Source organism: Bos indicus x Bos taurus, chromosome 10 (genome assembly GCF_003369695.1).
Source record: "Bos indicus x Bos taurus breed Angus x Brahman F1 hybrid chromosome 10, Bos_hybrid_MaternalHap_v2.0, whole genome shotgun sequence".
Taxonomy (NCBI): Eukaryota; Metazoa; Chordata; class Mammalia; order Artiodactyla; family Bovidae; genus Bos; species Bos indicus x Bos taurus.
Window position 1 is genome coordinate 60,799,096 of NC_040085.1, and position 57,055 is coordinate 60,856,150.

Consider the following 57,055-nt stretch of genomic DNA (forward strand, 5'->3'; position numbering starts at 1 on the left):
CAAAGCCTTTGACTGTGTGGGTCACAACAAACTGTGGGAAATTCTTAAAGAGACAATAATAATATGTCACCTAAAAATAATAATTCTAGTCTTATTCACATAGAGTTCAAAGTTCAAATTTCCCTCTTTTTTTTTTTTTTTCTTTTCTTTTTTAACAGTCAGTTTGATTGAGTCAGGTTCCAAACAAGGTCCACATTCTTTGGTTACTTCATATATGGGGTTTCCCCCTCCAATTCTTCAGAAAATTAAGAGTTTTGAGACCAATGCCAAATACAAGTGTCTCATTACAGTCCAAAAGAACTAAGGATTCAAATTTTAAGTTAAAATTAAATAAAAGTCTGCTTTTTCACCCTGTGTTGGGTAAATAAGAGCATATGTTACAACATTAAATGGCCATCAATTTTAAGTTGTCCTTTAAATTCATAACACTGGTAATATATAAGCTGTGATATACCACAGAATGTGCTATTTAGAGTTAGAAAATACACCCCACCAATACATATTTTCCAATAAATTAAGCTCCTGCAGGAGTCATGTATGTCCATCCTTTTACTTCTCTTTAGAGAAAGAAATGCTAAGTCATACGAGGTTCCTACAGTATTCAAGCCTAGTTGGTTTTTTCCTGTCTTTCAAGAAAGACACACAAATCAGAAAACTAGAACTTCCAATCTCTTGTCAACCAAAACCAAAGGCAGAGCCCATTAGTAGAAACTAATAAATACTTTAGATTTTTGTAGGCAAAGAGCAATTTGTCACGACTCTTAAGGTTCTGATACCCAGAGCTGCTTGTGCAATTCTGACACCTTACGGATAGCAAACCAAGTGAAAAACATGCTGTGGTTGAATCTATAAAGCTTTTTTCCCATTCTCACTCCTCCCAATACCATAAGGTCAAAAACTCCTTCCTACAAGAAAAAGAAATGCAACTCAGCCAACTCTAACAGTTTCCAGTTAATAGATGCATTTAAAAATAACACCCTGAAAGCAACACTACACAGTAAATAACACACAAAGTGGGAAGCTTGAACTCAAGTAGTCATTTATTGGATAATCCACACAATGAACATTTAATGAATGTCAGGATGTGCTAAGTGTTAGAAACACAATGATATAAAACAGATTTAAACTGTGGGCCTGACCTAAAAGAGCTTATAAAGTCTATTAGAGAATAGGTCTACATCAAAATCATCAGGCAAAAAAACACACACTTGTTTGTATAACAACTAGGAAAAGAGCTAGGAAAGAGAGAAACTCTATGCTGAGAACTTAATGACTAGCTAAAACAGCACAGTTACAGGAAGCCTGCCTGAAAAAGGCATCTAAAGGACCAAAATTGCCTATACAAAGATCCTTTGATTAAAGTGAGCACAGCACATATAAGATAACCAAAGGCCAGCGTGATTCAAGCACAGAGAATGAGCTGTAACACGTACAAGAGGAGGTTGGCAGGTGTTGGACTACATAGGGTGCAGTGGGTCATGTTAAGTATTTTGGTCTCTATATGAGCAAAGGGAAGCCACCAAGGTGTTTTAAGCAGGGAAAAGAATCAGATTTGCATGCAGGAAATAGGCAGAGAGGTTGCAGAGAACAAGACTATTTAACTGGCAAGGCTAATCCAGGTGAGAAGTGAAACACAGCTTAGACATGTTGATGAAAAGAAAGAGAAGTAGGTGAATTTCTGCTAATACTTGTTAACATGTATTAAACACTATAAGAAGACACTGTGCTATGTCCTTTTCATCGATCCTCAGAACAATCCCATTAGATGAGTATTGTATTATCCCAATGTGAAAGAAACTAGGACTAAGAGAGGTTAAGTATCTTCCTCAGAGTTACGCAACTAGGGGAGCCAGGATTCTAGCCAGACAGCCTGACTCTATCTAGCTCACTCTCTGAACCACCATGAAGGACCTGGTGACAGATTGAATACTAGGCAGGGTAGATTAGGAAAAAAGGTGACTCCTAAACTTCTTGCTTATGTAAAACACTTAAATGGTGCTACCTTTCACTGAGTTAAGGAACACTAGGTTTAAGGGGAAGAGATGCGTTCTATTTTGGATAAATCGAGCGGGCTTTGAGACACTCAAGTGGGTAAAGGCTTCCTGCCTGCTGCTGCTGCTGCTGCTGCTGCTAAGTTGCTTCAGTCGTGTCCGACTCTATGCGACCCCATAGACAGCAGCCCACCAGGCTCCCGTCCCTGGGATTCTCCAGGCAAGAACATTGGAGTGGGTTGCCATTTCCTTCTCCAAGGAGATGCTAACTAGTAGGATATACAAATCTGGGCTGGATCTCAGAAGCAAGGTCTGCAATACAAATTCCCAAGTCATCTATATGCAGGTAGGTGGTAACTGAAGCTATGAGTGTAGGTAAGAAAGGAAGGAGAAAAAATACAGAATGGAAAATGAAGCATTAGGATGGAGCCCAGGATTCCTACTTGTGATGTAGCACAGGGAAGGAGGACTACATGGGACACAGACAGACCCACAACAGGAGAAGCCCTCAGTTCTGTATCTGAGACATCCAAGGAAAGAAAAGGCTTCAAAGAGGAGAGCGTTGTCAACACCCAGAATGCAGCTGAAAGATCAGAAAAGATAGATGAGAACTGAAGAGAGAGTCCCTTAGCTTTAGTGACCATGACAATTCGGTGGAAGTGGGTTGAGCAATAAGTGGGAGGTCAGAGAGGAGAACAGTGGGATTTTTGTGTTTTGCTTCTAATGAAAGAAAAGCATATTTTAAAACCCGATGGGAAAGATCCAGGAGATCCTCGTGGGTAATTGATTTAATTCTCCACTATTTTTGAGCGTGGAGTCAAACCAGAGCCCCCAGACCACGAAAGACCAAGCTTTTGACAATCACTGAAAGGTCAAGCGCCAAAGCACTGGGTCAAAAGATTTCCAAGCAAGGATAAGCAGAAATCCATAGAGCCAGGCCAGGAGAAGGAAGAGACAGAGGCTAAGGCGAGGCCGAGAGAATGGAATCAGAATTCGAACCCTCCCCCAAAGGCTACCAGGCGGAAGGGCTCGGCGCCCACCGACCCCTCAAGCCTGGCCTGGGCCCTGACAGAGAAGCCAGCGTTTGAGGGAGCCCTCAGTTGGGCCAGACCCCCTGGCCCCTCAGATTTTTCGTCGTAGGAGCTGTGACTCTCCATCCAGAAGGATTCGGTGAGCACGACCCATTCCTACTGGCCGCACCCTAGTCACCGAGCCCGCTAGGCGGGCCAACCGCGGGCCCGGCAGGATGCTGCTGCTCTTGGGCGAGGCGGCAGCGGCGGCGGGCAGAAGACAAGGCTCCGACTGTGGGTACCCGCCAGCAGCCGGCCGGAAGCGGCCGCCGACCCACCCCGGGCGATGCCCGCCGATACCGGCTCTGGCAAACAGGAAAGTCCGGCGGGCTGACCCGGCCCTTCGGCCAGCCCCCGCCCTCCCCAGTGGCAACTCACCATTTTCCTTCCGGCCGGCAGTAGCCTTTCGCCGTCCCTCGGGCCCCTTTAAGAATAGCACTGCAGCCGCCTCCCTTCCTGCCCGGCGCCTGGCAGAACCGCCCCCACTGAACGACGCGACAGCGGCAGGCCATCACGTGATGGGGGACGGCGGGTGGCGCGGCTCAAAATTAAATCAGAACGCTAGCGCCCGCCTCCATCCAACCCTTTAGGGAGGAGGATGTCCTGTTGGATCCGGAGTGAGCGGCGGTGCCAAAATGCACTCTTAAGATTTAAGTCAGTTTTTGCTTCCTTTTAACGTTCAAGTTCTGAGTGCAGTTTCCTGGTGACATGATTAAGTCCACGATTTCAGTGATAAATAGGAAGGTTATCCCCAGCCTACCTTACAGATTACACACCTAGATACACCTGCCTTCCCTCCCACCCTATTTGGAATCTTGTTTTCCCCCCGCGGCAACCACCTTCCGGTACTTGGTTAACACATTTGTTTCCTCAGTAGAGTTTATTTATTGAAGTATGATTGAATGATGATTGATGTCTGGATGAGTGCTCTCGTAGTCGTTGCCTAATCGCTCACTAAGAATTAGTTTCTGTAGGAAGTACTGACTTACTCAGTTCAGTTCAGTCGCTCAGTCGTGTCCGACTCTTTGCGACCCCATGGACTGCAGCACGCCAGGCTTCCCTGTCCATCAACACCCGGAGCTTGCTCAAACTTATGTCCAGACAGTCGGTGATGCCATCTAACCATTTCATCCTCTGTGGTCCCCTTCTCCTCCTGCCTTCAATCTTTCCCAGCATCAGAATATTTTCCAGTGAGTGGCCCTTTGCATCAGGTGGCCAAAGTATTGGAGATTCAGCGTCAGCATCAGTCCTTCCAATGAATATTCAGGACTGATTTCCTTTAGGATGGACTGGTTGGATCTCCTTGCAGTCCAAGAGACTCTCAAGAGTCTTCTCCAACACCACAGTTCAAAAGCATCCGTTCTTCAGCACTCAGCTTTCTTTATAGTCCAACTCTCACATCCATACATGACTACTGGAAAAACCGTAGCTTTGACTAGACAGACTTTCATTGGTAAAGTAATATCTCCGCTTTTTAATATGCTGTCTAGGTTGGTCATAGCTTTTCTTCCAAGGAGCAAGCATCTTTTAATTTCATGGCTTCAGTCACCATCTGCAGTGATTTTGGAGCCCAAAAAATAAAGTCTGTCACTGTTCCATTGTTTTCCCATCTATTTGCCATTAAGTGATGGGACAGGATGCCATGATCTTAGTTTTTTGAATGTTGAATTTTAAGCTAGTTTTTTCACTCTCCTCTTTCACTTTCATCAAGAGGCTCTTTAGTTCTTCTTCGCTTTCTGCCATAAGGGTAGTGTCATCTGCATATCTGAGGTTATTGATATTTCTCTCCACCATCTTGATTGACTGACTTATTGGAGCTAATTTATTCTTGAATGTGGTGGGAAAGTAGTTTGGAAGAAGTAAGGATTGAACTCAGAATTCATACAGGTACCTTCAATGAAAGAAGCTGCCTGAGGCAAATCTCATGGTATTTACAGCTTATTCCCCAGCTGCTAGCATGGTCCCCTGTCCATAATAAATGCTCAGTTCGTATTTGTCAAATGAAAGAAGCAAAGAAAAAGAAAATTCCAGAACATACCCCCACTGCCATCCTTCTTCATTAGTGTTAGACTGAATTATTAGAATTTTTAAAGTTTGTTTTTAATGTTGTTTAATGACTTGTTAGCATGTTAATAAATAACATTAAATCAGAGTTCAGAATATGTAAACTAATACAATACCTATTTTTTCTCATAAATTAGAAAACTATTAGAAGGATTTGTGGTTATTATTGTTGTTCAGTTGCTAAATCATGTCCAACTCTTTGCGACCCCGTGGACTGCACATGCCAGGCTCCTCTGTCTTTCACTATCTCCCAGAGTTTGCTCAAATTCATCTTCATTGAGTCAGCGATGCTGTCTAACCATCTTATCTTCTGCTGCCCCCTTCTCCTTTTGCCTTCAATCTTTCCCAGCATCAGGATCTTTTCCATTGAGTCAGCTCTTCACATCAGGTGGCCAAAGTACTGGAGCTTTAGTATCAGTCCTTCCAATGAATATTCAGGGTTGATTTCCTTTAAAATTGACTGGTTTGATTTCCTTGTAGTCCAAAGGGCTCTTAAGAGTCTTCTCCAGCACCACAATTCACAAGCATCAATTCTTCGGTGCTCAGCCTTCTTTATGGTCCAAATCTCACATTCCTACATGTTTACTGGAAAAACCATAGCTTTGAATATACAGACCCTTGTCAGCAAAGTGATGTCTCTGGTTTTTGATATGCTGTCTAGGTTTGTCACAGCTTCCAAGGAGCAAGCGTCTTTTAATTTCAAAGCTGTAGCCACTGTCTGCAGTGATTTTGGAGCCCTAGAAAATAAAATCTATCACTGCTTCCAGTTTTCCCCTTTCTATTTGCCATGGTTTCCCCTGGTGGCTCAGACAGTAAAGACTACCTGTAATGCAGGAGACCCAGGTTCAATCCCTGGGTTGGGAAGGAAGTCCTCTGGAGAAGGAAATGGCAACTCACCACAGTAGAAGTCCATGCACAGAAGAGCCTGGTGGGCTGCAGTCCATGGAGTCACAAAGAGTCAGACACGACTGAGGGACTACCACTTTCATTTCCCATGAAGTGATGGGACCAGATGCCATGATCTTCGTTTTTTGAATGTTGACTTTCAAGCCACCTTTTTTACTCTCCCCTTTCACCCTCATCAAGAGGCTTTTTAGTTCCTCTTCGCAAGGGTGGTATCATCTGCATATCTAAGGTGGTTGGTATTTCTCCTAGCAATCTTGATTCCAGCTTGTGATTCATTCAGCCCGATGTTTCACAGGATGTACTCTGCATATAAGTTAAATAAGCAGGGTAACAATATACAGAAAGATTATCTATAAGAAATTCCACAGTTCAACTACATTCTCTTAGTGATCTGCCCCTCTCCCTATACTTTTTACTATGACTAGGGAACTGGGAGGGCTTCTCAGGTGGTGCTAGTGGTGGAGAACCCACCTGCCAATGCAGGAGACGTAACAGATGTGGGTTCAATTCCTGGGTCAGAAAGATCCCCTGCAGAAGAAAATGGCAACCTGCTCCAGTATTCTTGCCTGGAGAATCTCATGGATAGAGGAGCCTGGCGGGCTGCAGTCTACAGGGTCACACAGAGTCAGACACGACGTGATTTAGAACGCGTATTAGACTCAAAGAGAAGTTGGAAAATCAAGGGAAGATCAGAATTAAAATAATCTTTTCTGACCTGAATTTTTCTAAGTTCATTCTCTGTATTGCAGCCATGCTAAATAAAGTGTTTGTATTTTTACATATTCTTATTCATGCATGCAACAAATAGTTATTGAGGACCTATAATGTATTGGCTGTGTCCTGGTGCCAAGATCCAAAACAGATTAAAATCCCTATTGTCCTAGATGGTGCTCAGTTACGTCTGACTCTGTGCGACCCCATGGAGTATAGCCCTCCAGGCTCCTCTTTCCATGGGATTCTCCAGGCAAGAACACTGGAGCAGGTTGCCATTTCCTTCTCCAGGGGATCTTCTCGACCCATGGATCAAACCCCCTTCTCTTACATCTCCTGCATTGACAGGCGGGTTCTTCACCACTAATGCCTCTTTAGAAGCCTAGAAGTAACATTCTAATGGGGAGGAGGAGGTAACAGACAATAGCATAGTAAATCAGTAAATACTGGTAAGTTAGAAGGTGATTGGGGTTGGGGAAAAGAATTGAAAAAGGGAGATGAGGAGTGCAGGTGATGAGGGATATTTTCTTTTAAATAGGGAAGCTGTCCTAATCCTCACTAGGAAAGTCATATCTGAACAAAGATTTGAAGCTGTAGAGATTGACCATAGTATCTGGAGAAACATCCCACACAAAGGGAACAGCACTGCAAAGGCCCTGAGGCAGAAACATGCCTATTGTTCTTGCATGCTCCATTCTGTACAGCCTTGTAAGCAATCACAAGGGTGTGCTATCAGAGAGACTGAGCAGGACAGTAGCATGACCTGTTACACGTGTCCTTCTAAAAGGATCCTTTAGTTTTATTAGACTGTAGGGATTAAGTGACTTCCGGAGCCAACCACAGTGAAGTAAGCAAGCTGCAGTCGCTCTCCCCCACTGATTACAACTAAAAACTCTGGCAGAATATGAAAAGCACTTCCTGAGGACTCTGAAGAGTAAATAATAGCAAATTAGCTGGTGGATTGGGAAAGGAAGTGTTTTCTGTGTTTTTTCTTGGCCACGCACATCTTTGTTCCCCAACTGGGAATCAAACTCAATCCCCTTGCAGTGAAAGCACAGAGTCTTAACAGATGGACCACCAGAGACATCCCAAAAAAGGAAGTGTTTTGACTGTCTCTTCTTCCTCCTGTTTGTGAGAGGGATTCTCGCCCTAGGATTACGGGGATGGCCGAGCACACAACATCCAAAACTGGACAGGTGAAGTGGACAGTTTTTTTTAGTCACATACATTCACAGTCTGGGGGAGGGGGACACCAAATACCATGTACTTGGGAACAGAGTGAACAACTAGAGGCAGGCTTTGCAGTATCAAGAAGGTAAGGTGCCCCCTGGTTTCTGCAGGAGGGTATGGCCGGCTTATCTGAATGATTTCATAATTGGCAGGAAACAGAAACCCAGTACTCAAGGACAAGCACTGTGCCTGGTGCCCATGGTAAAAAGAGTTGTTTGGCCAGGGGCCCTCAGCTGTGGGAACAGAGTGGGGACAGAAACTTGCTGTTAGGTTACTCCCGATTCCACCAGGTATCAAGGCAGCACATAATTATTATACCTTAATTTTAGGCCTTACACTGCAGGAAGTCAGAACTTGACAAGTGACTAGGATGGTGCTGGTGAGTTTTCTAGTTTTTTCCCTCCTCTACTGCCTGACTTGAGAGCAGTCTAAATCGGTGAAGCAGGGACTGCAAAACCTCCAAAAGGAACCCTTTCTTCTAGCCTGGGGGTGGGAAAAAGGAGCCCCTGGGAACAGGAAAGTATGGATGGAAACTCCTTCTTTCTCTCCTAGCCCTCCCCTGAGGACAAAAATAATCAAGTTGGCATTATCATGGCAGGGCAGGCTAAAGCACCTAAAGCCCTGAGAGAAAATCCATTTTGCTGCATAAAGGAATTTGGAAAGGGTCCCTGTCATATAAAAGTTGATGGAGGTATCCTGGGTTTTCTTTTTTACTTTGGCTATGCTGGGTTTTCACTGTGGTATGCAGGCTTTCTCTAGTTGTGGCTCCGCAACAAGTGGGATTGTAGCTCCCAGACCAGGGATTGAAACCCAGTCCCCTGCATTGGAAAGATTCTCCACCACTGGACCACCAGGGAAGTCCTTTCCAATTATTTTTTCCTCCCTTTTCTCTTGTTACTTCACCTGAAGGATAGGCTCAGTCACTCAGACCAGCACAGTAAGTGTAGAGGGAAAATATTCTGGGAGCTCCCATCTTTCAGTCCAGAAGAACAGAGAAAAGGGCCTCTGGGAGTCAGAGGGTGTAGAGGAAATCTTGAATAGGAGAGGCTGGGATTGACACTGGGCACATACCCAAGTTCCACATGTGCAGGACACACCCACAGAAGCACAGCAAAGACTTGGAGAGCCTAACTACAATGTAAATCATTGCCAGGATTGGGGTTAACCCCAGAGTGGCTCAAGTGAGGAATGGACTTAACAGCATAATAAAGACTTTGAAAATTGAGCTGCCACTCTGTATCTTGATTGTGGTGATAGGAACATAACAAGACATGATGAATTTTTCTGTATATAAATTAAAAATTAAAATTTTAAACATGGGAAAAAAATAAAAGAACTAAGTGTGGGAAACAGAGGAGCAAGGAAACCATTGAAGAGACTGTTGTAGTAATCCAGGGTACACATGGCCTCGACCAAGGTGGAAACAGTGATTTGGTGAAAAATGCCTAAAACTGATAGAATTTTCTGTATCCATAGTTCTCAACTTCAGCAATATTGACATTTGGAGTTGGATAATTCCTTATGAGCAGGCTGTGCTGGGCATTGGAGAGTGCTTAGCAGCATCTCTGACCTCTATCCATTAGACACAAGTAGCCTCTCAATCAAAATATGTCCAAATGCATCCAGACATTGTTAGATGGTGCCAGGGCACACCGTTGAAGATGGATGTTCTAGGTGAATGCCTTAGGCTTTGGGCCACAGGTGAAGCGTTGCATTAGTCATCAGTGTCAACTCAGTTGGAACAGGCTTCAGGTGGCCTCCTGACACTTAGTACATAAAGATTATAGAAGTGCAACATATAAGACCATGAGACTTTTTTTTTTTTACTAGAGGAACTTACAAGTTCAGTGGGCTACAAAAGGTTAGGTTCTGCTAAAGGACTGTAAAATTTTTCACAGTTCTTGTCATCTATGAGATCATACCCAAATTGCACACTCATTCAATTGCGTTGGGCAGTGATTGTCTCAAAGCTTGAAACTCAAGAGTCATGATGCTTATCATCTTCCTTGGTGTCTCCAAGACACAGATGAATTTGTCCTTCTAAGAAATAATATAGGTGATAGAAATAGCCATATAAAATGAATGAAGGGGTTGCAGTTCCAAGGAAAATTTACAATGGAAAATATTTTTTAAAACATAGTAGTATTTTTGGCATTTCTAATGAGACCTTCTCCTTGGTCACCTAGAAGTATCCATCAACCCTGGAGGATAAACAGAACTGTGATGTCAGAAATGCCAAAGAAAGTAAGCAGCTTTTAACTACCAGAATAAGATTTTTGAATCTGAAGAAACGCAGTAGTCTTGAAAAAGCCAGACACTACCAAGAGAGAAAGGTTTTATAAAACTGTAAAGCTCCATGAACATTTCAAAATCCAGACCCTGGCAAAAGTAAAAGTGGCATTTAATACACACCATATGGTAGAGAAAACTGAGGCTATGACATAAGGAAAGTACCTGCTGAGTGGGAAGGAGAGAAAGTTGCCCTTGGGATGTGGAGCAGCGTGGGAAGAAGGGGCTCAGGGAAGTGCAGTGGGCAGTCCGAGCCAGCCTGTTCTGGCAGCCCAGCCCCCAGGCTGATGTCTTAGAATGGGGGACAAGGAGGGGTCATAGGAAAGCAAGAAGAGATAGGACTGGGCAGACCACTTTCCCTCTAAGAAAGGAAGGGAGGCCTTGCACTTAGCTTTGCCCCTCCTTGAATATGGGTTTCCCTGGTGACTCAGATGGTAAAGAATCGGCCTGCAATGCAGGAGACCTGAGTTCAATCCCAGAATCCAGAAGATCCTCTGGAGAAGGGAATGGCAACCTACTCCAGTATTCCTTCCTTGGATGGACAGAGGAGCCTGTCAGACATGACTGAGCGACTTATACTTCCACTTCCTTTCTCCTTGAATATGACTCAGGAGCAACAGGGTTCAATGGCAGTGGGGGTCTAACTTGGTATCCTGCAGTTCTTAGTGGCCTGCAGGGTACAAGTGGGAGAAGCTACATATTCCTAGTTCCCTCAGGAAGAACCACTGGAGATGATGAACAGTCTGGGGAACCAGCTAAACTAGTGCCTGAGGGGTTTACAACCACAGGTAGGTGGCTAGAACCCTGAGTCTCAGGAGTGGTTGCCAACCCATGGCCACAAAAGACCGGATGAAATCTGCATCACCTTACTGAGGTCCCACAGGTGTACAGAATGAGACCTCATTTTCTCACCCCTACCATGAGATCACACGAATACCCTTTACAATTGGGCAACATCTTAGAGAAAAGCAAGAAAAGGAGAGACTAAGAACTTTTCTGAAAGAGATCAGCTGCCCAAAAAGTGCAGTTATACTTAAAGGGACTAAGTTAACTTTTTAAAATTTATTTATTTATTCACTTTTCGCTGCACTGGGTCTTGCTGCTGCAAGCAGACTTTCTCTAGTTGTGGCTCTCTAGTTTCTCTGGTGGGGGCTACCCTTCACTACAGTGCTCGGGCTTCTCAGTGCAGTGGCTTCTCTTGTTGTGGAGTATCGGCTCAGTAGTTGTGGCTTAGCTGCTCTGCAGCACGTGGAATCTTCCCAGACCAGGGAATGAACCCCGCTGCTGCTGCTAAGTCGCTTCAGTCGTGTCCGACTCTGTGCGACCCCATAGACGGCAGCCCACCAGGCTCCCCCGTCCCTGGGATTCTCCAGGCAAGAACACTGGAGTGGGTTGCCATTTCCTTCTCCAAAACATGAAAGTGAAAAGTAAAAGTGAAGTCGCTCAGTCGTGTCCGACTCTTCTCGACCCCATGGACTGCAGCCTACCAGGCTCCTCTGTCCATGGGATTTTCCAGGCAAGAGTTCTGGAGTGGGGTGCCATTGCCTTCTCTGGGAATGAACCCTAGTCTGATTCTTATCTGAATACTGCATCACCAAGGAAGTCTGAGGCTAAGATAAATTTAATTGATGAGTTTAAGCTCCCATTGTCCTTTCTACTTTTCAGTGAGGTGGGAATTCTTGAGCAAAACTGTATCAGTTATAGACAATAAAGAAGAAGCATTCTTTCCTTTCACCAGAGAGTAATACATTTTTTGGCCTAATATAGGTGGCTCAGATGGTAAAGCGTCTGCCTGCAATGCAGGAGACCCAGGTTCGATCCCTGGGTCGGAAAGATCCCCTGGAGAAGGAAATGGCAACCCACTCCAGTACTCTTGCCTGGAAAATTCCATGGACAGAGGAGCCTTGTAGGCTACAGTCCATGGGATTGCAAAGAGTCAGACACAACTGAGCGACTTCACTTCTACTTCTTCTATAGGTACTTTATGCTGCCAAGTTATCTTATGGAGAAGAATCCCTTCCCATCATCCCTCCCTTCTGTAAACGGGTGTTGAGTGGCTACAAGACATATGCTAGGTGCTGGTGGCACACACATCGACTAGGTGTCCTTCCGGCCGCAGAGAGTTGGGAACCTCTAGGCCAGACAGACTCATGAGCAGATCTTCACTAGGGTCAGGGGGATCCCACATAGATCCACATGGGGTGCTCTGGGAGAGGCATCTCCTCAAGGGTTGGGAAGTGTTCAGGAAGACTTCCCAGAGAAGGGAAGTTCAGAACTGAGGCTTAAGAAAAGCTAAAAATTCTCTAGGAGAAGGGGAAGGAAAGAAGGGTTTTTCAGGCAAAGGGAACAGCGTATGTATAGAGGTGTGATGATTAATTTTGTGTGTTGACTTGTCCACGTATTGCTCAGATTAAACAGTACTTCTGGGTGTGTTTGTGAGGGTCTCTCTGGTTGAGATTATCACATTGAATCAGTGCGCTTGGCAAAGCAGATATCCTTCCCCATTGTGGGTGGGTATTATGCAATCCCTTGAGGGCCTGAATAGAACAAAAGGCAGAGGATGGAGGAATTTGCCACCCCATTTTTCTTTCTGCTTTCCAGCTTGAACTGGAATAGTGGTCTTCTGCCCTTGCACTGGGATTTATACCATTGACTCCTTGGGTTCTCAGGCCTTTAGACTTGGACTGGAATTACCCCACCAACTTCCCTGGCTCTCCAGCTTATAGATGGCTGAGCTGACTGTGGGACTGGACTTCTCCACCTTCTTAATCCTGTGAGCCAATTCCTCATAATAAGTCCCTGTCTCTCTCTCCCTCCCTTCCTGGAGAAACCTGACTAAATAGTTTCTTTCACTGATTTTAAAAATTTATCCCCCACCCCCCCGCCCCACAACATTTTGTTGTGGTTCAGTCGCTCAGTTGTATCCAACTGTCCAACTCTTTTCAACCCCATGAACTGTACCATGTCAGGCTTCCCTGTCCTTCACTATCTCCCAGAGTTCGCTCAAACTCATATCCACTGAGTTGGTGATGCCATCCAACCATCTCATTCTCTGTCGCCCTCTTTTTCTGCCCTCTATCTTTCCCAGCATCATGGCCTTTTCTAATGAGTTGGCTCTTCCCATCAGGTGACCGAAGTATTAGAGCTTCAGCTTCAGCATCAGTCTTTCCAACAAACATTCAGGGTTGATTTCCTTTAGGATTGTCTGGTTTGATCTCCTTGCTGTCCATGGGACTCACAAGAGTCTTCTCAAGCACCACAGTTCAAAAGCATCAATTCTTTGGGGCTAGTCTTTACGGTCCAACTCTCACATCGGTATATGACTACTGGAAAAACCATAGCTTTGACTATACAGCCCTTTGTTGGCAAAATGATATCTCTGCTTTTTAATATGCTGTCCAGGTTTGTCATAGCTTTTCTTCCAAGGAGCAAGCGTCTTTTAATCTTATGGCTGCAGAAACTGTCCACAGAGATTTTGGAGCCCAAGAAAATAAAGTCTGTCACTGTTTCCATTTTTTCCCCATCTGTTTGCCATGAAGTGATGGGTCCAGATGCCATGATTTTAATTTTGAATGTTTAATTTTTAATTTTGATTGTTGAGTTTTAAGCCAGCTTTTCCAAAGTGCCCAAAGTAAATGAAGTTTAATTTTTGGGCCACTTGCTTGCATAGGCCCCCTCCCAAGGCCTTATATTTAATTTTGTATTTGTAACTTTGTGTTCACCCTCCTAGAATCGAGTCCCGACATGGTATATGCTTCAGGCCTCACAAACTTGCATCTCTGATGTGTTTTAGAAAACCAGTAATTCAGTAGATCTAAGAGTTGTATTTGGAGGGGATGAGGGAAGGGGAACAGGGATGAGTGATGAGAGATTGGAGATTAAGGATCTAATTTCAGTGAATGACAGCTACATCCACTCATCTGGTAGAAGAACCAGAACTTCAACTCCTGCTATTCTCATGCCCCGTGTCCAATCCATCATTAGGTCCTGTGACAGAGTGCTGGTTCTCCCTCAAACTGTTTTTTCCTTCTATAAGGAATAAACCCTTCCAGTTTTAGATGAACTGTATTTTCCAGCCTCTTCCAGTTAGATTTTGGCCAACAGTATGTGCAATATATCCTGAGATTTTTCTTAAATTGAAATGGTGTCTCATTCTCCCTCATCTTCCTCCCTCTTGCTAGAAGGAATATGGACATGGTAGCTGGAGCTACAGCAGATGTCTTGGTCCATGAGGTGATTTTAGGAATATGGGGGCTACACATAGTGGAGCAAAACAGAAGCCTGAGTCCCTTACACTGTGAAGCACTATACCAGTCATGCATTACCTAGTTTTGGACTTTCATCTGAAAGAGAAATAAACTTCTATCTCAGGTAATACTGTTATTTATTTATTTAGTCACTCATAGTTGAAATCCCTTCTAACTGATAATCCACTTCCCTGCAAGTCCTCATCACTTTCCTAATCAGAGTTACCAACATTTCTTGTCTAGACTTTTGAAAGAATCTATTAATTGGTACCTCCATATTCAGTTATATCCATCCCACCTTCCTTCCAATGAATTTTCTACACAATAGCTAAACTGATTGGTTCAAAATGCACATAGAATATTACTCCCTGTATTAGTCTGCCTGGGCTGCCATAATAGAATACCACAGACTGACTAAAACCAAAGAAATTAATTTTCTCATGGTTCTAGAGTCTAGAAGTCCAAGATCAAGGCGCCAGCAGCCATTTTGGAGAGAATTCTCTCACTTGGTTTTTAGAAAGCGGCTTTCTCCCTGTGTCCTCATATGGCCTTTTCTCTGTGCACACAGCTATCTCTGGTGTCTAGTCATTTATCTTTTTATAATAAATACACAAGTCCTATTAGATTAGGGTTGCACCCTCATGACTTCACTTAACCTTCATTACTTTCTTAAAGGCCTTATCTCCAAATATAGTCACATTGTGGGGTTAAGCCTTCAATATAAAATTCTTTTCTTTTTTTTGAAGGGAGACATTTCAGTCTGTAAAACTCTATTTCTCAATCATATCAGGGCTTCTCATTACTCTTAGTTTAGCTGAGTAGCTAAAATGGCAAAACTTCTGTATGATCTGAGCCCTATATCTCCATTTTCATCTCATAGCAACTTCCTCCTCCCTCTCCATGCTTTAATCATACTGGCCTTTCATTTTCTTAGGTATGCTATGCTTTCCCACCTCAGGGCCTTTGCACATACTGTAGCCTCTGTTGTAAATACTCTATCTCCCTTCCTGTCCCTTGGCCTGGTAAACTTCTCCCCATCAGCTCTCACATCAGTCATCTGTTCTTGAAGGAATCCTTCCCTGATCATCCTTTTATTTCCCCACTTCCGAGTTACATGCTCTCACAGCTCAATGTATTTATTTTTAATAGCACTTATCATAATTTTCCCAGGTGGTGCTGGTGGTAGAGAATCTGCCTACCAATGCAGGAGACACAAAAGATGCAGGCTCCATCCCTGAGTTGGGAAGAAACCCTGGAGAAGGAAATGGCAACCCACTCCAGTATTCTTGCCTGGGAAATCCTATGGACAGAGGAACCTGGTGGCTACAGTCCCTGGGATAGCAAAGAATTGGACATGACTGAGCACTCTTATTATATCATAATTTTTGCCTTTATATGTTGCTCAAGATTCTTCTGTTAATGTTTGTCTTTTCCATCAGATGATACACTCCATGAGAAAAGAGATATGTCACCTTTTGCTTATTACTGTATCACTAAGATGTTCAAGCTGGATTTAGAAAAGGCAGAGGAACCAGAGATCAAATTGCCAACATCTGCTGCATCATCAAAAAAGCAAGAGAGTTCCAGAAAAGCATCTACTTCTGCATTATTGACTATGCCAAAGCCTTTGACTATGCAGACCACAACAAATTCTGGAAAATCCTTAAACAGATGGGAATACCAGACCACCTGACTTGCCTCTTGAGAAATCTGTATACAGGTCAGGAAGCAACAGTTACAACTGGACATGGAACAACAGACTGGTTCCAAATAGCGAAAGGAGTACGTCAAGCCTGTATATTGTCACCCTGAGTACATCATGAGAAACGCTGGGCTGGAGGAAGCACAAGCTGGAATCAAGATTGCCAGGAGAATTATCAATAACCTCAGATATGCAGATGACACCACCCTTATGGCAAAAAGCGAAGAAGAAATAAAGAGCCTCTTGATGAAAGTGAAAGAAGAGAGTGAAAAAGTTGGCTTAAAACTCAACATTCAGAAAACTAAGATCATGGCATCTGGTCCCATCACTTCACAACAAATAGATGGGGAAACAGTGGAAACAGTGACAGACTTTATTTTTTGGGCTCCAAAATCACTGCAGATGGTGACCGCAGCCATGAAATTGAAAGACTCTTACTCCTTGGAAGAAAAGTTATGACCAACCAAGATGGCATATTAAAAAGCAGAGATATTACTTTGCTAACAAAGGTCCGTCTAGTTAAAGCTATGGTTTTTCCAGTAGTCAGGTATGGATGTGAGAGTTGGACTATAAAGAAAGCTGAGCGCCAAAGAATTAATGCTTTTGAACTGTGGTGTTGGAGAAGACTCTTGAGAGTCCCTTGGACTGCAAGGAGATCCAACCAGTCCATCCTAAAGGAAATGAGTCCTCAATATTCATTGGAAGGACTGATGCTGAAGCTGAAACTCCAGTAACTTTGGCCACCTGATGAGAAGAACTGACCATTGGAAAAGACCCTGATGCTGGGAAAGATTGAAGGCAGGAGAAGGGGACAACAGAGGATGAGATGGTTGGATGGCATCACTGACTCCAGGGACATGAGTTTGAGTAAACTTCAGGAATTGGCGATGGACAGGGAGGCCTGGTGTGCTGCAGTCCATGAGGGTCACAAAGAGTCAGACATGACTGAGTGACTGAACTGAACTGAATGCCTTCTACAGTGTCTGACACATATCTGACCTTTAACTTTTTCTGAATGAATAGTAAGACGTAAGTGGGACTTGGGTCATGGAGAGGTGAGTTTGCCAAATAAGGAAATTGGGACTTCATTCTCAAGGACATATAGCTTGGCAACCAAGAATTTTCACCAGTGGAATGAAATAAGAGATGTGTTTAAAAATATATAGTGTGTTTTAAGAAATCATTTTTTTCTAGCACTGTGTAGAATGTACTAGAAAGAATTTATGTTGGAAATAAAGTTACAAATTTCAACAGTTTTTGTAATTATCCAAGTGGGAAATAAAGGCTTGAGTTACATTTGTGTTAGTTCCTGTTGTTTTTTTTCAGGGACTTCTTCTGTGTGAGTCAGATTGAGTCTGTTTTCTCCACTGCTGGTTTGGGATTTGGCTTTAATAGCATGGCTAGTGAATTATCCTTGTTCATCTGTTTTCCATCTCTCAGTATGTTGCTGCTGTTATTTTATTTCCTGTTCTTCTCGTTTTTGTTGATTTATTTTAAAAATCCCTTTGATGTAATTTTAGTGGAGTTTTGGGAGAGAGCAGCCTTATAGGCATATGTTTAATATATAAGTTTAACTTGGAATTCCTTACATTTTTGTTTTCATTATGGAAATTCTTCACTGTTTATTTCAATAAAACTGCCATTCACATTAGCCAAGATCTTGTTAAGTGACAATGTGAAATGGTGACAAAACTGAGGACAAAAGAGAGGGAGCATAAATTGGTACATTTCTGGAGAATGGTGTTTCTTCGAAGGTTTAAGATACATACATTTTTGAACCAAAAGTTCCACCTCTAGAAATTTATCCCGAGGAAATGATTTAGCTTTAAGAATGTCATTCCTGTGTTGTTTGTAATAGTAAAAAGCCCAACAATTGAGGGTTGATTAAATAAACCATAAATTTGCACAAGTCATATATGCAGTCATTAAAAATTATGTTGTTAAACCAAGCTTCTCACACAACACTACTCCAGAGCACAAACAATACATGGTCCTTCACCAAGGGATAGGTGAAACCACAGGACAAATTTAGCTCATCTTCCTCCTGCAGTAATTTTATTGGTGATATGGGAGTGTGGAGGCATAACAAGTTATCTATCTCTACGTCCTTTGTCCCTTTCTTCCATGATAGCAAACCCCCATCTGTAGCAGTGAATACTGCTGCTCAGAATCAAAGACTGCCTGCCTTTCTCTTACCTATGGTAGGTAGGTGGCCTTACCAGCAAACCAATGAGATATCAGTGAATGAGTTTTGAGAAGCAACCAGTATAACTTTAGTTGGAATCTGTGGTACTTCCGCAACCACTGACTCAACCAACCACAGGCCATGTAGTACTGTGTGTGTGTGCTCAGTCACTCAGCCTTGTCCTGCTCTTTGCCACCCCATGAACTGTAGCCCGCCAGGCTTCTCTATCCATAGGATTTCCCAGGCAAGAATACTGGAGTGGGTTGCTATTTCCTTCCCCATGTAGTACTGTAGTATTTACTACTGAAAAATATTCACCTGTAAGTGGACTTTGTGCAGTCCAAATGTGCACGATCCAAACCTGCACTGTTCAAGGTATATATGTATATATGTATCAATCAATCAGTTCAGTCGCTCAGTCATGTCCGACTCTTTGTGACCCCCATGGACTGCAGCACACCAGGCCTCCCTGTCCATTGCCAATTCCTGAAGTTTACTCAGACTCATGTCCCTTGAGTCGGTGATGCCATCCAACCATCTCATCCTCTGTCGTCCCCTTCTCCTCCTGCTTTCAATCTTTCCCAGCATCAGGGTCTTTTCCAACGGTCAGTTCTTCTCATCAGGTGGCCAAAGTTACTGGAGTTTCAGCTTCAGCATCAGTCCTTCCAATGAATATTGAGGACTCATTTCCTTTAGGATGGACTGGTTGGATCTCCTTGCAGTCCAAGGGACTCTCAAGAGTCTTCTCCAACACCACAGTTCAAAAGCATTAATTCTTTGGCACTCAGCTTTCTTTATAGTCCAACTCTCACATCCATACCCGACTACTGGAAAAACCATAGCTTTAACTAGACGGACCTTTGTTAGCAAAGTAATATCTCTGCTTTTTAATATGCCATCTTGGTTGGTCATAACTTTTCTTCCAAGGAGTAAGAGTCTTTCAATTTCATGGCTGTGGTCACCATCTGCAGTGATTTTGGAGCCCAAAAAATAAAGTCTGTCACTGTTTCCACTGTTTCCCCATCTATTTGTTGTGAAGTGATGGGACCAGATGCCATGATCTTAGTTTTCTGAATGTTGAGTTTTAAGCCAACTTTTTCACTCTCTTCTTTCACTTTCATCAAGAGGCTCTTTATTTCTTCTTCGCTTTTTGCCATAAGGGTGGTGTCATCTGCATATCTGAGGTTATTGATAATTCTCCTGGCAATCTTGATTCCAGCTTGTGCTTCCTCCAGCCCAGCGTTTCTCATGATGTACTCTGCATAGAAGTTAAATAAGCAGGGTGACAATATACAGCCTTGACATACTCCTTTCGCTATTTGGAACCAGTCTGTTGTTCCATGTCCAGTTGTAACTGTTGCTTCCTGACCTGTATACAGATTTCTCAAGAGGCAAGTCAGGTGGTCTGGTATTCCCATCTGTTTAAGAATTTTCCAGAGTTTGTTGTGGTCTGCATAGTCAATGGCTTTGGCATAGTCAATAATGCAGAAGTAGATGCTTTTCTGTAACTCTCTTGCCTTTTTGACGATCCAGCGGATGTTGGCAATTTAATCTGGTTCCTCTGCCTTTTCTAAATCCAGCTTGAACATCTGGAAGTTCACGGTTCATGTACTGTTGAAGCCTGGCTTGGAGAATTTTGAGCATGTGAGATGAGTGCAATTGTGCCGTAGTGAGCATTAGTTGGCATCACCTTTCTTTGGGATTGGAATGAAAACTGATCTTTTCTAGTCCTGTGGCCACTGCTGAGTTTTCCAAATTTTCTAGCATATTGAATGCAGCACTTGCACAGCATCATCTTTTAGGATTTGAAATAGCTGAACTGGAATTCCATCACCTCCACTAGCTTTGTTCGTAGTAATGCTTCCTAAGGCCCATTTGACTTTGCATTCCAGGATGTCTGGCTCTAGGTGAGTGATCACACCATCATGATTATCTGGGTCATGAAGATCTTTTTTGTATAGTTCTTCTGTGTATTCTTGCCATCTTTTCTTAATATCTTCTGCTTCCATTAGGTCCGTACCATTTCTGTCCTTTATTGAGCCCATCTTTGCATGAAATGTTCCTTTGGTATCTCTAATTTTCTTGAAGAGGTCTCTAGTATATATGTATGTGTGTGTGTATCACATACGCACACATAATATATATTTTAAATTATTATTAAAGTGAAAATTAATACAAAAAATGCAAATGTTTAATTCTTTTTTTTTTCAAGTATCTAATTCTAATTTGAAGGGTAGAGGGGGACGAAAAAAAGAAGAAAAGCATATGGGAAAACAGTTGATTTATTTCTCAGAATCTTGACATCCAATGCTAATTTGCCTCTAGCATTAAATCCAACTTGAAAAGGCTAACAAGGCGCCTAAAAAGTGCTTGTGAGCCTCTTCTGTGTTTTGTACAGTGCCTATTTGTAAGTTTTGTGGACAGAAAACAAGAGTTGGTGTGGGGTTATTTTACTTTGTAGAACTTAAAATGCCGGTTCTCCTCTTCCTGCCATATCTCTCAGATGTAATAGGCAGGATCTCAAGATTTAGGCTCTGTGACGTGGATTTCGGGCTGAGTCTCCTCTCTCTGGCATCAGAACACCCTACCTGAGTCTTGGACGGAGTCGGCACCAATATCTCTTCAGACTTTGCCGCAGAAAACCGTGGACCGCTAGGACAAACAGCCAAAGAACACGCCCGCTGGATACCAAATCCGGGATCCGGGGGCGGGGCGAGCCTGGGCCCCGCCCCTCGGCGAAGCCAGTAACTCGGCACTGGAGCGGGAGGGGCGGGGCGAGCCCTGCAGGCGACCTTGTGATTGGCACGCAGGCTCCCGCTCCCGGTGAGGCTACCCTTATCTCTAGCCTGCTGGAGCGCTAGGCTAGTGCGGATCTACAAAGTTTGTCCGCTCTGGGGCACCGTAGTGACTTTTACGCTGGCGGAGAGGGCCCGGCTGGGCTAGGCTGGGCTGGCCGGCAGGAGCCCGGCTCAGCTTAGGAGATCCTGATGGCTGCGGTGTTTCTCGTAACGCTCTATGAGTACTCGCCGCTTTTTTACATCGCGGTGGTCTTTACCTGCTTCATCGTGACCACCGGCCTGGTGTTGGGATGGTAAGAATCCCCAGGGCTAAGGGCAAGTGGCGTCGGGGCGGACAGCCAGGGAGATGAGTAGCGGCGGGCTGCAGGGTGACTGCTGGACTGGGGCTGTAGGAGAGCCGGTGCTCAGGGCTCCCACCGGCTCAGGAGGAAAACTAGGTGGACACCGCACCCGCACCACTGCCCTGCATCATCGTCCGATCCCCGTCGCTGCGGGTATCTGGGGATGGTGCAGGATTGAGGTATTTTACTCAGCTTTGTTTCTAGGTGATAAAGTAGCCAGTAAGGGCTTGGTCTTGGTGTGAGGATAGAGAGGCTGTCCAACAGGCTTCTGTCCGGATTTGGGGCCTACTGTGTGCCCGGAGTGAGCCCGTCATCTGCGGTACAGTGCTCAGACGTGGACAGTAGACCCAGTTGTTCGTTGCTCTTCTGACATGAACTGAGCATTTGCCGTGAGATCTTCGAGTGTAATTTATAACTGAACTCTGTGCCGTTTGAGAATGTAATGATTTCTACACACATTCCACACCTTTTGAATGCTGAAACTATAAAGACATAATTTTAGAGCTGGAAGAGACCTCAGAGATAAGTTACAGTAAGGCATAAGGGCACTTCACCTATTGGAGACTAGGAGAGTAGACTGTTAGCTCATCCGTGAGCCATTCTAGCTCAGAAATTCTAAAATTTCTCTCTCGAAGAGATGCCACTGTGTCTTATAATACAGCTAGCTGAAACCATCTTACAGGCCCATCCTTTGAGAAGAGAGACAGGAGCTGGATTTTGAAGAGTGAGTATTTTGAAAAAGAAATGGAGCTAAACGTGTATAGTAGAGAACAGAAGGCATTTCAGAGATTACATGAGCAGAGGGTCGGAGGAGACATGCTAGTGAATAGAGCAGGCTGTGTAATATGAGTTTTAAAATACCCTTTGAGCATGTATATGTGATTACTTTGGGCTTCCCAGGTGGCTCAGTGGTAAGAATCCACCTGCCAGTGCAGGAAATGCAGGAGATGTGGGAGATCTGGGAGGAAGATCCCCTGGAATGGGAGATCCCCTGGTGGAAGAAATGGCAACCCACACCAGTATTCTTGCCTGAAAACTCCCATGGACAGAGGAGCTTGGGGGGCTACAGTCTGTGAGGTTACAAAGAGTCGGATACCACTGAGCAACGGAGCACGCACATGTGATTACTTTAAAGAAAGAACACAAACTCTTGTCAATTTCTGAAAATATGCCATCTTTAGGAACTAAGTAAAGTTTTTAACATTTTCACACTGCTTTCCATGCTGTCAGGAGTTGATTATAAAATTCTTTCTTGGTTGGTGGGGGAAGAATAGGACCAATTTTACACAATTTGATATTCTTGACACATCAGAATTTCTTGCTGTTGTTCATTTCAAGAAAGTTTGTAATTGGATTTAGGAAGATGTTGTCTAAGTGAGAAGTGATGTCTAAACACGAGATTTTTATTGGCTATACTGTTACTGTCTTCAAGAGTATAATTTTCCTCCATTAAGGAAAATAAGTAACCAGTTGATAATTGCATAATATCCTTAAATTTTAATTTTCAATCAGCCTAATAATTTTAAAATTAATTTTCAGTTGGCCTGATTCAACTAATTAGAGATTGTGGATGTCTATCTTTAGTAATGGGAGGAGGAAAACGAGTAAAGACCTATTGATAGTGATGGTGGTATTTGTGAGTGAAGGGTAGTTCAGAACCTCGTGCTGGGATGGTGAAGAGACAGACTTTGGAGTCAGACAGGTTCAAATCCTGGCTCTGCCAAATTTGAGATTTGGTTTGAAAAGTTAATGATTATCCAAACACTCCATTTAAGTATGACTTTTCCCTGGTGGCTCAGAGGTTAAAGTGTCTGCCTGCAATGCAGGAGACCCGGGTTCAATCCCTGGGTCGGGAAGATCCCCTGGAGAAGGAAATGGTAACCCACTCCAGTATTCTTGCCTGGAGAATCCCATGGACAGAGAAGCCTGGTAGGCTACAGTCCATGGGGTTGCAAAGAGTCGGACACAACTGCGCGGCTTCACTTTCACTTTCTTTACAAGGATGGAGGCCCAGATAGTTGTAGAACTTCGAGAAGTCTGAATTAAGCATGGCTGAGGCCACAAAACTATATAAGTGCCAGTCACTTCCATCCTGATTTGGCCGTAACAGTCATCTTAAGCTTAATCCAGCCATTCTCTCCATATGGGTTAGCTTTGCCCATGTAGATAACCTTATTATTATTATTTTAAACTAGTGTTCACAGTGAAGGTCATCTAGAGCTCCTCAAAGTAATTTTCTAATAGTACCCCCAGGCAGAAGGCAAATGCATTAATCCACTATGCTTTTTCACTGTGCTTGTCATTGTCTTTAAGCTCCCCCAATATAATTCCTATTGGTCATCTGTCTTCTCTGTCATGGTTCTTACCTCAGTACTGCTTTGCATTTCTGTCCCATTGCTTAGTTCCTTTCCCCGTCTTTTGCACTGTGTAGGAGTAGAGAAAGAACAGGAGCACCTGACTGTTGGAATCCCAGTACCAGTAGCAAAGAATAACACAACTGAAAGTACTGAATTTCTATTTAACTACATGATGGTTTCTGTGAGCTCTAATACTCAGATTTATCAAGCTCTAGCTATTTTGCCAGGCAGTGTGCAGAAAGGAGGCCAGGGTGCCATATACATCCTTAAATAGTTTCAGGTAATTCGTGACCCTGACTCTGCAGTTGTGCTCTGCTTCCTCTTGACTGCAGATTATTAAGCTATTATCCTTCTGTACTTTGCTTGGTGACTGTGGGGCAGAACCTCTAAAGACCTTTCTTCTTTGCTAGCTCACTGCTTCCATGAGGCTTTGCCAGTAGGGGAAGGGAGTAGAAGGTTAGAGGAGGACAGAAGGACTTGCTGCTTCCTGCTTGATTATTTTCCTCCTCTGTCTCACCACAGCCCTTGTGCCTCCCTCTGGCCTTAACAGTGGGTCACAGTTTATAGTTTTCTCCGCTCTTAGAACGAGCCTCATTGTTGCTGCTGCTGCTGCTGCTAAGTCACTTCAGTCGTGTCCGACTCTGTGCGACCCCATAGACTGCAGCCCGCCAGGCTCCCCGGTCCCTGGGATTCTCCAGGCAAGAACACTGGAGTGGGTTGCCATTTCCTAGCCTCATTATCGGAGAAGGCAATGGCACCCCACTCCAGTACTCCTGCCTGGAAAATCCCATGGATGGAGGAGCCTGATAGGCTGCATTCCATGGGGTCGAGAAGAGTCGGACACGACTGAGCGACTTCACTTTCACTTTTCACTTCCATGCATTGGAGAAGGAAATGGCAACCCACTCCAGTGTTCTTGCCTGGAGAATCCCAGGGACGGGGGAGCCTGGTGGGCTGCCGTCTATGGGGTCGCACAGAGTCGGACACGACTGAAGTGACTTAGCAGTAGCAGTAGCAGTAGCAGCCTCATTATACCCCTCCAAAGATTTCAGTACACCTTCCTCAGATCTGAGTCCCAGCTGCTCGGAGGTCTTTCCTCCAAATCTCTAAGCAGTAGGAATCCTCTTTGCTCTGTTCTGTGTCCTGGGAGTGATAGTTGCTTCCCACTGTAACTAATTCTGTGATACTCAGCGTCTCCCTTTTGCCTTTTCAGTTCTTCAACATCTGGCTAACAAATTTTTATATTAAATTATCTGTTAAAATGCTGATGTGGCTTTGGTTTCTTGACTAGACTGATAAATATTAATATATTGATTAAGAATTTGTTACTCAGAATGGGATCCGGGGGGAAATCCTTTAAGGATGGGATTTGGATTTGGTCATTTCTTCAGCTCCCTGCCAATGGGAAATAAGATTCTAGTAATCCATGGTATGGATTGGCATCATGATTAATCAGCTTACTGCCTTTTTTGCTTGTGATTAATGATTTCTGAAGCTAAGTGCCTTGGGGGACCAAGTGGCTGAGGTACATGACCATTATGGGAGCAGTGATACTGCAGAGACTGGGGGAAGGATGGAAAGGTTGCTCGTGGGGCCACTGGAGCACTTACAGAAAGGAAATGACATGTTCCTGTCTTTAAACACTCAGATCAAGTCTTAGTCAGAGAATCAGTTTTTATGATGCTAAAGCTCTTTACTTCATGTAGCCGCAAAGCTTCACAGTTTTAATTGTGCTGGTATTAGAATTGCATAGCCGTGCCAATGTCCTGTTTAGGACAACGACTAGGAAAGAGTCAGAGCCCTGAAACTTGCAATGGCAACATCTAAATGCACTTAGATAGAGCTGAGAATCTTGAAACCCCAGTTACTCTCTGTGTGCCTCTCTCGTTGATGGAAGCAGCTTGCTTTCCATGTCTGAGAAAACTAGCCTTCTCTTGCTTGTAGGTCCTGTAATACCTCTCCTACGGCAGCTGCTTTGCAAACAGTGTCTATACTCAAAACCTACCTCTGTAACCATTTGTCGCTAGGCCCAGATCTCTTCATGTTTCACAGAACAGGGACAAAAACCTGACCTAGTTAGAAAGAACCAAGCCTCTAAAAGAATAACAAAAGTTGGCTAGTTTGTATCCATGAGAATTTGGGAAGTATGTGTGGGAATGAAATGTAAATATATTAGGCCAAGGAGGATAGAATGTAACAATGGATCAAGTTACATTTATTGATCTGGATGTATTCTTAAAAAATTCTGACTTTTAAGTGTTAACTTGTATATGGTTGACTGAAACTTGGACTAAGAGCTGCCCTGTATACAGAGTCGGGCACGACTGAAGCGACTTAGCAGCAGCAGCAGCAGCATATTTAGAAAAGTTGAGATGCTAGAACTTTCCTGGCATAATGAAGAGGAAATCTGAAGGCTTAGGAAGATAGGAATATTGGACTGGATTTATTATGTGCCACCTGCACACCTATCCTCTTACTGCATCCTTCAGCATGGCCTAGAAGACACATTTCACAAAGGCGCTAAGGAGAGACTGGTAGCCTTAAACATCTCTGGTGCCTGTCCACTGTAGGGCTTTTATGATGTGGGAGATGCTGCCATTCGGGTGGACCTCCTGATCTGAAGTGAAGTGACAACACATAACCACAGGAGTCAACGTGGACTTCTGTCCCTTAATGGGCAGTGGAGGACAATGCAGAGAATGATTTGGCCCACAAGGATCTTTGGAAAACTCAGAAGTGGCCACAGGACTGGAAAAGGTCAGTGTTCATTCCAATCCCAAAGAAAGGCAATGCCAAAGAATGCTCAAACTACCGCACAATTGCACTCATCTCACACGCTAGTAAAGTAATGCTCAAAATTCTCCAAGCCAGGCTTCAGCAATACGTGAACCGTGAACTTCCTGATGTTCAAGCTGGTTTTAGAAAAGGCAGAGGAACCAGAGATCAAATTGCCAACATCCGCTGGCTCATGGAAAAAGCAAGAGAGTTCCAGAAAAACATCTATTTCTGCTTTATTGACTATGCCAAAGCCTTTGACTGTGTGGATCACAATAAACTGTGGAAAATTCTGAAAGAGATGGGAATACCAGACCACCGGATCTGCCTCTTGAGAAATCTGTATGCAGGTCAGGAAGCAACAGTTAGAACTGGACATGGAACAACAGACTGGTTCCAAATAGGAAAAGGAGTATGTCAAGGCTGTATATTGTCACCCTGCTTATTTAACTTCTATGCAGAGTACATCATGAGAAATGCTGGACTGGAAGAAACACAGTTGGAGTCAAGATTGCCGGGAGAAATATCAATAACCTCAGATATGCAGATGACACCACCCTTATGGCAGAAAGTGAAGAGGAACTCAAAAGCCTCTTGATGAAAGTGAAAGTGGAGAGTGAAAAAGTTGGCTTAAAGCTCAACATTCAGAAAACTAAGATCATGGCATCCGGTCTCATCACTTCATGGGAAATAGATGGGGAAACAGTGGAAGCAGTGTCAGACTTTATTTTTCTGGGCTCCAAAATCACTGCAGATGGTGACTGCAGCCATGAAATTAAAAGACGCTTCCTCCTTGGAAGGAAAGTGATGACCAACCTAGATAGCATGTTCAAAAGCAGAGACATTACTTTGCCAACAAAGGTTCATCTAGTCAAGGCTATGGTTTTTCCTGTGGTCATGTATGGATGTGAGAGTTGGACTGTGAAGAAGGCTGAACGCCGAAGAATTGATGCTTTTGAAGTGTGATATTGGAGAAGACTCTTGAGAGTCCCTTGGACTGCAAGGAGATCCAACCAGTCCATTCTGAAGGAGATCAGCCCTGGGATTTCTTTGGAGGGAATGATGCTGAAGCTGAAACTCCAGTACTTTGGCCACCTCATGCGAAGAGTTGACTCATTGGAAAAGACTCTGATGCTGGGAGGGATTGGGGGCAGGAGAAGAAGGGGACGACAGAGGATGAGATGGCTGGATGGCATCACTGACTCAATGGACGTGAGTCTGAGTGTACTCCGGGAGTTGGTGATGGACAGGGAGGCCTGGCGTGCTGCGATTCATGGGGTCGCAAAGGGTCAGACACAACTGAGCGACTGGACTGAACTGAATGGATTAGCGTATCCATAGGAATAAAATAGATAGGTGGCCTCCTAAGTCCTACATCAAGTACACAGAAGGAGAAACTCCAGGCTGGAACTAGAAACCTGACTTGTCATAGTGTCATATTGGGGAGTTATGACCTTTATGGGGAGTTATGACCTTTGGCCTACTTTTCAAATCTAAGTCAATCCATAGAGCTGGAGCCCCTGCTTGATAGTGAGGTCAGGTCCTCTTGAGGAAAGTCTCTGTCTCCTGAGTACTGCCCCAAGGGTACTGTGAGTCTTCATTTGGTCTTCTCAAAGTCTCTTGTCTCTCAGCAGCAGACACGCTATCTGTACTCTGCTTTTGATTCTGGAGCTGGGACTTTGCAAAGCTATTTCTCTTATGCTAGTTTGCTCCCTGTTAGGCTCTGCCGGTTCAGTTCAGTTGCTCAGTTGTATCCGACTCTTTGAGACCCTGTGGACTGCAGCACGCCAGGCTTCCCTGTCCATCACCAACTCTCAGAGCTTGCTCAAACTTATGTCTATCGAGTTGGTAATGCCATCCAACCATCTCATCCTAGAGTCTGAAAGGCTGGTAAGGAGGAAGGGACTTCCTGTTAACCATTTGCTTCCTTTTCCTGGTCTACATTCCTGCAGTACTGGCATCACCCTGGCCTGTGAAGCAGCAGTTTATTTTAGTTTTCAACTTTTCCTCACACCAAGAATCAGGCTTATTGCACTCCTTCAGAAATATCAGTACCAGCTGGCCAGCACTCCTACTACAGAGGTCTGGATCCAGCTCTGGGGGATTCCTGCTCCCAGCTTCTAGCTGTAGTAACCCCCACGATTCCTTTTGTTTCCTTAGCCTTAGGAAGGATAACTGCTTCTTGCTGGGATACCTTAGTGTCTCCTTCTTGCCTTGACTGTCCTCCAGTACTTGGTTAATAGTTCTTTATGTTAAATTCTTTGCTAAAATGTTGATGTGGTTTTCTGTCTCCTGCCAAGCCTGCCTGAGACACTGACCTTGACTATTTCTCATCTCACTTGTCGAATGCAGCAGGTTGTGTGTGTGTGATGAGGTTGGTGATGAGGTACATGTACAGTCGCTTCAATCATACTACCCCATGGACTGTAGCCCGCCAGGTTCCTCTGTCCATGGGATTCTTCAGGCAAGAATACTGGAGTGAGTTGCTATGCCCTCCTCCAAGGGATCTTCCCAACCCAGGGATCAAACCTGTGTCTCCTGCATTGCAGGTGGATTCTTTACCCATTGAGCCATCTCGGAAGCCCTCTTAGGAAAAGAATATAACATTATTTTGTATCTGCTTAGGGTACAAGATATGGGACACTTCTGCTGGGAATAGATTTCTTGGAACAATTTAGAAGAAAAAACTTTTAGAAATGGCATTTCAGACCTTAATAGGGTCTTAAGATAACTTATTCTAACCTTTCTTTTTACAGTTAAAGGCACAGAATTTTAGAGATTGAATCCCTTGACTCAAATTTGCTCAGAAACAACGCTCCTCCTCTCCAAGGATTTCCCCATGAAAGTTTTTTATTGATATATCCTGACCCAGCATCAGTATCCAGCTAGCCAAGTGAGGCCAATGTGCAAGATGTCACAGAAGAGAAGCGCCCTCACCCCCAGATTAACAGCTGCCTGTGCATTTTCTAACTGGCTTTAGCACTCAAGTCTGAAGGGGTGATAAATGTGTTTACTTTCGGAACTTGAAACTTTCGCCTCAGAGTAACTTTTATTCATGAGGGACTCTGTGAGACTCCAACAAGAAAAGGAGGTCAGTTCTACTGATTCAGCAGCTGACAGGAAGCTTAGGAAGTGTGTGCAGAGTAAGACAGTGGATGGGCCCTATGAAAAAGCATGGATTGAATTGGAAGTCCCCAGGTCGCCACTGTGCTGGAAGTTTAAGCAGTAAAAGTGCAGCAAACACTTTAGAAATGGGAAAAACCGGAATTATTGAAAATTCCAGGAGGATTAAGTATGAAATTGTAACAGTAAAAAGAATAGAAAATTCTCTCCCTCTCTCTTTAGAAAGTTCTCTTAATGGGAAAAAAAAAAGGAGGGGGCTGGATTTATATAAAAGAGAAAGCAGTGAATGTTAAGAAACATTTATTTAGTTAGCATTCCATTATTAAGAGTTGTCAAAATGACTTTGAATGGAAAAAGATAAAAATGCAATTTGATTGAAGAGAAAATTTGTCAGTTTTATATTTTACTATTTCTTCTAAAATCATATCAGCTATGATCTGATACCGCATATCAATGTCTTTATTGCAATTTGATTGAAAATAAAATTTGTCAGTTTTATATTTCATTATTTCTTCTAAAATCGTATCAGCCATGATTTGGTACCAGGCATCAATGTCTTTATTCAGATTTTTGACTAAAAATGTGGAAAAGACCAGATGTAAGGATGGTAGCCAGAGGCACATACATTACTGGGTCTAAATACTAGCATTTGACAGAACCAATTGTCAACACTAATTATGAATTGTTCTATAGCCAGTCTCCAGTGTTTAACCTTATTCTAAATCATTTCTGCATGTTACCTTTGAGTAATACATTAAAGATAGAAATATTGGCCCACATCAAATAAGTTTAAACTGTGGAAGTTGTGGAATTTTTGTGCAAAAAGAGCAAATTCATCATAGGTCATGTATATGAAAAGGTTGAGGATTATTCTAGGCTGAAAGCTCGACGTGTCATCAGTGTGTATGGTGATCTTAGACTACATTAAGCATAATGTTTAGGACAAGAAATGTGGTCGGGCTATGATGTCACCTGTCACACAGTGAATTCTACTCGCCTCACCCCCTGTTTTCCCCTCAAAGCATGAGGATATCAGGGGAACAGCGCTGGCTAAGTCAAATAAGGACCCAGAGCCTTGACTAAGCCCTGGCCACTCTAGCTATGCTTTACTGACTCCTCTAAGGGGGTAGGAATATGAAAATGTCTGAGACTGTAATTTAGAAGTGTAGCAGTGTTAAGCGGAGAAGGCACTGGCAACCCACTCCAGTACTCTTGCCTGGAAACTCCCAGGGATGGAGGAGCCTGGTGGCTGTAGTCCATGGGGTCGCTAAGAGTCGGACATGACTGAACGACTTTACTTTCACTTTTCACTTTAATGCATTGGAGAAGGAAATGGCAACCCACTCCAGTATTCTTGCCTGGAGAATCCCAGGGATGGGGGAGCCTGGTGGGCGCCCATCTGTGGGGTCGCACAGAGTCGGACACGACTGACGTGACTTAGCAGCAGTAGCAGCAGCAGCAGCAGTGTTAGGACATAATTTATATAAAGCAATAATGAAAAGTCAAAGAGCAAAAACATCAACCTTAAAGGAAAAGATTAATAGATTTTATGTTAAAATTAAGAACCCTGTTCATCTAAAGATACCATTATGTATGTGAAAAGGCAAGGTATAGAGGAGCTAAAGATATATACAAATAAAGGACTAATATTCATACCATATAAAGAATTTTCTATAAACAAGACAAATAAAGACAAACCAGTAGAAAAGTAGGGAAAGGATATGAAAGGGCTTTCCCCAAAGAGGATATCCAAGTAGCAATAAACAAAAAAGTGCTCCATATCATTAGTCTTCAGGAAAATATAAATTAAAACCGTAATTCAGTGCCACCATACACCTACCAGGATGGCTAATAATGTTTTGGCAAGGATATGGAGCAAGGGGGGACCTCATTCATTGCTGGTAGAGTGTAAATTTATATGTTCTATAACCATATAGAACAGTTGTTAACATTATTCACCAAAGTTGAAGCACAGACCTTTTGGTCAAGAAACTCCATTCCTAACAGAAACGTATTTGCATATATACATTGAGAACCTGTTATGAAAGTATTCATATAAGCAATATTCCTAATGGCCAAAACATGAGAACAACTTAAATGTCCATTAAAAGTAGAACGTGTAAGTAGATCATGGCATATTTTTGCAATAGAATACTATATAGCCACAACAGTGCAGTATCAGTTCAGTTCAGCTCAGTCGCTCAGTCGTGTCCGACTCTTTGCGACCCCCTGAATTGCAGCACGTCAGGCCTCCCTGTCCATCACCAACTCCCGGAGTTCACCCAGACTCATGTCCATCGAGTCAGTGATGCCATCCAGCCATCTCATCCTCTATCATCCCCTTCTCCTCCTGTCCCCAATCCCTCCCAGTAAGTATAGATACAAAAATGAATCTTCAATGTAATGTGATAAAATAAGAAATAAAAGTATACACAGCATGCTTCCACCTATATAAAAGTTCAAAAACAGGTAAACTAAATTATAGTGCTTGAAGTCAAGATAGAGAAGGAAGGGGTAGTACATGGGAGGTGACACAGGAGACTTTCTGAGGATATTGTTTGGTTCTTAACTTGAATAACAATTATTTTGTTATTCAAAAAAGTACTTGTGTACCTTTTTATAGGTATGTTATCCTTTGCAATAAAAAGGTTATGTCAGATAAAAAGGCTGAATATTGAGCAACATGTATAACAACAATTTTAAAAGACATTAAATCAAGGACTGAAAATGTAGACCTGAGATTAAGCATGAGGGAAAGAAATTAAAAATCTAGAGAAAGGAATCTCTTTTAATAATAGATGTACTTTGCCAACTGTTGATGTGATGCTGTGCCAAGCAGCCTTGGGGCATCATGCTTAAAGAGAAGCGGTATTTGCATGTCAAATTATTTGTTTCATTCTGAGGCATATAGGCACAGAGCAGATATGGTATAACCTCTAACAGTATTGATTTATGTAAAGATTTGGAGAAATATTTTTATATTAAAAGCAGATATATTATGAAATATAAAAAGCTTTTCACAAAGGAATATGCTCACAGTGGGCTGCTTCCAGATATTCCCCTAAAGCTTTGCCTTTTGGGGTTTCTGGCTCTAATACCTTAAAGGATTCTTTAATTGAAATTTTTAGGCACAGGATTATAAAATACCTGAAATACAGTACTTGAACCTACAGTAGAAATGAACATGATGAGATCTAAATGCTCGCTTTTACTGCTGGTAATGTAGTTATAGTCAGGCAGTGTGGGTAAAGAAAAAAAATGGTGGGATGAGTTAGGGAGAATTAAATAATGAGGAAGGAGCCAGAATTATTGCAAAATTCAGACTTAAATTGAAGAAAATAGGGAAAACCGCTAGACCATTTAGGTATGACCTAAGTCAAATCCCTTATGATTATACAGTGGAAGTGACAAATAGATTCAAGGAATTAGATCCGATAGACAGAGTGCCTGAAGAACTATAGATGGAACAGGAGGCGGTGATCAAAACCATCCCCCAAGAAAAAGAAATACAAAAAGGCAAAATGGTTGTCTGAGGAGGCCTTACAAATAGCTGAGAAAAGCAGAGAAGCTAAAGGCAAAGGAGAAAAGGAAAGATATACGCATTTGAATGCAGAGTTCCAAAGAATAGCAAGGAGAGATAAGAAAGCCTTCCTAAGTGATTGATGCAAAGAAATAGAGGAAAATAGAATAGGAAAGACTAGAGATCTCTTCAAGAAAATTAGAGATACCAAGAGAACATTTCATGCAAAATGGGCAAAATAAAGGACAGAAATGGTATGGACCTAACAGAAGCAGAAGATATTAAGAAGAGGTGGCAAGAATATACAGAACTATACAAAAGAGATCTTAATGACCCAGATAACCACAATGGTGTGATTACTCACCTAGAGCCAGACATCCTGGAGTGTGAAGTCAAGTGGGCCTTAGGAACTGGATGTGGAACAATGGACTGGTTCCAAAGGAAAGGAGTATGTCAAGGCTGTATATTGTCCCCCTGCTTATTTTAACTTATATACAGAGTACATCATGAGAAACACTGGGCTGGATGAAGCACAAGCTGGAATCAAGATTGCCGGAAGAAATATCAATAACCTCAGATATGCAGATGATACCACTCTTATGGCAGAAAGCGAAGAAGAACTTGATGAAAGTAAAGAGGAGAGTGAAAAAGCTGGGTAAAACTCAACATTCAAAAGACCAAGATCGTGGCATCTGGTTTCATCACTTTATGGCAAATAAATGGGGAAATAGTGGAAACAGTGATAGACTTTATTTTCTTGGGTTCCAGAATCACTGCAGATGGTGACTACAGCCATGAAATTAAAAGACACTTACTCCTTGGAAGAAAAGCTAGGACCAACCTAGAGAGGATATTAAAAAGCAGAGACGTTACTTTGCTGACAAAGTCTTCTAGTTAAAGCTATGATTTTTCCAGTAGTCATTTATGGATGTGAGAGTTGAACCGTAAAGAAAACTGAGCACCAAAGAATTGATGCTTTTGAACTGTGGTGTTGGAGAAGACTCTTGAGAATCCCTTGGACTGCAAGGAGATTTAACCAGTCCATCCTAAAGGAAATTAGTCCTGAATATTCAGTGGAAGGACTGATGGGAAGCTGAAGCACCAATACTCTGGCCACCTGGCAAAGAACTGATTCATTTGAAAAGACCCTGATGCGGGGAAAGATTGAAGGCAGGAGAAGAAGGATGACAGAGGATAAGAGATGGTTGGATGGCATCACGGACTCAATGGACATGAGTTTGAGCAAGCTCTGGGAGTTGGTGATGGACGGAAGCCTGGCATGCTGCAATCTGTGGGGTCACGACTGAGTGACTAAACTGTAGAGTGGTTTTTTCTCTGCTTTTTTTCACTCTATAGGATGTAGGTAAGAAAGAGAAGGTGTTTTGACTGTCACAGGAAGATTATATCTTGTGTCCTACCACTGCATATGCCTGACTTGACCTCTAAAGGGCATTGGGGCAACAATGAGCAGTGAAGTCAAAAGCTGTGGGGTAACTGATTCTGAGGATCAAAGAGAAGTTACTGGATTTGTGTTTTCTCTCTGCCAACCCATAAGTCCACTCCATCATCAAGATTACTGTTGCAAGCACTTCCATAATGCCAAGCCCTGTTATAAACATTTGCAGGTGGTGAAACAGTTACATAGAATTGGAGTGATTGCTTAAGGACACATGGCTGTTAAATATCTTGTTCCTGACTTTAGGAGGAAAGCAGTTTTTAATTAAGTACGATGTTAGCTATACTTTATTTTTATTACCACCCTTTATCAGGTTAAGTTCTTTTTCCACATTTCTAGTTTCCTGATGGTATTTACTGGACTAGACATTGGGTTTTAGCAAACACTTTTTCTGCGTGTATTGAGTGTATTTTCTGTATTGAGAAGATTGTATGGTTTTCCTTTTTTGGTTTGTTAATATGGTGTATAATATTACATTTCTAATGTAATGTTAAGCCAGCCTTGCATTCTTGAGATAAACCTTGCATTCTTGAATATTAACCTTCTTATATACTGTTGGATTTAATTTGCTAAAATTTTGTTAAGGATTTTGTATTTATGTTCCTGAGAGATATTTGTTTATTGTTTTCTTGTTTTGTCTCTTCCCTTCCTCTGCAGACTTCAGTTACGTGTATATTAGATTGCTTGAACTTGTCCCTCAGCTCGCTGATGTTTTGGTTTTTTGTTCAGCCTTTTTTCCTTTGTGTTTCATATTGGATACCTTCTGTTGCTATATCTTCAAATTTACTAATCTTTTGTCCTGTGATATCTGTTGTTGTTGTTTAGTCGCAGGGCTGTGTCTGACTCTTGTGACCCCAGGGACTGTAGGCTGCCAGGCTCCTCTGTCCAGGGCATTTCCCAGGCAAGAATACTGGAGTGGGTTGCCATTTCCTTCTCTCGGTATCTTCCTGAACCAGGGATCGAACCCATGTCTTTTGCATTGGCAGGTGGATTCTTTACCACCGAGCCACCTGGGGTGTTTACCGCTAATCCTATCCAGTGCATTTTTCATTTTCAGAGATGGATTGGAGTCTTTTCTGTATCATCCTTGACTCTATACTGTAGCACAATCTTTACTTATTTTCTTGACACATGGAGTATGGTTATAACAATTATTTTGATACCCTTGTCTACTCATCTGAATATCTATCCCATTCCTGGGATCTATTAATACTAATCCCAGTATCTATCCCATCCTTGGGATCTATTCATTAGTTTCTCTGCTCATTCTGGGTCATATTTTCCTGCTTCTTTGCATGCCTGTGAAGTTTTATTACATGCTAAACATTGTGAATTTTACCTTAGTGGGTGTTGGATATTTTGTATTCATATAAATATTCTTGAACTTTGTTTTGGGATTTAGTTAACTTACCTGGAATGCTTTGATCTGTTAGAGACTTGCTTTTTAGCTCTTTAAGGCAGAAATAGAACAGCCTTATCCAACATTCTATAAAATTAAAATCATCTGGAGTGAAATTTTATTCCATTTGTTAATTTTACTGGCTTTCTCTTAGCATTATAGTTATGATTTTGAAATTTTAGTTTGCAGCCTGGATTTTAGTGGAAGTCCCCTGTCCCCTTCCTTTGTCCTCATCCTTGCTGTTTAACCAGATTCCTAGACCCCCTCAGGAAGGACTAGGTCTTACAATGACAATTCTGTTCTATATTGATATTGCCCTAACCCAATTCCTGGATTCAAGGTGTGAACCTGGCTCTGGCCTTTGTCTTGAGTGGACAACCTGTAAGGCCCTCTATTTGTGAGAAGGCTTAGTTGCCACTGCCTGCTGCCAGACTCAGAACATATCAAACCATGGTATCAGTCTTACTCATTACTTTATTACTTTTTTCTTTTCAGATCCATAAAGATCCAACTTTTAACTCAGCTATGATTTTTTTTTAATTAAAACTTATTAATTAACATTTTCAAACATACAGAAAACTTAAAAGAATACATAGTGAACACACATATACCCATCACTTAGGTTCTACAATCAACATTTTATTATAATGTCTTTATTACATATGTATCTATCCGTCTATTCCTCTATCTACCCATCAGTTCATGTTAATTTCTTGAAACTTCAAAGTAAGTTTGTAGTCTTCATCTATAAGTATTAAAGCATTGCATATTGCTGTCTAGAGTTAAATATTTGTTTTTGTTTGTAGTTCTTTTATTTTCTTTTGCAGTAATATTTATATACAGTGAAATGTACAAATCTTAAATGTTGTCAAACATATGTATGCAACTCAAACCTCAACCAAGATATATGACATTACCATCACCAGATAAAGTTTGCTCACACCCTTTCCCAGTCAGTTCATACTCCTACCCCCTAGAAGAAGGCATTGTTCTGTTCTTTATTTCTACCATAAATTAGTTTTTCCTACTGTAGGCTTTCCTATTATGGAATCATAGAGCATGCACTTTTTTATGTAAGGCTTCTCCAGCACAGTATGTTGTTTTTGAGAATTATCCACATGGTTGTTTCCTTTTCATTGTTGCGTGGTAGTATTGCTTTGTTTAAACAGTGACTAAACCACTATTTGTTTACTCATTTCAGTGGGCTCCTTTTGATTTGTCTTTTTCTTAATCAGTCACTGCTACGTGTTTGGAGAGAAAACAGTGTACTAAAGTAACTGTGCTATCTTAAACTAAAGTCCCCTGGTTTAACTAATGTGTTTTCATTTTTAGTTATTTTGTTTAAACTGAGTTAACTTATCTTATTTCTACCATTATAAGGAATTGAATTTATGCATTCCATTTTCCCTCTAAGTTTGTTCTTTATCACACTTTTACATGAAATTTAAAAGTAGAGAATATGTTATATTAATGAAGGGCTATATTTAGTGTTTAAAATTCTTTTGTCCCTTAAATAATATCAAATAGTCTACATATTAAATATATATTTACTTTTTATATCATTTAGAAGTTCAGTAATTCTATCATGTTTTTGCTATTGTATTAGGCACATTTTGGTTATAATCATGGAACTCCTTTGTAATCAACAATAATTAACAATAGAAATCTTTGTTTTCAAGAGTATGTTGATTCAGCCAGGTGAACAATATATTCCAATTCTATGGGATATCTAATCTCTCTTAATTTTGGATTACTTCTTTAATATAATGTAAATTTTCTGATACTTAGGTTAAAAGGAGTAACTAATAAAAAACAAAATACTTTACATATGACAGAAAGTTTCAGTATTTGTTAAAGTTATGCTTTATTTTGTTTTTACCTTTCTTCAGGTTTGGTTGGGATGTTCCAGTAATTCTGAGAAATTCAGAAGAGACCCAGTTCAACACAAGAGTTTTCAAAAAGCAAATGAGACAAGTCAAGAATCCTTTTGGCTTAGAGATCACCAATCCATCTTCAGCTTCAATTACAAGTTGGTGGCTATTTTCCAAAGATTTCTCTCTCTTTCTATGACCCTTTCTTAGCCCCTTAATTTTCTTTCTCTATTGCTTTCTCTTCCTCAGACCCAGCAAACATTTGTTGAGCACCTCTTCTGTTCTAGGAGCTATGCTGCATACCTGAGACACGATGACTAGTAATTCACAAATCTTGCTCGTAAGGAGCTTATCAACTAGTAAATAAAAGCATTTATATGAGAAGAATAAAGTGTCACAGGAGTTAATAAGAGAAGTCTTATTAGGATGCTATGCCATTTTCATTGGTCTTCAGCGTAGAGAGAAAAGCAAAGCAATGTAGTAGAAGTAGAGCTAATTAACGTTGCTACCCTCCTGAAGAACAACCATCATTTCATCTGAAATTCTGGTATTTTGATATTAAATGGTAACAATACATGGTAGTTGTTTGTTTCTGTACTTGGGAAGTTAAGTTGTCTGCAAGATTATCTAGGAAAGTGAAGTGAAGTAGCTCAGTTATGTCTGACTCCTTGCGACCCCCGTGGGCTATAGCCTACCAGGCTCTTCCATCCATGGGATTCTTCAGGCAAGGATACTGGAGTGGGTTGTCATTTCCTTCTCCAGGCATCTTCCCGACCCAGGGATTGAACCCAGGTCTCCCGCATTGCAGGCAGATGCTTTACCATCTGAGCCACCAGGGAAGCCCATTATCTAGGAAACACTGGAGTAAAAGAAAGAAAGGGTTAAGTTTCGGGAGGTGTATGCAGGAAAAGCTTCATAAAGAGAAATGTTCTGTCTGTCTCTTATTTTTCTTTTCTTCCCCTACCCACTCTTTCTTTTTTTTTTTTTAAGAGTAGAGTCTTGAGATAAGTAGGTGTTTATTTGGGAGGTTGGAAGAACTTCTAGGTAGCAGGAGAAGCATGAGCGTAGCACTGAGATATAAACAGAAAAATACGTTAGAGAATCAGTAAGTAGTTTGTTGGGCTTCCCTGGTGGCTCAGATGGTAAAGAATCTGCCTGCAGTGCGGGCAACCTGGGTTCAATCCCTGGGTTGGGAAGATCCCCTGGAGAAGAGAATGGCAACCCACTCCAGTATTCTTGCCTGGAGAATTCCATGGACAGAGGAGCCTGGCTGGCTACAGTCCATGGAGTCACAAAGAGTTGGTAGTATATACAGATATTATGATATGACTCAATTCTTTTTTAAGACTCATAGTACTTCATTATAAAGTGTTCCATATTTTATTCATTTAATCTCTTTTGATATTTGTGTGGCTTTCAGCATTTTGATATAACCAGAGCTCTAAACATACATCTTTTCACATTTTTGCTAATAATATATTAAGAAATTCTTTTCTAGATTCTGTTTTTTCTTTTTTCTACTTTTTTTTAATATGCCTTTTCTGTTTTTTCTTCTCCTATCTACTTGCAGATTTTTTATCTTGTTTCATGTAGTGTGGTTCTTGGGTGAAACAGAGGAAAGTATGTGTGATTTTAATATATGTATGTAATTTGTATTAATGGAATGTTTTTCTTCAGCTACTTAATAGCTAGTTGAAAAACAGAGCTAATTGAATTTTCTATTCTTGAATTAATACCTGTAATGTTTGCAATTATATAAAAATTTGAAATCAAATTCTGTTCCAATTACCTATGTGAAATTCCTACCAATTAAGATTTTTGCTTAACATTGCTGCTACTGTACATATTCAGAATCTGAGCCTCTGTGTACATACTACTAAATTGAGAAGAAAAGTGAAAAACTCAGTCAGTTTTTGATGTCCTCTAGAGCATCTGCTTCTGTCTATGTAGCTCCTTCCCCAAGGAGATCACCCTTTAAGAAGTAGGTAATACATCAATAAAAATTCCTATTTGTAAACAACAGAAATGATTCCAATAAAAGGACATTGAATAGTTTACAGAATTGCCAGTAGGTTTGGAGAGCCAGAATCAGATACCAAAGCTGTTCAGTCAGGAACAAGGACCAAAACCACGCCCTTTTGCTCTGGTAAGTACGCCATGGCCACTGAGCACGAGACGTTGCAGCTTGCAGTGTCAACAGTATGAGAAGTGAATGTTGCTGCCCTTGAACTTGATATTGCTACAACTGCCATAGGCAAGGGGAAAAAAGTCATACAGCTGGCATACAGTCCTATGTAAGTGTTAATAGGTAAAACTACATAAGATAATTGTATGTGCATAAAGCAATTACTCTCCAATAAAAAAATTTTAATTTAGAAAAGATAATTGTATGTTCACTTATAACATATATCTACATAATCAGGTTTACTTAAATTATAATATCTTTTATTATGCTGAAAGCAAATGAGTGAGGGCATCACTGTCAACCCCTCCATGTTTTGGAATCTCCACTCTTTCCTCATATTTTGCATATTACATGGGACATTGACTGGATGACAAGAGTATATTAGTGTTGTCACTGAGAATGTTCATATTAATACAGCTCAATTTCTTTTTAATGTTTTTTCTATTCTACTGATCATCTTGTGGCCCCCATGGTTGTATACCTGCACTTTGGGAGACAGCTCTATTAGTTCTTGTAGTGAGGATTATATATGCTGTTAGAGCAGTAGGTTATCAATAGTGAACTGTATTTCAGTCTTTTAAATCTGTGTGGGCAGTCTTGAAGTCACCAAAAAAATATTATAACTTCCAAGGCTAAGTATGAAATAATGTAACAGAATTTACTGAGAGCGCTTCAAAACTGTGTAGACATTGAAGTTTTTATATCTTTTGTTTCAGAGACCATTTCCTTCATTTATAGACACATACCCTTTAATGAGTCCCTTTAACTGCCATCAGCCTGGCCAGCATCCAAAAGGAAGCTTTTGTTACTCACTGTGTATAATTGTAATAGAAATTACATTAGGTAATTTTCTTCTCTTTGTCTCGTTTGTTTTCTACAGCTGGCATAACTTTGACAACAGATTGCCTTGAAGATAGCCTCCTTACATGCTACTGGGGGTGCAGTGTTCAAAAATTATATGAAGCTCTGCAGAAGCACTTTTATTGCTTCCGGATAAGCACTCCACGAGCATTAGAAGATGCTCTGTATAGTGAATATCTCTATCAAGAGCAGTATTTGTATCCTTTTATTTGATACATCCATTAGCACATGAAAATTTTAGACTTAAGACTTTCTATGAATAAAATTGCGTTCCTAAGTTATTATTTACTCCTTTTGGTATATTGTTGTATTCTTTGCTTATAGTGGCAATTTACCTTTACATCTTCAAAAAGTATTAAAAAGGACAGCAAAGAAGAAATATATTGCCAGTTACCAAGAGATACTAAAATTGAAGACTTTGGCACAGTGCCGAGATCTCGCTATCCTTTGGTAGCGCTATTGACCCTAGCCGATAAGGATGACCGAGAAATTTATGACATTGTAAGTAATTTTAAAATTCTGGAAGCATTACTTTTAAGTGATTTGATTGATGGGTTTTAATTATTTGGTGAGATAGAAAAAGATTTATTTTAATTTCTGCGGCCTGGACACATTTTTCTTGGAAAATGAATGTATGGGAAGTACTCCTGTAAGAGTTTTTTTATATGTATTGCTTCTTCAGAGTGTGATTTGTGGTTTCCCATATGGGTTGCAGGAATATGATTATATTTAGAAAATAAAAGACAGAGTTGAATTATGTTAATTTCCTCATTCTGTATTCTGTGGTATTTGCCACATAGAAGAAGGCTGTTAGGGAGCATGTTTATTCCTGGCATTTTTAGCACCAGATAAATAAATATTGTAATGATCTGAAGTGCTCAATTTTAAGACAGTGTCCACTCTTTTCTTTGCATGCTTGCAGTCATCTTGTTTCCATCACAGCCCCTGTTGCACCTACATCTTATATGTCTTTGGTCCCTATATTTTCAGTAATTATTGTAATCTTCTTTCTTCATTATGTGCTATTTCTTTAGTCCAGTAGTTTATCCCAATTAGGAAGATAAAAGCATGTTAGAGATCTAAAAGGCCCTGAGCCTGACATTCCTCTAAGTACAGTAGAAGCTTGTGCATGAAAATAAACTTCTGGTAAAATCTTATCATGATGAGAATGCCTTTATAACCAATTTGCTACTTTTCAGAAGTGCTTGAAATAGATATATTGATTAATACAGATATGGTAACATTTTTATGACACTTTAACATACAAAGTACATTTGCCACCAGTAACTTTATTCCTTCCAACAACCTTGTATGTTAGGGCAAATATCCTTCTTATAAACACTGAGAGTTTGAAGAAAAATCCCAGCCATTCACGAAATAAGAGATGGAACCAGGGCTTGATTTTGAGCCTTTGTAGTCCTGTGCCAGCATCCTTTGTTTTTAACAGGATTATCTCCATGAAACAAGCATGCATTGAGTTTTGGAAGGTGCAGACCCTAATTGGGAGATGTAGACGCTGCTCAGTGTAGTTATGCCTCTGTAGTTTTTTTTGAAGGAGGATGTTAATTTGAAGTTCCACTGAGCTGAAGTCAGTTTGTTTTTTCCAAATAAAAGTCATACTAACTTTTTGTTTATTTCCAGGACCTAACAGTACCTAGAACTCAATGGGTACTCAGTAAATTTGTTAAGTGGAAAAAAAAAAGTCATACCAATCAATGTTAGCAAGCCACTTACAGCCCCACAGCTAAGCTCCTGGGTAGTCTACAGGAGAGCTCTTGTCTCTGTTTTCCTTCGTGCTCCTGTGGCCCTCCTGTCTTTTCCACCGAAGGAAATAAGATTTGCTGAGTTGGGCGCTTCGTATTTCCAGCCTTTCCGTCCTTTACCCCGCCTACCTGGGCAAGATAGCCCTTCTCTCTCCACCATGTCCCCCCACCCCCCATCTCTTCTAGGTTAAGGTTAAGTCACTTCAGTCGTGTTCGACTCTGTGTGACCCCATAGACGGCAGCCCATCAGGCTCCCCCGTCCCTGGAATTCTCCAGGCAAGAACACGAGTGGGTTGCCATTTCCTTCTCCAATGCATGAAAGTGAAAAGTGAAAGTGAAGTCGCTCAGTCATGTCCGACTCTTTGCGACACCATGGACTGCAGCCTTCCAGGCTCCTCCATCCATGGGATTTTCCAGGCAAGAGTAACCAAAAGGTCTTTATAATTTGGCAGCAACTGAAAGCTACTACAGGTTTTAGAGAGTAGTTTTTTAAAAGTTGAGAAAATATAGAGGCAGGGGTCTCTTGAATAATCTGGATGCAGAATCACTGAACTATGAAGGTGTGTAAAGATATGAGGCCCGATTTCAGTCGAAACAGAAAGGGTCACACCTGTCACCTTCTTCTCAGCCTCCCCTGTGGTTCCTTTCCCCCTCACTGCTGCTGCTCTTTGTCAGCTTGAATTCTCAGACTCTTCCTTATTTTCTAGCTTTCCTCCTCCATCTAAACAGAGGAGTGTGTGTGTGTGTGGTAAAATACATATAACATAAAACTGACCATTTCAACCACTTTAAAGTTCAGTGGCATTGTAAATGGGGAAAGATTTGCTCTCGCACCCCTGATCCAACTGGAGTGAAGTCTCCTGGCCCAGTAGTGCTTGGGGGAGGCTTATTCCCACAGGGCAGCTGGGTACCTGGCTCTACAGGTCAGCCATCCTATTCTCTCTTTCTTTGTACTGGGTCCTTCTCTGGGTCTTCTGTTCTTATCAGCCCGCTCCCTCCTTTCCTTCCTGTTAATCCTAGCTTCTCCATCTCTCAGATAGGGCCTAATACCGGAACGAAAGTCTATTAGTGTATTTTGTAGTCATGTTCTGTTAATTTTAAAAGCAAACTGGGCATTTGGTTTTTCAATATTTTATCTGGAGTCAGAGATTCTAAATCTAAAAAAATAAAATTAAACTCTCTCATTCCTATTGTAACTCTTATTGTAAATTACATTCAGATCCTATAGTTAGGAACTAGTTCGTTATTTTAGCTAGATAAGGAAAGTGAAGACTGTCATTGCAAGATTTGGACTTAAATTTTTTTTCACTTTTACTAAATTATGCTAGTTTCTGTTTTGTATTACTCAAATAATGTATGTTTGTGGAAGGAAATAGAAAATCTAGAAAGGCCAAAAGGGAAAAAAGGAAAATCACTGGTATTCTGTCACACAAAGACAGTAACTATATTTGTCTATATCTTTCTAGACCTTTATATATGTAATTTCGAGACAAAAATGGGATCAAATTGTCCATTTTATTTTGGGGGTCAGCTTTCATTTAATAATATGTTTTGTACATTTTTCCATATCAAAGGTATATCTACAACTACCTATATATTCATAACTAGCATGATAGTAGCTTCAGAGGCTTTTGATGTTAAATTAAATGGCAGGATTGTTAGTAATAGGTGATAGCATTACTGTCTTCTACCAAAATACAATCCTGTTATTTTGATATAATATTAAAAGTCTCTAAAGTCATTGCCAAATTAATATATCCTTATGAGGCTATAAAAAATATTGTATGTTTACAGCCATTGTTTTTTAAACTTTATATGCATATAATTTCAGAAACTCACCAAAATAAAAATGTAAAAGAACACCCATATACCCTTGACCCAGATCTAATTGTTGACATTTGCCCCATTTTCATTATTTGCCCATATGTATATGTATATATGGGCTTCCGTGGTGGCTCAGTGGTAAAGCATCCACCTACCAATGCAGGAGATGCAGGTTTGATCCCTGGGTTGGGAACATCTGCTGGAGAAGGAAATGGCAACCCACTCTAATATTCTTGCCTGGGAAGTCCCATGATCAGAGGAGCCTGATGGGCTAGAGTCCATAAGGTTGCAGAATAGTCAGACATGACTTGGTGGCTAAAAACAACAACAAACAACATGCATGTGTATGTATATATATATTTTAATGAATTGAGAATAAGTTGTATACATGATGATTCTTTACATCCAAGTACTTCAGTGTGTATTTCGTAATAATAATAGGTGTCTTCTCTTAAGTAACTATGATGTAGTTATCTACTTTATAAATCTAACATTGGTACAATATTTTATCCAATCTATTACCTGCATTCCAATTTGTCAGCCTAACAGTATTGTTTACAACATGTCTTTTCCCTCCAGAACATATTGTAGTTTAGAGTCAGAAATTATATTTGTCATGTATTTTTAACCTCCTTTAACCTGAAACATTTCCATAGCCTTTTTTTTGTCTTTTATGACATTAGCATTTTTGAGGATTACAGTCACATGCACACACTGTTTTTGTAAAACAGGACATTCCTCATTTTGTCTGATGTTTCATCATGATTAGATTAAAGTTAAGCATTTTCAGCCAGTGTACCAGGCAGGTGATAGCATTTGATTTTCAGGGCATCGCCTATAGAAGAATAGGAGGTTCTTTTCCCTCATTGACAATGTTAATTTTGATCTCTGTCAAGGTATTATCTAATTTCCCATCGTTTCCTTTTTTTTTTTTTTCTCCCTCCCTTGCAAATAATAGGCAGTGTGTGAAAAGGCACTTTAAGACCATACAAATATCTTGTTCTTTATCAAAATCCCCCCTTGGATTTAATATCCATTAATGATTCTTATCAGAGTTCATCTTTACCATGATGGTTGCAAAATGATTATTTTCCAACTTCAGCTCTGCATTCAGCCCTCTGCCTTCTATTACAAGTAAGAGACCTCTGATTTATCTCTTTAATTATCTATTTGTTATCTCACAGCTTCGTAAATTCCTTTTCCTCCCAGTGGTTTATAATTCATTACTGAATTTGATTATTTAAGTCCTCAAACTACGCTTTGCTTATTTCCTGCCCCAAACTGAGGATTTATCGTCAAAAACAGTGCCCATAAATTCCTCGGATTAGTTCTCTCAAAAGTAAAAAACCTACGTAAAGAGGTATAACTCAGATGATGCTTTCATCCCCAAGTTCATTGTTTTCTGGCTTATCCTTCCTATGTTTCTTGTTCTAATGGTAAGAAAATACAGATATCTATCTATTCTCATTTTCCCTTCTTTCTTATACAAAAAGTAGGAAACACTTTACACTATGCATATTCTCACTTTTTTTACTTTATATCTCCTGGAAATTACTCCAGATCAGTTCATAGAGATCTTCCTCATTTTTTTTTAAACAGCTGCCTAGCACTCTATTGTATGTAGGGTATACATGCATTAATGCCATAGTTATTCAACCAGTCTCCTGTGGTTGGACATTCAGGTAGTTTCCAGTATTCTGTAATAACAAATAATCTTGCACTGGATAACTTGTGTGTCGGTAGTTTAATATTGGTGAGGTTATGTGGTTGAAGGTTAAGTAAATGCAGTTCGTTTTGTTACCTACTGCTAAATTCCCCTCCATTGGAGTTGTTCCTTTGGAATTTTTTTTTTCTTTAACACATTTCCTCCAGCAGTATATGAGAGTGATGGTTTCTCCATAGAGTGTACTGATAAGCTATTCAATTTTTGTTAATCTGGTAAGCTAGAAGTGATATTTCAGTGAAGTTTCAATTTGCATTTATCATATTATAAGTGAAATTGAACATCTTTTAATATGGCTAAGGACCATGTTTTATCTTTCCGTAAATTATCTGTTCATGTCTTTGCCCCATTTCTGTATAGAATTTTTATTCACTTTTTCTTCAATTTTTTAAAAGTTCTTTATAAGTTAAGGATATTCACTTATGTCTGTGATATACATTGTGAATATGTATTTCAACTTGTATGTCCTTTGACTTTACTTATAGTGTTTCTTGTCATGCAAATTTTACATTTTTATGTAGTTATATTTGTCATATTTATCTGCCTCTAGGTTGGAGTCATAGAAAATCTTTTTCTACACTGAAACTAAAAAGAAATTCATGTTTTTTTCCTAGTACTTGTATAGTTTTATTTTTTACAATTATGAGTCTAATTTTGTTTTCCCAAACAGCTATCAGTACTTTTTATTATTACAAAGACTCTCTTCGTTTAGTTATTTGAAATGTAACCTTTATATTTGCATATAAGGTTAAGTCTGTTTGTGGACTGTTTATTCTGTTCCATCCAGCTATCTATTCATTTGCCAGTACCACACTGTTTTAATTTTAGAGGCTTTGTAGTGTGCTTTAAAATTTTAGAGGCTTTGTAGTATGTTTTAACATCTGACTGAACTTAGTCCCTCTCATAGCTTTCTTTCCAGTATTTTCCTAGCTCTTATGTTTTATTTTAATTGTACAGTCAACTCATGTAGCTATATGAAAAACTAATTGCTATTTTTGTTTGGATGACATTAAATTTGTGAATTTGAGGATAAGTAAAGTAACTCTGGCAAAATATATATAAATGGGTTCTAGTGACTGTGATTTAAGGAAATTATTATAAGTTTTCTAATTTATCAACTTCTTATTTTTATTTGAGAAATATTTTTCACATATCTGTGAAATAATAAAAGGAAATCACATACTAACTGGTGTTCAATTTCTGTTTTAGATTTCCATGGTGTCAGTAATTCATATTCCTGATAAGACTTATAAACTCTCCTGTAGGATATTATATCAATATTTACTTCTAGCTCAAGGTCAATTTCATGATCTTAAGGTAAGTTGTACCCTCGAGTCTTATTTTTGTCTTTTCTGTTTGCAGAGTTTCAGAGAATGACTATTATAAAGAGATAATATTTTCAGTTACTTATCACACAAGTTAACTTTTATTTGCTATTAGATTTGCTAGTTCATATGTTTTTAGCAGCTCTTATAACCCCTGTATTTGAAGCATAATTGTCATTTGTAATTATTTTTACATTTGTTTCTTTGATTTTCAGCAACTTTTCATGTCTGCAAATAATAATTCCACTCCCTCCAGCAATTCTTCTCCAGAAGAAAAAAACACAGACCGAAGTTTGCTAGAAAAGGCAGGACTCTCTGAAAGTGAAGTGGAGCCTCCAGAAGAGAATAGCAAGGACTGTGTGGTTTGCCAGAATGGGACTGTGAACTGGGTGCTCTTGCCATGTAGACACACATGCTTGTGTGATGGCTGTGTTAAGTATTTTCAACAGTGCCCAATGTGTAGGCAGTTCGTTCAGGAATCTTTTGCACTTTGCAGTCAAAAAGAGCAAGATAAAGACAAACTGAAAAGTCTCTGAGGATGTTGTAGCAACTGAAAAGTACACTTCCCACTGAAGATGCAAACTGTATTCTTGGAATTAATCAGAACATGGAATCTACAGTGTTAACCGTCAGTGAAAATTCTATTTTAACTTCATATTTGTACGATACATGGACGGCGAAAATTAATTATTCCTTGCTGTTCGGTATGGCACATACTGAAATTCCACTCTGTGTCAATGCATAAAAACCCATTCAACCTCTTGTGAAGAACGTAAACATTTGGCCTTTTATCAGCTAGAGGATTTCATGTAATATCAATTAGAAAAATTCTGAAAAGCAATCCACCTAAAATTTGAGGAAGTAAAAGTCTTAAGATTTCAGAATGTTTTTTCTTTGATGTAATCTGGAGTGCAATTGGGTAAAAGCTGAATTCTTCTAAAATAATTGTATGTTTCTTAGTTTACAAAAGAGTTGGAAAGGGCTTCTAATTTTAAATCCTTTCCTGAAATATCAGTTTTTATAAATATCCGTTTTGGTTTCTCATTTTCCTTATAATCATAGTCACATAAACATATCTTAATTTTTAAATATAGCTTCTTAAATTATAAATGCAAGAAATAATTCTTGACTGTTCTCAGTGTATCATAGATTTAAATGATACTCATTTATAGGAAGCAGATATATAAAACATGGGTAATAAAATTTCTTGGATAATTAAATTTATTGTCAAATATGATTAGATTAGCAGGATGTGACCTACTAGGGAAGATCTGTGAGACTCTCAATACCTTACCTTAGATTTCCTCCTGCATAAAGAATCCATCCAAAACTGGAGAGGTTTCAAAGCCAGAAAAATCACTAAAAGAAACAAACCATTTTTTTCTCGTGTGTGTGTGTGTGTGTGTGTGTGTGTGTGTGTGTGTGTGTGTGTGTTTTAATGCCAGATTAACCCCATGTCCTTCTGAATAGTAAATCACTTTGTTTATCCCATGTTACATCCTCTTAGGAGTTGAGGAACCTGGTAGTCAAAAAAAGCCCCATTCCCCACTTTTCCCAAGATGATTAAGAAGAATAAAGTAAATCAGAGCTTCCTGTTTCTTCAATGGAAATTACCTTTAATTCACTAAGAAATTATATCATGGCAAATAAACTGTGACATGCAGGGAGATTTCCAAGCCTTATTTTGTCTTGTTTGTATTAAAAATTATGCCTTATCTTTCTATCATTGTGTTTATATAATATTATTTTATTCCCATCAAATATAGCACCCTCAAAAAGATATTACTATTTCTTCATTTTATAAACCAAATCAAATTTCATCTGTATTCAATAACTAGGTAACAGATATCTTCTAGGGGCCAGATACCTTTTGGGAGTCTGAGCTACAAAGAATCAGACAAGTCTCCTGACCTCAAAATATCTATCTCTAACAGAAGCATTGATGGCTTATTAGAAGCACATCCCTGACTTAGATGTTCCTAAAGCCCTGTTCTAAGCCTGGAACCCAGTGGTCAAAAGCTACAGTCCCTGTTGCAGTTGGCTAGCTGTATAGCAGTTCATCTGGGAACTTCACTTTGTATATCAATTGCAGGGGACTACTCAGAAGTCATTTTGACATCCTTATCCATCCTGCTTCCCTTTACAGGTCTATTTGTACCTAAACTGTCCTAGACACACGCTTACTTTCTCATCTTAGGTAGATTCCATCTGCCATCTTATGCTATTTTTCATAACTTTTTTTTATTGTAGTAAAATAGATATGACATAAAAGTTGCCATTTTAACCATTCTTAAGTATATATTTCAGTGGCATTAAGTACTTTCACACTGTTGTATTACCACCACCAGTTTCCATCTTCAGACATTTTCCATTATCCTAGACTGAAGCTCTGTATCCATCAAATAGTAACTCCTCATTCATTACCTGTCCCTTCAGCTCCTAGGCAACCACCATTCTGTTTTCTGTCTCTGTGAATTTGACTATTCTAGGTACTTCATAGGCATGGAATCATACAATATTTATCCTTTGGTGTCCAGCTTATTTCACTAAGTATAATGTTTTCAAGGTGCATCATGTATCCGAATTTCTTTTTTAAGGCTGAAAAATATTCTGGTATATGTATATACCATAGTTTGTTTATCCATTCACCCATCATTTTTCATAGCTCTTAAAGATGATTAGCCCTTCATTCCCCTTTGCTGCAACTAAAATAATTGTTTTTCCTAACCTCAATAGTAATAAATATGTGAAATTTGGTAAATAATCAATTAAAAACAAGTACACTGACTCTTATAGGCTTATGCCATAATTTGCCAATGGCAATGAATAAGAGACATCTTGTGAGAGCATCTATAAAAGCATTTTATTTGACTGGATCACTAGATGAAATGTGATTTAGGGCTTGCCTGGTGGCTCAGATGGTAAAGAATCTGCCTGCCAATGCAGGAGACCTGGGTTTGATCCCTGAGTTGGGAGAATCCCCTAGAGTAGGAAATGGCAACCCACTCTTTCCTGAAGAATCCCATACACAGAGGAACCTGGTAGGCTGCAGTCTATGGGAGTGCAAAGAACCGGACATGACTGAGCAACTAACAGTAAAGTGCACTAAGTGGCTTACATAGAGTAGTTGGTACTTTCCAAAAACCTGAACCAGGGATACATTAGCAGACCTAATAGGTGACTAGCCACCTCCTTTTTCAATGACGCATTTTTCCCAGCTTGGCACCTATGAGAGTTCTTAATGTCTAAACAATGTCTAAACCACCTCTAGGGGAGGAACTTAACAACTGTTACGTAACAGCTCAACACAAATCACTGAATTATTTCCCATTGGAACTATTGTATTTTTTAAGCCTTCCCACTAATTGTGGAATGAAGAGTTTTGTCTTGGCTTGTGGGAATTTGAAGCATCAATATAGATAATCTGGGGTTTAGGAAGAGTGGGTTGAAGTGATTCATTGCAGCCTCCTCTATTGAATCCTGCCTCAGATGGGCCCTGTTCCACTGGATAATTCCTGAACTCCATTACCTAGATTTTGAACTCTGAATTCCCTTTTATTTCTGTATTTCCCTATATTTCTCCTGAATCTTCTTTATTGTCATCACAACCTCTAGTTTCTGGGTCCCCGAGTCTATTCTAATTATTCATTAACTTGCTCCTGGGTTGCCTGCTTAACTGTTTCAAATATGTTATCATCTTAGCTTGCTTGCTTAATCTCTCCACTCTACCTGCCCCAGGAATTCATACTTGGCTTGCCTCAATTATGCTTCTTTACTGCTGTTACTGCAGAAGTTCAAGTGGTCTAACTAGTTCACAGAATCCACTAAGAAACTTCGCTTCCAGGTGTTCACTGCTGCTCAACAATCCTTTTATTTTCCTAATGGACCCTCGACTGAACTCTCAACAGCTATTTCTCTTCCATTCTTCTCAAGTTCTGTACCCCACCACTGCTGTATCACTTTCAGAAAAGAACCTTCAAAAGATGGGTTAAATTGACAGACACTAAAGTCATTATATCATGAGTTTATATCCCAGTTCTTCCACTTCTCCCTTGGACAAGTTACTCAACCTCAGTCACTCTGATCAGTTTCCTCATCTATAAAAATAGTGATAATAGAACCTACCTATAGGCTGTTGAAAGTTTTATACATGTGAGTTGAGAGTTAATATATGTGTGAAGAGTTAATATATGTGTTGAGAGTTAATGTGTGTGTGAAGTGCTTGGACCTGGGCATAGCATATAGTATTCTCTCATGTATGACAGGTATTACTGTTAATATCTTGTTTACATATACAAAGCCAGTAGACACTCTTTTCTCTCTTCCCCCAAAGAGGAAGTATGTTATATCTCCTTTTGGGGCCAACACTGCTTGTATTCTTCATCTCATCTCTTTTGCTCCCTGAACTCTATTCAGTAACTGAATGATTACTGAGTGCCAAAGACATTACATATGGTGTGAGCATGAGAATACAACAGTGAAAAAAATACACAAAACCCCTCACCTTCATGGACCTTACATTCTAGTAAAGAAAAGGACAAATTAATAAATGATACCATATTATCAAGTGGAGGTTAAGTGCTATGGAGAAAATCAAAGCTGAGATGGTGAGTTGGTGATGAGAAAGATGGAAGTGAGGATTCTACTTCAAATGCAATGGTCAGGAAAGGCCTCACCAGGAATTTATTAATAGAGAACTGTAGAAGACCAGGAAGTGAGCTACGTATATCTAGACAAAGACGCCTGAGCCACTGCAAGGCTGAGAGGTGCACTTTACTGAGATGGAAACAGTTGGGAAAAGGTGGTTTTGGAGGAAAAGAACTACTGTGTTTTTGTTCCATTTCGGATGCCAGTCAGAAATCCAAGTAGGGATCTCAAATAAACAGGTGAATATAGTTCTCTGAGGTTCAGAGGAGAGGTCTGACTGGTAAATTCATCTTACCTTGATGCCATGTCGTCAGCATGGCATTTAAAGCCATGAGTCCACGTGAGATCGCTGATGGAGTGAGCGTGGGCATAGAAGTGGTCCATGGACTGAGGGGATACTCCAGCATTCGGGCAGACTGGGGGTGGCAGGGGACCAGTACAATAAGTAAACAGTGAGGGAGAAGGAAAATCAGAAGAGCGGGCTTGAGAGACCATCCCAAAACGGAGTTGTATAAAACAACCACTGTTTTATTATGCTCACAGATGGTGTGGTCAGGTATTGGGACAGGATATGGCAGAGATGGGAATGTCTAGAAGCTTAGTTCAGTTCAGTTCAGTTCAGTCACTCAGTCGTGTCCGACTCTATGCGACCCCATGAATTGCAGCATGCCAGGCCTCCCTATCCATCATCAACTCCCGGAGTTCACTCAACCTCACGTCCATCAAGTCCGTGATGCCATCCAGCCATCTCATCCTCTGTTGTCCCCTTTTCCTCCTGCCCCCAATCCCTCCCAGCATCAGAGTCTTTTCCAATGAGTCAACTCTTCGCATGAGGTGGCCAAAGTACTGGAGTTTCAGCTTTAGCATCATTCCTTCCAAAGAACACCCAGGACTGATCTTTAGAATGGACTGGTTGGATCTCCTTGCAGTTCGTGGGACTCTCAAGAGTCTTCTCCAACACCACAGTTCAAAAGCATCAATTGGTAGGGAAGACCCAAATGACTGAAGTGACTCAAGGCCAGAGGACTAAAATCATCTGGAGGCTCTTCACTTACGTATGTGGTGCTCAGGCTGTGATGACTCAAAAGCTGGGATGAGCTGGGACAACTTGTGGCCTCTTTGGGGGCTTGGACTTTGTCACAGCCAGGTGGTCTTAAGATAAATTCCTTAATTCGGGGCTCAAGATTCCAAGAGTGAGTGTTCCTACTAAACAAGGCAAAAGCTGCAAGGCCTTTTCTGTTTTTGACTTTTTTCTTTTTAACAGCTTAACAGAGATACAGTTTAATTACCATATAATTCCCCCATTCAAGAATTTAATGTACTCACAGAATTTTCCAACCACCACTACAATTAATTTCACAACAATTTAATTACCCACAAAAGAAACCCTGTGTACATTTAGCCATCACCCCAAATTCCTGCCATCTTCCCCCAACCCTGTATAACCACCAATTTACCTTTATAGTAAAAAGTGTAGATTTGCCTGTGCATGCGTGCTCAGTTGCTCAGTCATGTCTGACTCTTTGCGACCCCATGGATGGTAGCCCACCAGATTCCTATGTCTATGGGATTCTTCAATAATACTGGAGTGGGTTGCCATTTCTTCCTCCACGGAATCATCCCCACATCTGTCACATCTCCTGCATTGTCAGGTGGATTCTTTACCACTGCACCAGCCTTTTCTGGACATTAAACAGAATGTAATTACATGTAGAATCACAGATGAAATCACACACAACATGTGGCCTTTTGTAACTTGCCACAATACAACACTTAGCATAATGTTGTAAGGTTCATTCATGTTATAGGATAAATCAGCATTTTATTTTTTTTATTGCCAAATAATATCCCATTGTATAGCTATAACACATTGTATTTATCCAGTCATCCGTTGATGGACGTTTAGATTTTTTCACTTTTCGGCTTTTATGAAAAATGCTGCTGGGAACATTGGCTACAAGTTTTTATGTGAACATATGTTTTAATTTCTCTTGGGTATATGCCTACAAGTGGAAGTGCTGGTTCATATCACAACTCTATGTTCAACAATTTGAGGAACTTCCCAACTGTTTTCAGAGCAGCTGTACCCTTTTACATTCTCACCAGCAATGAATAGGGTTCCAATTTTCTCACATCCTTGTCAACGCTTGTTATTACATTTTTACTATTGCCATCCTAGTGGGTGTGAAGTGGCATCAAAATTTTTAATTGGGTAAAAACAATATATAACGTAAAATTTACCATTCTAACCCTTTAAAAATGTATAGTTTAGTAGTGTTAATACACCACATTGTTGCACAACAGATCTCCAGAACTTCCATTTTGCAAAACTGAAACTCTGCACCTTTTAAATAACAACTCCCTATTTCCCCCTCATGCCAGTCCCTGGCAACTACCATTCTACAGTATAACTCTGGTTTTAATTTGCACTTGCCTAATGGCTAATGTTGAGCATCTTTTCATGTGCTTATTACCCATTTATGTATTTATTCAGTCTTATGACCCATTTTAAAATTGAATTGACTTTTTGCTAGTGACCTTTAAGGGTTTATATTCTACATACAAGTCCTTTATTGGATATATGATTTACAAATATTTTCTCCCATTCTATGGGGGGATCTCTTCATTTTCTTTGTGGTGCTCTTTGAAGCATGAAAGTTCTTAATATTTCTGAGGTCCAACTTAGCTGTTTTTTCTCTTGCTACTGTTTTGTTGTCACATCTAAGAAAGCTTTGCCTAACTCAAGGTCACAAAGATTTAATCCTATTTTTTTTAAGTTTTCTCATCTAGGTCAATAATCAATTTTGAGTTAAATTTTGTATATGGTATGATTCAACTTCATTCATTTGCACATGGAAATCCTCAACAAAATATTAGCAAACCAATTCAACAATAATGAAGAGAATCATACATTGTGATCAAGTGGAATATTTTCCAGGGGAATGAAGGATGCTTCAACATATGCAAATTTATCAGTGTGATACACCACATTAACCAAAGGATAAAATTCAGATGATCAAATCTTAAAAGTACTGAAGAATCACTGCAGCAATTTTAAACAGAGCAATACAGTCAGATACCCTTTTAAGAAATGTCAGTATTAGAAGTGCTTTGAATGTAGCGAGCTACAAAGTGGAATGTGGGTAAAAGATTGGAATTCATGTTTATTTTTATCTGCATAAGAAATTAAATTTTACTAATCTTGGATTAGCTGCACAACATGTCAATTACTTATGAATAAATATATAAACTTGTAGGATAGTTTAGAGTTTGAAATGGGAGAAGACTAACAATGGGAAAATCAGGATTCAGATACTATTATAGTATTCCAGTTGAGAAACAGCAAGATCCTAAGGACTTTATCAATTTGGATCATGAAGATGAGAGGTCTAGTTCAGTTCAGTTCAGTTTCTCAGTCATGTTCAACTCTTTGTGATCCCATGGACTGCAGCACACCAGGCTTCCCTGTCCATCACCAACTCCCAGAGCTTGCTCAAACTCATGTCCATAGAGTCGGTCATGCCATCCAGCCATCTCATCCTCTGTCGTCCCCTTCTCCTCCTGCCTTCAGTCTTTCCCAGCATCAGGGTCTTTTCCAATGAGTCAGTTCTTCACATCAGGTGGCCAAAGTATTGGAGCTTCAACTTCAGCATTAGTCCTTCCAATGAATATTTAGGATTGACTTCCTTTAGGATTGACTGGTTTGATCTTCTTGAAGTCCAAGGGGTCTAGGATAGCTGTTAGTTGTGGGCTGGGTGAAGTTGATAACAGTTGGTAAAACTGGTAAGACTCTGTCTTATTCATGCTTGTACACTCAGAACACCATCTATTCATCTAATGAATACTCGGGTCTTATTTGGATTAGCTGCTGTGCTTGGTGCTAAAGCTAGAGGATGAACAAGATACGTGAGGTCTTTGCCCTTGTGGAATTCACTTGGATGAGTGGAGGGCACTAACAATAAATAGTAAATTTAACAAGTAAGATGATACTACTTATATTGCAAACTCCAAAAGAAAAAAGCAAGTTACCAGGTAAGGAGGTAGGATGGTGTTGGTGGAGGTCTCTCTGAAGAGCCTACAATTGAGCTGAGCCCTAAGGGTTGAGGAAACCAGCCTTGTCAGAAGCCTGGGCACAGGATATTGGATGGAAGAAGCAAAAAGCACAATATGAAAAAGAGCGTGGGTGGTAGAGGAAGAGAGAAAGTCCTATGGGCGTGGAAGTGGGTAAAGGAGGAGGTATGTGGATGCGGTTGGAGAGAGGGCAGGCCTTGTCATGAGGAGTCAGGATGGTCCTCCTGCAGTGGGAAGACATTGGAGAGTCAAAGCAGGGAGGTAACCTTGTTGCCTTGAGGTTTTTCCTGTGGTCATGTATGGATGTGAGAGTGGGACTGTGAAGAAGGCTGAGCGCTGAAGAATTGATACTTTTGAACTGTGGTGTTGGAGAAGACTCTTGAGAGTCCCTTGGACTGCAAGGAGATCCAACCAGTCCATTCTGAAGGAGATCGGCCCTGGGATTTCTTTGGAAGGAATGATGCTAAAGCTGAAACTCCAGTACTTTGGCCACCTCATGCGAAGAGTTGACTCATTGGAAAAGACTCTGATGCTGGGAGGGATTGGGGGCAGGAGGAGAAGGGGATGACAGAGGATGAGATGGCTGGATGGCATCACTGACCCGATGGACGTGAGTCTGAG

General features: G+C 40.7%; 2 protein-coding genes across 4 annotated transcripts in view; one reads left to right on the forward strand and one right to left on the reverse strand.

Annotated features, from left to right (window-relative positions):
* Positions 1–3,556, reverse strand: part of GMFB (glia maturation factor beta) — a 14,902-nt gene extending 11,346 nt beyond the window's left edge. Inside the window, exon 1 of one of the 2 annotated variants that reach the window (XM_027554155.1) lies at positions 3,440–3,556. In XM_027554155.1, the coding sequence (XP_027409956.1) occupies positions 3,440–3,442 (3 nt within the window). In that variant the 5' untranslated portion in view covers positions 3,443–3,556. The remainder of the gene's footprint in view (positions 1–3,439) is intronic. The other variant, XM_027554156.1, reaches the window with a different exon arrangement.
* A 17,669-nt stretch (positions 3,557–21,225) lies between these two features.
* Positions 21,226–49,437, forward strand: CGRRF1 (cell growth regulator with ring finger domain 1). Of its 2 annotated transcripts, XM_027554159.1 has the most exons (7): positions 21,405–21,486; positions 29,423–29,757; positions 38,054–38,193; positions 41,101–41,278; positions 41,435–41,582; positions 47,601–47,708; positions 47,932–49,437. In XM_027554159.1, exons 3-7 carry the CDS (start codon positions 38,130–38,132, stop codon positions 48,250–48,252), a joined length of 819 nt encoding a protein of 272 aa, XP_027409960.1. In that variant the 5' UTR covers positions 21,405–21,486; positions 29,423–29,757; positions 38,054–38,129; the 3' UTR covers positions 48,253–49,437. The 2 variants fall into 2 exon arrangements, with proteins under 2 accessions (XP_027409958.1, XP_027409960.1); XM_027554157.1 differs by lacking the exon at positions 29,423–29,757 and having other exon boundaries at positions 21,226–21,486.
* The last annotated feature ends 7,618 nt before the right edge of the window (positions 49,438–57,055 follow it).

What these genes read in the sequence shown, in the direction of transcription:
- CGRRF1 (XM_027554157.1), top strand. Translation starts at nt 21,383, where the DNA reads ATGGCTGCGGTGTTTCTCGTAACGCTCTATGAGTACTCGCCGCTTTTT. An exon ending in ACCGAGAAATTTATGACATT is followed by an intron (nt 41,583 to 47,600) that starts GTAAGTAATTTT and finishes TTTCTGTTTTAG; the next exon opens with ATTTCCATGGTGTCAGTAAT. An exon ending in GTCAATTTCATGATCTTAAG is followed by an intron (nt 47,709 to 47,931) that starts GTAAGTTGTACC and finishes TTTGATTTTCAG; the next exon opens with CAACTTTTCATGTCTGCAAA.